General features: G+C 41.5%; 2 protein-coding genes across 2 annotated transcripts; one reads left to right on the plus strand and one right to left on the minus strand.

Moving 5' to 3' along the window:
- Positions 1-1,823: 1,823 nt before the first annotated feature.
- sae1 (SUMO1 activating enzyme subunit 1) lies at positions 1,824-23,534 on the minus strand. Its single transcript, XM_039791709.1, has 9 exons — positions 23,326-23,534; positions 18,078-18,189; positions 17,171-17,344; positions 11,249-11,357; positions 9,874-9,998; positions 9,259-9,364; positions 5,343-5,487; positions 4,299-4,368; positions 1,824-2,110 (listed from the first exon to the last, which is right to left on the minus strand). The coding sequence occupies exons 1-9, from the start codon at positions 23,424-23,426 to the stop codon at positions 2,018-2,020; spliced, it is 1,035 nt and encodes a 344-aa protein (XP_039647643.1). The 5' UTR covers positions 23,427-23,534; the 3' UTR covers positions 1,824-2,017.
- A 5,346-nt stretch (positions 23,535-28,880) lies between these two features.
- zc3h4 (zinc finger CCCH-type containing 4) lies at positions 28,881-48,370 on the plus strand. Its single transcript, XM_039780767.1, has 14 exons — positions 28,881-29,178; positions 33,781-34,117; positions 34,259-34,366; positions 34,522-34,778; positions 35,158-35,296; positions 36,207-36,327; positions 36,920-37,056; positions 37,231-37,353; positions 37,929-38,040; positions 39,581-39,690; positions 40,393-40,859; positions 41,400-41,722; positions 41,810-42,061; positions 44,230-48,370. The coding sequence occupies exons 1-14, from the start codon at positions 29,099-29,101 to the stop codon at positions 45,924-45,926; spliced, it is 4,263 nt and encodes a 1,420-aa protein (XP_039636701.1). The 5' UTR covers positions 28,881-29,098; the 3' UTR covers positions 45,927-48,370.
- The last annotated feature ends 8,013 nt before the right edge of the window (positions 48,371-56,383 follow it).

Below are 56,383 nucleotides of genomic sequence, written 5' to 3' on the forward strand. Positions count from 1 at the left end.
CGGGGCTCGTCTAACCCCTCCCCTGGCCACTCACAGACGTGCACGAGCACCGCTGCGACGTTGCTTCCGAGCAGAGCGGAGAAAGGACCGCAATTTTACTGTCTCATTCAACGGTAAACAAACACATACATAGGCTAATATTATCATACTGAATGTTTAAAACAAACATGACTACTGCTAGTAATTCAGCGACCACACCGCAGTGAGCTCAGGCTTGTACACGGGGGGGAGGTAGGTACAGCAGCGGGGCAAGGAGGCATTTCATTGGTTCTTTCCAAGCGGACTGCGAGGCAGCGATTGGTGAGAGTTTTCACAGGATTACAACAGCTACAGATGACGGGTCTTTTTCACTCTTTTTTTCAGATCCCATAAATTCTTTATAGCTGTCGGGGTGTAATTTCGGGATAATTTCAAACAATATAAAAAAATAGTGGAAATAGTTACCAACCCTGCCAAATACAGTACTTAAGGAAATGTACTTAGTTACATTCACACACACTGCAAAATGCATGTCACACTGCTTTTGTGGGTGCAGAGGTTAAACTGCATCCAGATAAGTGTCATTTGTTTCATCTACAGTAAGACACATCTCTCCCATTCAGGTTTCACAGGTCTGGCAGGTAAAACAGGTTCCTGCAACGCCACTCCTAGGGGACGAAGTTAGACACCGGACCACACTGCTGGTTTTCCCCCTGTAATGCTCTGACTGTTGTTGTTTTTGCTTCTGCTATATTCTGAACGAAGAGGACAGGAAATGGCTTGAGGCTCATTTGAATGCTGTATCGTCACCCAGACAGCCATGTATGGTTTTGTGAGTCAGGCGGTGGGAGGTTATGACCAAATACAGTCATACACTCTGCGAAGCATCATATGACTTACTGTCTTCCCCTTCAAACTCTGAATACTGACTGACTGTACATAAATCCACCTCACTGATTCATTGCATTACAACAGAGATTCTTAACACGTTTGATTTAATTGCTTAAATTCATTTTCAACATTGTATAATTTAAAGGCCACTGTGTTTCATGGCTGCACCTCTACATCAAATGGAAAATGACACGTGTTTTTACACAGATTTCCTTGTATCCACCATGACATTTCAAAACAGTAATTTTACCTCACAGAACACAGGAGTTTGCTGGTCTAGCGCTGGCTCGATCGGTTATTTTGCGTGTGTTATTGTGTGACTTTGGGGTTTTAATGAGTTCGGAATACATTAAGCTGCTACCCCCGTCCACGGCAGGACATTGCTTAGCTTCCGTGTTGGTACTCCTGCCCGCTTCTCCAAACTGGGGGCGTCCCAACTGCCATCTACTGTAGCTAATACACTGACTATGGATGAAGTACCTCATATAACCACACTTCAAAAGATCCAAACCATTCCCTTTATTACTAAATTAAAGTCATACCTGCAAACACAGAAGGGCTGAAAAAGGTGACACAAAAAGTGACACATCACGGTGCCGTATTAGCACCGGGTCTCGGACCCCCCCCCAAAATAAAAACTCTTCGGATCTACACGATTCACGTGGATGACATTTTCCCATTCAAAACAGTGATTTCTGCCAAAAAGCGACTAGTTTGCAGGTATGTAAAGTATAATTCAACTGTAATAATTTTGACTTATGTTTGTGTTCAGTTTTGATTTTTTTAGAGAAAATAGCATGCTGATGCAACATTATAGCGAAAGTTGTGGCTTCAAAAATTCCCCCAGCAGCACATGAATGCAGCACAATTATGGCAAAAATGTGTGACTACACATGGTAGATATTCATCGCCAAATGCTGATATACAGGCATAAAAAAAGACCTGAAGCAGAATTATTTTACTAAACAATGTTTTATTAGCAAATGTAAAAAAGAAATTCACTGGGTACTTGAGATCAAATGCCAAAAAAATTAAACAACAGAGTAATTTTATGCTTAGTGGAGCACAGACGGATATAAATAATCTGACGGGACAAACTAAGGGAAAGACAGACATTTGCCGGACTTGTATTTGTGTGTAAAACGGTTTAGTTTGGTCCAAAGTAGTCGACCACGCCGTTGCCTTTACGACCATCGAAGAAGAAGAAGTTTCGGTGTGGAGCGTCTCTTTGGGAGAGAGCCTAAAGGGAGAGACAGAGAGAGAGAGAGAGAGAGAGAGAGAGAGAGACAACATATAAGGACATATATTGTGACAATATACACTGCTGGTCAAACGTTTGTAATCTGCCACAAAAACTTGATTGGTCCAATCTGAGAAGACAACTCTATATGTTTGATGGTCTTTGATGCTTTTAGGTTGTAGAAAGTCCTCTTTACAAATAGACGTTATTTAGTTTTGTACATGGAAAACAAAACGCTGTATAATGGTTTAACCAGACTCATGACAAAGATCCCTCTGAGCAAGAGTTGAATAAGAAGAGAAGTCAGCAATCAGCAGTCATTGGTAAAAGAAACTGGAAGCTTAACATCAACATGTGGGCAGAGTTAAACAGGAACAGCTTCCTGTTGAAGTGTCAAGTGCTCAATACTATAGCCTATAACAAGCTGGAATTAACATTTAGCAGAGGCCTTCTTCAAACTTCACAATAGAAACAGAAGGTTAGTCTAAGGTTAGCACTGTTGGAACATCAGCTGAACATGCTATGGACTGATAAATTACAGTTTAGACCTCTCCAATCTAACCACTGAGTAGACAAAAGTAAAACACAACAACTCAATATTTAGAGCCACGTTGCACCACTGTGCTTCAATAATGATCGAGGGTGACTTAGGCTTTTCTGGACTGGAAAACAGATTCAAAGTTCCAACAATAGTCTCCCATGCAACACTGTGGGGACTTTGGCTAAATGGAAGTTTGAATCATTTCGCTATTCTTATTTTTGGGGCAAAAGTAATTATTATATATTTGGTGTCTGAATCATACAGTTTATATCTCTGTTAAAATAGGTCCTATTGAAAGAAAGAAGAAAAACATCAGGATAAGAGCTAACACAAGGTTGTGGACATAGTAATGAAGTAATCAGTCAGAACACCACAAAATATTTTGGCAGGTCAAATTGTAAACCAAGTTAAAGTTTCAATGTACCAACCGGTATGAACACAAAGAACCATTTTAATGCCAGTTTTCCAGTTTTGTTGGAGCATACAGACACACACAGCCCCGTCTATCTCACTTAAAGTTCAGCTCATAAGGTGCGCTCAATTTTCTGTGTGCGAGTGAAAATAATCAAGATTCACCCAGCGAGACATCGGTCGGCCAGTTGCAGTGGGTTTCATCATCGTCGTCGAGACGGCAGTCGGCCTTGTGCCAATACAAAGCACTCAGTCCACACACACACACCTGACCTCCTGTTCACCTCAGCCTCAGGTCAGCATGCACACAGCTCAGTTTCTAATCAACTCAGTGAACTCTTATTCAGGTCACTAAAGAAAGCTCTCTCTCTCTCTCTCTCTCTCTCTCTCTCTCTCTCTCTCTCTCTCTCTCTCTCTCTCTCTCTCTCTCTCTCTCTCTCTCTCTCTCTCTCTCTCTCTCTCTCTCTCTCTCTCTCTCTCTCTCTCTCTCTTCTCCCTCTCCCTCTCTCTCTCTCTCTGCATTAAATAATGATACTGTTTTCATCTGCGAGATGAATTTTAAAGACCACAGTCACCATACTGACTCTCTGAATCCCATCTGAGGAAACTTTCACATCAAAATCTAATTTAAAGACTTATCAATAATTATATTTCAAGACATTTTGGCTGAAATTTAACAAAAACAATGGCACTAAGCATTCATGGTGAAACTACGTAAGTAACTAAGGAAGGGATGATTGATCAGTGACTGGCTCTCAAATATCACCAAAACCCATATTGGTGAGGCTCTAATCTATATTCTGAGGGAATACTATGTACAAATGATGTGAATGTAACTGTTCAGTCATAAATTTTCCACTGGATTTCCCTCTGGGATGACCCCTATTATGTTCTTATATGCTGAAACGTCAATGTGTTTATTATGTCTTTCAGCTTTGTAAATCATTTCCCCTTTTGAGACGCTGCTGCCGGAGCGTCGCACTGAGTTTCATTGTGGTCACAGTGAAAATCACTTCTACACACAGTCGCTGCAGTCATTCTGAGGCTGAGCCAGAAGCCAGCGGAGTGGCCACCTGTCGGTGGACTGACTCCCTCACACGCCAGAATGGCCGTCTCCATCACTTGCTACAGCACAGTGAATATCATAAGATGCGTCAGAGATCGTTTCCTGGAGCTACGAAGCTCCAGGAAGCTTTTCTTGTACATTTACAGAAAAGCTTACTTTTACATGCTTACCTTGACAACTTCCTGTCCCAGAACTCCTCCCACGACGGCGCACACTGGAGACATCTCAGAGAAGCAGTAGCTGAGGACAAACATGTACCACTGTGATTAAATAGAAAGAGTGATGTTGATGAGAACCTGAGAAAGGTAAATGTAAACAAGAAGTACCGACTTCACCAACCAGTCTGTCCACTGACTTGATTCCCATTGTGCCAAGTTTGAAAAACGTTTTGCATAAAATACACCGAGCATCGAATGTATTGCCTTCAGCCATGCCGCAAAATCTTGGTTAGATAGCCAAATGAGTTCAATTTGCACTTCACATTCATGTTGTACCAGTCCAATAGGACAGTGAAATAAACCTTGTGGTGTAAGAAAACTTGTTTTATTTGTTATGAATCTATTTTGATGCGTTTTCCCATAACTTTTGTAATTTTACATGTTTAAAAATATCGAAATTAATATCGCAATATTCATAATCGATATCGCAATATCACATTTTGTCAACATCGTGCAACCCTAATCTTGATCTGCGTGACGTTAATGCAAGAGGCATTCAAACCGATCATGAAATTGCATTTTTAAAACTTTTTAAAGATTAATTTAAGACATTTTAATACCTTTTTGAATTCAATGGTTTTTCAGACATTTTAAGGATCTGCAGGAACCCTGTGTGTTTAGGGATCAATTTGCCTTTAGGTCACAGCAGAAAGTTATACATGAATATGAGTATTTATTTGCTTACTTATTCTTTTTATAAATAAACCAACCCACATCTGTTCACACCACTGATATTGGGTTACAGCAACAATTAAAGAACCACGATAAAACGTCTTTAAATTTAAACTCAAGGACACTTCCAACAGGACATTTTGGGGTTATGGGTCTTGTAGGGTGGGTAAGTGTTACCGAATCCTGCTTAGGCGTTTTGCTTTCAATCACTTTCAGCACTGTGTTGCACACAAGCCTGTACTTCCTATGCAGAGCAAATAATCCATCCAGTGTCTCGCTTGTGTGAAATTAAAAAGACACAAGACAGGTGAAGACGCTTTATACCTGATGAAGTCCTCATTCAGGAGGTCACTGCTCACTGCCAAGGCCTCCAGGACGTCATCACGGATCTGTCTCAGGAGCTCACTGTCCTCTGGAAAGGATTGTGGGTCGGGGTCACGGCCTTTGTCGGTGCGAAACTTCAACAGAACTGTGGAGACGGAGGGAAGGGGGAGCGGGTGGCAGGAGGAACACAAACAGAAATAAACGACAGTTTTGAGAGGCTGGAAACAAGTTTAAACCATTTTTCTAAAGCAATATTTTCCATATAATCTATTGCAGTATTGCCGTTTATAATTTCATCACGCTTTCAAGAGACTTCCACAGTGAATTATCATCTTATGGAAAGACAACATCTTGTCTATGAAACAGGATAAGATCTGTATGTGGTTGCACCATGAAGCATTTCATCCGATTAGACCTACGTTTCCCCACATCAAATTAAGAGCGTGCACACACACACACAGACTGCAAAGACGCACACATACACCTACACATGTTCAGTGAGGAAATATTAGGTTGAGAGAAAAAAAAAAAAAAACTCTTTCCTGTGTTTAAGAGTTGGCTGCAGGACTGATTGAGAAATGAAAAATCAGAAGCACGCACTGCACTTTATTTGGTCATGAGCAATATTTCAAATAACCGACGTCTCCCTGCCAACTGTGCCACACAGACGCACGCATCAACACTTCGCCTACATGTTTCCTGTTCGTCCATTAACTCAAACCACATGAGAAAGTCAAGTCCTCCCACGGCCATTTCCACCAGCGTGGCGCACACGCACGCACGCACACATACACAGGCAATGAATCACGTTCGCACCTCAGCTCTGCCCTTTAATCAGTGAAACTTTTGTAAGTAAAACAAAGTTACACACTCGGGTCTGTGCCAGGCAGGAAATCAAACAGAATTTCATAACAGAATATAACAATGTGCATATGGATGGAACAATGATAGTATCTTTAAAACTACACATGCAGTAGTGATACGTAATAAAGACTCCAGATTGAAGTCGAGGGACGGACACACAACCAACACACACACACACAACACACACCACACACCACACACACACACACACACACACACACACACACACACACACACAACACACACACACACACACACACACTTCCTAGTCAGACAGGAAGCAGTTGTAACAGAGGAAGAGCCACTTCCTCATCGGCCGCCCAAAACAACAAACCGCTGGCTCCAATTATAGAAACAGCGAAGGAATAATAACACTGCCTCTCGTCTCGCATTTACTAAATAAAAAAACACTAGGCGTGTTTCCACTCAGAAATCAGACTGAAGGCAGGGTGAGGCTACAGTGGGTTTCAGAGTGGGGAGTTATTAGACTGACGGCTGGCACACACCTAAAATTAACATGTGGTGGAAGAAGTCAGGGTGGTTCATGGAAAGATTGTAGATTAGCTCAACTTATTTGAAAGTGTAGAAATTATGATCTGATAAAAACACTTCATGTTGCCGTTATGTAAGAGAAAACTAGTTAGCAAGTGAGCACATACGTTTAACCAGGTAGCCTAGACTAATGTAAAAGTAAAACATGTAGTGGTTTTGTACTTTTTTGCAAAGAAATTCCTGATAAGAGATCAATATTTTAAACTGGTGTGCTCTAAATTTATTATCAGAGTTTGTACAGCTTTTTTTAGAATAAAATTCAAGCACTTTTCAAGGAGTATATTGAAATATATTTCTAACCTTGAAAACATAACACTTAAAATGAAACATTTTCCAAACCTTTGAGACTCCGTAAGACTTCTGTATGATATTAGTCTATGTCCACAACGTTAGTTCCCGTTACCTTGGGCTTTCTTTGTGTTGGCATTTTAAACTCTTGGATTTCTGAGGACTCTGGTTAACTGCTCCTCAGATCTCTGCAGGGTAAATCCAGACAGCTAGCTAGACTATCTGTCCAATCTGAGTTTTCTGTTGCACGACTAACCTTTGAACGTACACGTTCCACCAAAACAAGTTCCTTCCCGAAGCCATTTTGCAGCGGCACCGTGGCTCCGCTCGACACTTTAGCACCACCCAAGACGAGTGTGACTGGTTTAAAGAAATGCCGATAAACCAGAGCACGTTTTTCGACCATCCTGGAATGTTATGTGGACTAGCCAGACCCTCCTCCGCAACGCTGTGGAGGAAAGTCTGGCTATGCCCGACTAGTGGAGTTTTTCCATTACATAGTACCTGCTCGACTCGCCTCTACTCGCCTTTTTTGGTTTTCCATTATGAAAAAAAGTCCCTTGTACCTGCTAACAGGTACCTTTTTTTAGTACCACCTCCGTCTGATCCGATACCAAAAGGTGACGTGAGAACCTGCAGAGTGCTGATTGGTCGGAGAGAATCGTCACTAATCACTGCGTCATCATTGCCAGCGACAGACGGGGGTGTCCTGAACAAACCCGCCATTTTTAAATAGTTTAGCCAGCGGTGTTTTTTTTTTGCTGCCTCCAGCTTCTTTTGTAACAAAATGTGTCTTCTGGCCACATGCCGAGAGTCAAAAACAACACATCTTCAACGTTCTGTGTGTGTGTCGCGTTAGGTCACGGCAGTTTCCTGCGGCGTCGCTATGACAACCAGCCACGCTCGCCTCACGCATGAGGCGGTACTAAATCTGCAATGGAAAAAGGAGGACGGGGCACCGCGGCCGAGCCGAGCCGAGTAGAGCTGGTACAAGCAGTGGGTAAGCGCCAGAATATGATATAAACCTGCAACATATCTTGCATTTAGTATTTGGGGCCTATAAATCCTTAAAAAAAGTTTAATTTAATTTACATTATTTACTACATTTATGTAGTAACAGTTTTATATTAATTATTATTAATCATGTGCACCCAATAGCCATTTATTTGATATTCCCTGCTCTGATACGCTTGTCATGCAGTGTAGGTGTCAGGCTGTTCTCTATTCTACGCTCAGTGCACATGACTGGCCATGGACAGCCTGTGATGGAAACTAGCATGTAGTGTGTGGGGATGGTGCAGGGCCAGGTGACAGGAGGGACAATAACAACTCCTAAGAGAAGGTCATCAGACACTGTAAATAACCTAAAAAACAGGAAGATACTTTTGAGATTTACTTAAAAGAGTCAAAAAAGTTCCTTTGGGTTGATGGTTCCTAAATATTTCACAGATTGTACGCGAGTGGTCATGTGCAACTCAGCGCATCGATATTCTTTTTTTTTCTCCATTATCATATTTTGCCCCGGGCTCGACATTTAACAGTTTGACCTTCTCTCTAGAATGACATTTTATTAAACAAACTTTATGGAAAGGATTTTCCATACACGTGCAACGATAGCTTATCAGCTAAATTAGAACCAGTGAATTTGCATGTGCACGCTATGCGTTTCAGTCTCGCTGCAAGGTTCCTACGCATTTTCAGTTTCAAATTTCTATTCTTGTTTAGACCTTTCAGGATTCTTCGTTACATTTGATCAATTCTCTGTATGGAAATTCTGTTTGTGTCCTGCCTCCTACACAGAATTGTCAGAAGACGTTTTGTGTAGTCTACCGCTCATTTAACTGATAGTTGTGTCAACTAGACGATCACTTTTACTGAAAGAATTAATCTCATAATAATAACTTGAATGCACAGAATAACAGATAATAACAGACGATAAAGCTAATTTTCACATTTAGAGTCGGTTACCACTTTTGTACTTTTACTTTATAAAGTACTGTGAAGCAGGGCGCCCGGGTAGCTCAGTTGGTAGAGCGTGCACCCGTGTATAGAGGTTTATTCCTCTGCACAGAGGCCCAGGGTTCAAATCTGACCTGGCAATTTCCTGCATGTCTTCCCCCCCATCTCTCCCCTTTCATATCTAAGCTGTCCTATCAATTAAAGGCAGAAATGCCCCAAAAAATATCTTAAAAAAATAAATAAAATAAAGTACCGTGAAGCATGAAGTAGTCCACTGGTGTTCGCTTCATCCCGGCTTTGGCCTTCTCAGTTGACCAGTCGACCTCCAGAGCCTCCTTCAGAGTGCAGAAACTGGCCATCTGATTGGTTGGAGATTAATAACGTTAATGAGGTTAATTTAAAGTTATTCCATACTTATCTTTAGAACGAATAAAATTAATGTCTGGCGGTCCTTTAATTAAGGAAAGAAATGTATGTGGATTCTCTGTATATTTACATGTGTGCGGGCTGATTACTGACAGAAAGCAATACAAAAGAAAGACTGCATTCCATTTTGGAAATAAGATAAATGATTAGAAGTATTTTTGTGTAATTTTCTCAATATGTACCACTCCTAATATCTTTATTTATTTACTATATTATTTTTTTGTAGTCCAGCCAACATTTAAAAAGGAAGTCATTTTATCCACCACCCATACGGTTTATTTTTTTTAAGCCAAATAGATGGAAAACATTTTTATTTATGCATCTTCATAACTTATATACGTAAATAATATATTCTTTCTATCAGGTTGGCTAATGGAATAAAATAAAACAATATTTATCTGTGAAATATGGACTTCCATGATTTAAAGATGCACTCGTTTACCTTTTTCACCATGGTGGTCTCGTTGGGGTCGACTTTGGCTTTCTTTGCCTCTGGACCATCGTTAGAATTTCCAGTCGGTTTCACCACTTTAAGTTTCTCCCTAAAAAGAGAGAGTGAAGAGAAAGATGTCCTACATTACCGAGAAACACAACAATTACATTAGATATCGAAGCTCACAGAAAGAGAAAAAAACGTGCTTTGGTTTATTGGCATTTCTTTAAACCAATCACAGTCGTCTTGGGCGGAGCTAAGCACCGGTAGGAGCAACGGTGCCGCTGCAAAATAGCCTCGGGAAGGAACTTGTTTTGGTGGAACGTGCATGTAGGGAGGCGAGCTCTGGAGTTAAAATGACTGTTGAGTGTGCGATGAGAATTTTACTCCAAAAAAGATTATGGTCGGTTGTAGTCTGGAGGATGTTTCCCAAATCGACCGGAGTTTAGAACAGCAACACAAAGAAAGCAGAAGGTGAGGGACATCTGGCCGAAAACGAGGGACATCTGGCGGAACATCCGACAGCACCGGAACAATCCATTAAATGAAACGTCATCGATATATAGACTACGTATGCTGTAACCATTGGGCTACCAAGGTGTAATGAGCAGTGATTATTTTATTCTCCACCTCCCCCTGTAATGTTAACCGTCAAAAATAACATGGTATTTTTTTTTTTCTATACCAATATCTACTAGCCTAGAAATCTAGACGCACCCTAGCGGCAGCAAATGTAATTTGCAGCCAGGATCAGTCTAGCAACTCTCCGTTGGCTTGTGAGCTGGAAAAACCAAATTCTGGTCAGGCCAATCACATCGTGTATAGAGTCGGTGGGCGGGGCTTAACATAATGACGGCAGAGTTGCGACGGTTCCGCGTGAATTCCCCGCTACTTGAAACCAAAGAAGATGGCTGCTGCTGCTGCTGCTGCTGCTGCTGCTGGCGAATAGCGGAATCGGCTTTGGCCGAGACTCTGGTAGACTTGGAGTTCAGCTTTTCTTTGAGAAAAGAACAAAGAACGGCACTGAAGTCATTCTTAAAAAAGGAAGATGTGTTCGGAGTTTTGCCGACCGGATACGGCAAAAGTTTAATCTATCAACTAGCGTTGCTCTGCCTGGTTGTAGCGCTATCCTATTGCGAGCAGAGGGAATTTGAAAGACAACCATTTATCCCGCCCCTCGGATTGAGCTCTGCCAACGGTGAGTTCCCAGACCCAACATCTGGATGTTGGGTCTGGCTTGTCAGGCTAAATATCTACTGCAGTGCTCTCAAGCAAGGCACTTAACCCGCAGCAACTCCCATACACGTGTGAAACAAGCACAAAGCACGCACCTCCCCTCTCCTCTTTTTCTTCCCCCCCCCCCGGGCCGCCCAAACAAAAATTTTGTAACCATAGTAACCATAGACATCCCCACAGAAGACCTTGATGTTGTGCTTAGAACAGAGCTGGTCGACCCGCACCATCAGGTCTCTGGAGCAGCCTGTCAGACACACCTGAGGGAGACAAAAACACACACAGTGGAAGTTTTGATCAGAGAGGCTGCCTGCTAGACAAAGGTTTGCCTGATCAATAGTCTCGCTTTGCCTGAAGGAGGGTCTGGCTACTCCACATAGCATTCGGTGATGGGAGGAAAACGTGATCTGGTTTATTGGCATTTCTTTAAACCAATCAGAATCGTCATGTGCGGTGCTAATCTCCGCACAGAACCGCTGCAAAATAGTCGTGCGAGAGAAAACTCAGATTGGACAGATAGTCTAGCTAGCTGTGTCAATTTACCCTGCAGAGATCTGAGGAGCAGTTAACCATAGTCCTCAGAAATCCACCAAATTTAAAATTCCAACACAAAGAAAGTGGAAGGAAACAGAAAATACATGCATCCGGCAAAATTTCCTGCAGCACCCCAGCAATCCCGGAAGTGGAACGCGAAGGATATAGACTACCTGATCAATTACCAGTATTGCACCAGTAATGCCAAAGTGCTTCTAAACAACAGCAGCTGACCCCTTAAACTGCAGGTACACCAACAAATATCCATCATTTTACAAATATGCTCACTTATAAAGTAAAAAAAAACGGCAAACGTGTAAGATGAGGTGAAAAACGTTGCCGATAGACAGATATAAGGGATCAGCTACTGTTTTTTTCCCCCCTCATTTCTATTAAATGCTTGTTTGACTTTCTTCGTCAGCACCTCTTACTGTCAACAAGTACTGTTTACATATTGTCTGTAAGATTTGTATTTTCACCTTTCAGCACCTTTAATTTCTAAAAATGAAAATGTATGAAACTGAACTCCCACTGTGTTGGTCTTTCAGGCACTTTCTCCTCCTCCACCAGCCTTTGTTTATCTGCTCATTTCCATTCCTATTAACATAATGGCTTGCAGTAACAGAAAATATCAAACAACAATGTTGTCTTGCTTTTAATACCTAAGGGACAGACAGACACATTTTACGGTAAAAATGTATTTAAAGTGGTGTGCATAAGACTGACATGAAGGAGTCTTCGTGAATGTTTGAGATGTTTGTGCTATGACAACTTGACACTGATCTACATCATAACCTGTCATAAATATGTCATGGCAGGTCTAACTATCAAACTTAAAGAAACTATTTTATGAATGAAGTGTTAGCCATTTTAAAACAAATCCATCAGTAGCTCAACAGTGGCTGATCAGCTACCAAACTGACCACGAATAAACCACCAAACAAGGCTAAAGCTAACACAGCGACACTGTGCCACAGTAAGACCAGGGTGGGCTGGTGTCTGGCTGACTGTAAACAACTGACCGGTGGGCTGGGTCCACCTTATCCTGCACACCCAGTCCAGCACACCCAAAACACCCTCAGCTCTCTGATAAGACTGATGCTGAATCACACAGTGTTCCCAAATACAGACAAGTATTTAGAGTAGGACCTTATACTCCGTTAAATAAAACTAAATGTGGGCGCCCGGATAGCTCAGTTGGTAGAGCGGATGGATGGATGGATGGATGGATGGATGACAGACAGACGACAGACAGACAGACAGACAGACAGACAGACAGACAGACAGAGAGACAGACAGATAGATGTTTCCAACTTGACGCAGCGGGCCAGGGTTTGATTCCGACCCGCGGCCCTTTGCTGTATGTCTTTCCCCCTCTCTCTCCCCTTTCATGTCTTCAGCGGTCCTGTCAAAATAAAGGCCGAAAATGTAACTAAATGTCCCAATTTTATAAAAAGTGCAACAACTTTAGAAGAAAACTTCTCTTACATCCTGGTGGATGCACAACATCAGCCATTAACCTCCAACCTTTTCCTTCCTATGAATGATTTGTGAGCATTATTTGACCCAGAGCCAGCGTGTGATTAGAGCATCAGAAAAACAAGGAAGTGGAAAGGAAAGCTGGAATCTTCCTTTTTTTTATGAATGGTATTAAAAGGCAAAGAAACCCTATTTTCTTAACTAGAATCTTACTTTGAGCCATGCAGTCCAACATAAACACTGGCGTATTAGCCAAATTAGAACAACACTTTGTTCAACGTTTGTTTCATACAAGACATTTTGGGATTTTTTTGTTTTTGCTCTTCCTGTTCGGGTATTTCCATGCAACAATCACAATTTAACTACAAAAAAAAATTCTGAACCTGTTAGCAGTTATTAGTATGTCTTATTATATTAGTTAGTCTGTTTGTGTTGCAGGGAGTCAACACTGTCGATAAAATCTGAGCTTTTGACCGTTGAACTCTTTTTACGATTAATAATTATCTTTTTAACTTTACATTTGATTGTTGCTTATTTAGTCACAAACATCTACTTTGCAGAGGATTACTAAGAATAAAAAAGTTTTCAAGGGTTTTGAATGTGTAAGAAAGTTGTTAGACTTTTAGGACTTCATGTATTTTTCTGTTCCTACCAAGAAATTTAAATTAACTAACGGAGACAAATAAAAAATAAAATAATAAATAAAAATAGTACTGTGAACATGCTAAGAGAGCGACTGTGATTATCCGTAGTGAGTCATCTGTACTCTGCAAGTTCCCGGATGGACAGAGTGTGTTTTTCTATTGTATGTCATCCCTCAGTAATAAGTACGGTGGCCGAGATGGTTCAACACAAACACAAAAGCTTAAACACAAATACACAGTACATACATATGGAAATACAAAGATATTGAACAACATTGCTTATTTGTGACAATCACATAGCGACAGTAATCATAATTAGCAAGGAACCATGTTTAACTTACTTCTCAAAACATACAAGAAACAACGTTTGTCAACAGCACACTTCCGCTGTTACTTATGTATTTATTTGTGTTGTGGCTTTCGCGTTAGTGTTGTAGCTTTTGTGTTTGTGTTGAACCACCTTAGCCACCATAAATAAGGCCTCTCATATGAAAACTGTGACCACACTTCAACCACTCCACTTTAATCACCCTCAATCTTCCCGCTGAGCCACACAAAGATACACTGGAAGCAGATACAAGTGATGACAGTCTACAGCAGATGTCTAAGCTATCCTATGTGAATAAAGGCCTAAAATAGCCCAAAAATAATCTCTTTAAAAAATATAATCACAGATTATAACAATTATGTCATCATGTTTTATAACGGGTATACCCAGTGGAAATCGAAACCATAATCCTCGATTCACACACTCTCATCAGAAAACCCAAAATGTTCTTGCAACCAGAGTTTGAGTTATGATACAATAAAACCTTTTATCTTCTCAACATGGTGACTCTGTCCTTGAGCACACAAATTACACACCTTAAAGCTGAAATGGTGTTTAAGGATTTTCAATCATAGCCTTTTTGCACAATCCACCAATTTTTTAACAGTGCAGCAAGACAATGACAGTTCAAATTTTCCACACTGTTCACCCAGTGTGGATGTAAAACATGAAAGGCCTCATCTTTGTCGTTTCATCTTCATCTCATTTCCGTTTCAAAGCCAATGTTCTAAAATACAGAGCAGCAAAAAAAAAAATGTCTCTTTGCAGTTCCAGTTGTTTAAATTCACCATTATACAAATCCCAACTCCAATGAAGTTGGGACATTGTGTAAAACGTAAATAAAAACAGAATACAATGATTTGCAAATCCTTTTCAACCTATATTCAATTGAATACACTACAAAGACAAGATATGTAATGTTCAAACTGATAAACTTTATTGGGTTTTTTTTTGTGCAAATATTCACTCATTTTGAATTTGATGTCTGCAACACACTCCAAAAAAGCTGGGACAGGGGCATGTTTACCACTGTGTTACATCACCTTTCCTTTCAACAACACTCAGTAAGTGTTTGGGAACTGAGGACACTTGATGTTAAAGCTTGGTAGGTGGAATTCTTTCCCATTCTTGCTCAACAGTCCGGTTGTCGTATTTTGCGCCACACATTTTCAATGGGAGAGAGGTCTGCACTGCAGGCAGGCCAGTCTAGTACCTGCACTCTTTTACTACAGTAGGGCAGTAGTGTATTGGCAAGAATCTGGCGATACGATACGTATCACGATACATTGGTCAGGATTCAATATATTGCAATATATTGCGATACTGTGCATAAGGCGATATATTAGATTTTTTTAAAGTATAATTTTAGAAAAACTAATATTTAAAAAAAAGACATGATGTTCATAAAAGTCAAAGAAGGTTACTTTAGGTAAACAATTCAGTACACAGAACATCAAACTGCCAGTTTGGGATTGTGGCTCACAGGCTCTTAGTGAGCTAATATTTATATGCAAAAGTAGGCCAAAGTTCAGCCATAGCTACGTTGTTAGCTTCTAGCAAAAAGTCAGGCACTGCTAGGCACTGTTAGGCACTGTTAGGCACTGCTAGGGGAGGACACTAGTGGTGCGTCTCAGCATAGCCATCTAGCGGTAGGGGGTTTAAACACAACATAAACGTGAACCACTGTCTTACATGAATATTTAACGTGGAAAAAATAAATCAATAAATAAAAAAATCGATATTGCCTTTTTGAAAATCAATACAGTATTGCAAAATAAATTTCGCGATATTCAAGTGTATTGATTTTTTCTTACACCCCTATACTACAGGCCACGCTGTTGTAACACGGGCAGAATGTGGCTTAGCATTGTCTTGCTGAAATTAGCAGGGACGTCCCTGAAAAAGGTGTTGCTTGGATGGCAGCATATGTTGCACCAAAACCTGTATGTACCTTTCAGCATTAATGGTGCCTTCACAGATGTGCAAGTTACCCATGCCATGGGCACTAACACACCCCAATACCATCACAGAGGTTAGCTTTTGAACTTTGCGCTGATAACAACCTGGATGGTCCTTTTCCTCTTTGGCCCGGAAGATGTGACGTCCATGATTTCCAAAAACAATTTGAAATGTGGACTCGTCAGACCACAGCACACTTTTCCACTTTGCGTCAGTCCATCTCAGATGAGCTCGGGCCCAGAAAAGTCGGCGGCGTTTCTGGGTGTTGTTGATAAATGGCTTTCGCTTTGCATGGTAGTTTTAACTTGCACTTGTAGATGTAGCGACGGACTGTGTTAACTGACGATGGTTTTCACTCTTCTGAAGAGTCCATCATGTTTTTTTAATCCTCCGTGTCCTCCTTGGTTACAAGCAACTGTGTGACCCATTGGGGCGGTGCTCTGTCATGTAAGGTTTGTATCATGTGGGTACGCCGACAGTTTTGTTGTCTTAGAAGTACTATCGCTTTAAGTAAAAGTATGTAAGTATCATCAGGAAAGTGTACTTAAAGTATAAAAGTAAAAGTACTCAATGCAGAAAAATCCTCACATTTTAGAAACTGGAAACGATCCAAACTGTTATGTCAATCAACTAAGTGTGTAATGGTCTAATCATTTTAGCTGTACTTGTGGCCGTTATATTGTTTGGTAGTTTCATTTATAATAAAACATATTTATAAATTAAATGTGTTTTGTGTGGAGAAAATAAATCGTAATTTGTAAAGTAACTAAAGCTGTCAGATTAATGTAGTGGAGTAAAAAGTACATTTCTCTCTGAAATATAGCGGAGTAGAAGTAGAAAGTGGCATGAAAAGAAAAGACTGACGTAAAGTACCTCAAATTTGTACTTAAGTACTTGAGTAAATGTACTTAGTTACAATCCACCACCGTCACTAGCAAATACTCCTCCTTCTAACCCTAACATCTGCTTTTAACAAAAGCCCAAAAGGTTGTACTTTAAAGTCAAATCATTCAGCTTAGCTCTTAAATATCCCATTTCTTTGTTGACACTACACATTTTCGAATAGAGATGTCTTTCAGTTACCCGGTCTCAGTATGAATGACTTGTATAAACCTTCGTTTCCACTCACCGCATCGAATTGCAGAAAGAAGTCATCTGGTTTGTCTTCGATTCGGTCTGGATCTGCGTGGACCTCCACCATTGGATTAAGGTTCTGCCCTCGCTCCAGAGAGGCCTGGGCTCGGTTCTGACCCTGAGCCGTCACTGGAACCAGGAACTGAGCACGACATGACTCCTCCGTCACCTGGTGAACAACCAGGGAACGCATAGCAGAGTGAGGATTTTACTGGATGTGAATTAGCTTAAGATTAATATACACTCTGCATTCAAAGGACATTTGTCTCCTCTAGAAATTCTGTTTCTGTTGTTTAAAAATGTATATATATATATATATATACATACATACATATACACATACATATATATAAATATGTATCAATTGTTTAGTCACACAGCACCAAATAATAATAAGGCGTCCATAATTTTATTTATGGACGCCTTTCTTGACACTCAAGGACACCTTAAATGTACAAATAATAAAAGATAAAAACAGATGACAGCAAAGAGAGCAAATACATGCATGCTGTAGATTAAATATTCAATTCAAAACGTGATATGAAGACAGAATTAAGCTGTTCTGGCAATGTTACCAGAATAATTATTAATGCAAAATAGCTGGTTTGTTTCCTTACTGAAAGTGAAAATCATTACTTTGCCACAGGCACCATCTAGTGGACATACAGTACACATACAGTACTGCAAAGACTGAAACTGCCAGAAAAGGCCATTTACTATTCCATTATTTCTATGGGCTATAAATATATCATACAGATTTTTAGTTGATAGCTCCAAACAAACAATTTCTAGATTAAAACTGATGCCCAAGCCCACTCTGCAGGCGACTGTAACCTTTGATGAGGACAGCGAGAAAAGCACCTGAGTATTTTTTTTGGTGTGCAGTGCGTGAGCATGTTTACCTGTTCATGATCCAGCAAAGTGAGTGCTTTAACTCCAGCCAGGATTAAGTTCTTGGCCACTTCAGCCCCCAGACCACCTAAACCTGCCAGGAGCACACGGGACCCTCGTAACCTGTATAACAAGCATGCATGGGGTTGAAAATCGGTTTTGGAATGCGATCTTGTATTAAATGGGTTTTGTTTTTAAGGAATTAGTTAATAAACTAACTGCAGGTCTCATTAAAAAAAAAATCAACTTTGCAGTGATGTTGCTTAATAAATGTGGAGACACAGATGCAGCAAAAACATAAAAGGCAAAAACTAAATTGACTTCTATTACAAGCAAACCTACGATCAGAGTTTATATGTACAATATGTAATATACTTACTGCAATAAATCCAAAAATGACCACAATGCATCATCAGATATTAAGGAAACATGCTAAGTTGGAAGACTATCTTTTCTGACAACAATGCTAATGCCAGTATTAGAGCTGCAAAGATTAGGCTAATCGATTAGTTGTCAAATCAGTAAATTAATCGCCAACTATTTTGATAATCGATATTCGGTTTGAGTAATTTTTTTAAAACAAAAAGTAAAAATTCTTTGATTCCAGCTTCATAAATGGGAATATTTTCTAGTTTTTTTGCTCCTCTGTGACAGTAATCAAAACACTGATCCACATTTTTCACAATTTTCTGACATTTAGAGACCAAACAACTAATCGATTAATGGAGAAAAAAAAATCAACAGATTAATCGACTATGAAAATCGAATTTTCTGTTTTGGCCTGTGTATTGTTACCAACTGCCCAGTCTGACAGCCAGGCCGGGTTGCCAGATATAACGTTACCTGTAAAAACGTAAACCCAGCGCGCTACAGCTGTAACGTCAGTACAGCCATGAAAGCAGCAAACAAACGATCAACGGAGACAGATTCTACCCAACCTTAAAAAAAAAAACGGCATGTTTCTAAAAAGTATATTGTTTTCTCTACAGAAATATTGGAGATGTATTTGAAAGATGGAGACAGCTTAGATCCCAAAAGGACGCTGAGTTGGCTAATTTTCTCCTGAACAGGTAAGCATAGCTTCAGGCTAATTTATCACAGCCACTAGGGACGGGCATTTTATGTAATTTTAACATTTGTGTACTCACATTGAATTATATAGCTAGAGTACCCGAGTTGGTTAGTCGGAAAAACAATTGAGACACAGCCAGTAAAGTGATCCCGACTGGTCCTGGCTAACGCCGCCATGCTAACTGCTAGCTAACGTTACCAGAGGACCAGGTAAGCGGGCCACGGTTGTTTACGTGTAGCCTGTTCAGCGGTCGTATTTTAAGCCAAGAGAGGACCGAGACTTTGCAGTGTGTTAAGCGATTGTTGCCGTAATTCTAAACCAATAAAGTGTTATTTTTAGCGGTTCCTACCGTAATTCTGAGCCTAGGAAGTGTGTCTGTCAGTTGGGTACAGAGCTCCGCGTGCGTGACCACGGGCTTTTATGACCGTCAATATAGCCAGCATCTAACGTTAGCTACTCCGCTGTGCTGTGGAGTAGTAATGGCCAAATGAAGCTTTGTGAACCATTTTCTTTATTTTCTGAGCCAACTAGGCGCTCTTGGTTTTAAGAGAAAGGCCTAATGCACAGAGAGCCGAAGTCCCGCCCCTTCCTGTGGACCTCATGGGACCTTAACTCAGAAACAATATGAACGGTAGTGAACGGGGAGAGGCAAATTATTTCTTGATCCCGTTTGAATTGAGCCACGGATTACACATATGATGTTCGTCAATTTAAAAGATAATTTTTCAACCGAAGAAAGTCTCAGTTAGCCGTAGGTTTGTCATATGACCACTTAGTTTTGTGTGAAACCGCTCAGTGAACTACCCGTGCGTTCATGGACATCGGAAAAACGTTTTTCAGAGTGAAAACGGCACCATTCACGTAACTTCCTGTGGGAATCAGAGGTGGGAAACTCGGGCTGGATTTTGATAACCGATGTCAGTCCCCCATCCGTTCCACCGGCACAATCCGTTCTGCGCATGCGCAAGATGTTCACACATGCGCTGTAGGGATGGTACGGTTCATGAAAAAACACCCGAACCGCTCGGTTCGGAGCGTGTGTGTACCGCACGGTTCGTCAGTACACTGTTAAGCTGCACTAACCTCTTACTGCCGTAGTGTCCACTTTATACACCTATGTTAAAACACTAACTGGAAATGACGAGCGGGATGGGCGTGACAAACGCAACCCATGGCAGCTGATTGGACGATCGCGTCACATGGGTCTGGCTGGTCCCTAATTTCAAAACAAACTTGTCATGGCGGCTCGTTCAGAATACGATCTCATATCGTACTAAAATAGTTCACAGAAACGTGTTTCTGAAAACATTTTAAGCGAGAAATAGGCCATGCAGTTGCTGAATCTGTCTTCATTTCAGATCGACAAAGGTCAGTTTAAAAGATTTTCGTCAGATTTTGAGAGACACCGAGCCGACCGCTCCTCAAGTGGAGTAGGGCGCCGCTGCACGTCACGTCACGTCACGTCACGTCACGTCACGTCACCTGCAGAAATGTCAGGTGGGAGAGAGGCTGCCCGGAGCTGTAGGATGCGCCAGCGTCGTTTATAGTCTGGTGTGTGGGAACATTTTGGATTTCACGTTACCTATGATGAAATAAAACAATATAGAACTGCCACTGTGTGCATGTTTTGTGCAACATGCATTCAATATGCTAATTTTGGCTATATATCATATGCTGAAGTATATTCTGGAGTGTTAAAGATTAAAAGAAAAAATAACAAGAACCGTACAGAACCGAGAACCGTGACCCTAAAACCGTGATACGAACCGAACCGTGGGTTTTGTGAACCGTACCACCCCTAATGCGCTGTGGTATGAGGATTACGACACTACACAATCTGTTCCCACGCTAGCCTCCAGCTAACGTTAGTTTAGCGAATAATAATTCGGCGGACCGCTAGGTGATTATAGCGGTCTGCCGTTAGCCTCCACCAGGAAGCTAACGTTAGTTTAGCTAACGGTTAATTTGGCTAACCGCTAGCTGATTGCAGCGGTCTGCCGTTAGCCTCCACAATTAGGCTAACGTTAGTTTAGCTAACAGCTAATTCGTCTAACCGCTAGCTGAGACAGCATGTAATAACTTTAAAAGACCCTCAAAATAAAACTTGAAAATAAACGTTAACATATATAACAGCTGTTACGTCAGTTCTACTTTACTTGTGCTCATTTAAAATACAATCACTCAATACTTGTCTTTATTGTTATTACTGTAATGTTTTAATTTAGCTGTAGCCTGCTTTTCCCATTATGTTTGACTTAACGTTATTTTAGACTGAATCTAGCTGTCCGTTCTGCCTGCACGATCCGTTCTGCACATGCGTTATTTTAGACTGAAGGCTGTCGGCTAGCGGTTAGCCGAAATAGCTGTTAGCTATCCCGGTGGAGGCTAGCGTGGAACAGATTGGGCAGGTCGTAAAACGGTGTTATCATCTGCGCATACGTCATGACATACGTGTCATCTTGCACATGCGCAGAACGGATCGGGTACTGACAGCCGAGTTCCCCAGTTGGTGACGCGTTGTTGACAACTGACGTTTGATGGAGGCGACTTTGGTTCGCTGAACATATTTCAATGACAATAAACTGTTTATTGTGGACAAATGCCTCTGCCAAGAAACATACACAGACATAATATGTTTACAATTATTCATAAATAGGCCCATGTATAAAAAACAACACATTATCCGTGTCTTTTCCCGTTGGTTGTCCTGCAGATAACACAAACAAACACCTGGCGATGTGTTGTTTGGATGCTCGCATAACAAAACAGCAGAGAATCTTCTGTTATTGTGGCCTCCGTGTTTTCACCCACCTGATGCTCTCGGCTACGGCCAACCGTTGGTGGCAGTCATGCAAAAAGTTGTTATGCCAAACGGCAATATAACAGAAGAAGAAGAAGAACGCGCATCCCGACCATGTTAACGCTACCAGTCGTAAAAACAACGTAACCACGGGGGCGGTCCCTGTTATTCCCAGGTGGCATGAACACGCCATTCATCTCTCGTCTCACACAATTTACGTCACCTAGCTTGATGCTCGACTTGCTCGCTAGCTAACTAGCTTAGCTCTGCTCCACAACACATGTAACGTTATCTTAACTGCTGTGTTTTATCCAGCGAAGTGTTTTCAGCAGATAAGCAAAAGAACAAGCGAGATCCTCGGCTCATTAGAGTAACGTTACATCCCCGGTACGATACACGCAGACATCGTAGCTTCAGAGAGACGTCATCCATGAAGTGTGTAGTCTTTCTAATTATGTATTGTATAATCCAAAGCAAAATTCCTTGTATGTGTCCTCATATCTGGCAAATAAAGCGGATTCTGATTCTTCTGATGGTATTTTCAACAGTTTAACAATAAACGGAAACTTTCTTCGGTTGACAAATAATGTTTTAAATTGAAGAACATCATATGTGTAATCCATGGCTCAATTCAAACGGGATCAATAAATAATTATTATCTCTCCATTGACTCGTTCATATTTTTTCCGAATTAAGGTCCTATGGACCGGAAGTAGAAGGGCGTGACTTCGGTTCTCTCTTCAGTGTGCTTTCAACCCTTTGTTGAAAAGAGAGCGCCATCTAGTGGGCTCAGAAAATAAAGACAATGCTTCACAAAGCTTCACTTGGCCATCACTATTGTGGAGTAATGTCTGGCTGTGTGAGACTAGCGTCCAGCAACATTGTCGTGGATGCTGTGGTCTCAGCCTGGCAACCTCCATGAACTTCGAGTCTGGGGAGGAGGGGGCGGGGGAGAGTATTTTGAATTTGTACTGCAGTAATTATTTTAAACACCAGCTGTCAGTATTACATATTACACCTTTTTCTGTTTTGACTCAAATTTAAGTCCGATTTTAGGATTCGTGTATTTCATTTGCATGGCGTATTACAAGTGCTGTTTACTCAATATAAACTAACGATTAAGAGTCCTGTGACCACTTATAAATATGTAACGTGTATGATTGGAAAATCTGAATTGAAATAAATATTCGGGCTGTTACTAACGTTACCCCCCACAGCACAACCATGCAATCAATGAATACTCCCCACACTGACACTGCCTACTGAAATAATGATTAAGTTCCCAAACTTGTTAAATCAAACAGTTTGGTCAAACCCGAGCAAGAGTGCAACAAATCAAACCTTCCGATGCACCGATTAGCCTGGCGAGCGAACTCAGCTAACTGACCTTTTCTGGGCATCTAGCCCCCACAAACGGATCTGGCGGTCGTACTGTGCCGCCTCCTCCTCGCTGATGACCGGGTCCTCCTTCTCGATCATATCGATCATTTCTGATATCTCGAAAGACGATAATCAATGTGTAAAGTAGCCTTTTTTTTAGGCAGCTACGCTAGTAGATGTTTCAAATGCCGCGACAGTCCCGCTGAATGAATAGGCGCTGAATGATGACGTCATCAATGGGTTTTCTATGGGTTTTTTTTTTTTTATCTGACAGTTTTTTTTATTGCAGAATATTTTTGTTACAATTTGTCAAAACAAAGAGGTTGAACTTGTAGTACACAACTAATTTCGTTACAGAACATGTTTTCATAAAGAATAAAAAACAGATAAGAAAAAGAATATATATAAAAGAATAATAAAAAAAATTATAAATATAAGTAAATATCAGTTACATTAATTATAAAGTTAAATCAGATAAGCATTGCATACATTTTGATGCTGATTTACCCTCTAATCCAGAAATACAATTTATATAATTTTTTAAGTCAAGTTTAAAAACACTGAAAAGAGGTTTATTTTTCATAAATTTCGATTTATGAATAAAGAATTTTCCAAGCAAAATTATTAAGTTGACTATATATTGTACAGAGGAGTTTGAGTCAGAAAAGTAAAAGAAGATATCAAAATTAGATAAATGTCTGTTTGAGCCAAATTGTCCATTAATGAAACATTGTATATCATTCCACAGAGAAGAGCTATGTGAACAGCTATAGAATAAATGGTCTATCGTTTCTGTTTCCATAAAGCAAAAGCTGCATTTTTCGTCTACAGTAGGGATACATTTAGAGATAATCTTGTTACAGGGGTAAAAATGGTGAAGAATTTTAAATGATATTTCTTTTACTTTGTTTGTAATTAAAAATGTATGTGGGTTGCTCCATGCTCTATTCCAGTTAATATTTTCATATAAGGGGGACCATTTGTATCTGGAGGCAGGGATAGATTTTGCACATAAAAGTTTTTTTATTACTTTGTTGTTGACTTTTCTGTCTAGAAAAGATAGACCATTTATTGAAGCACTGCTGGAGAGAGATATATTAAATTGATCCAATTCTGTCTCATCTCTAAGTAGGGTGATGATCCCATGGGGTAAAGCTCTGGTTACAATATCAAATTCTTTTCTTGGAGGATGGAAATTAAATTTATGGGTGAAGTCGTCATAAGCTAGAATTTGATTTGATTTATTTAATAATTGGGATACCAGTAGAATATCATGTTTAAACCAGTTTTCTATAAAGAGCGTCTTGTTCCTATATGTTGTTTATGTTGTTCCAGATAAAACATTTATGAGGGGAGAAATTGTGTTTGTATAGAAGAGACCAACAAGTTAGAGCCTGTTTATGGAAGTTTGACAATGTGACTGGCAGTCTGTTAATGGAGTATGGGCACTGAAGCAAGAATGTGATTTTTACCAAGTTTTTCAAAGATAAAGTTTGGCACAATGTTCCACAAACTGTTTGGATTTTTCAAAAATCTTGTAATCCAGTTAATTTTTAATATCTCATTGAAAAGTGAGAAGTCAATTACTGATAAACCCCCCTCCTCTATTTTATTAGTCAAGATGTTTTTCCTAATTTTATGTGGCTTCTTTCTCCATATAAAGTTATATAATAGTTTGTCTAGATTGGCACATTGTAACTTAGGTATTTCAATTTAAGTAAATAGATATGCTGCTCGTGAGAGACCTTCTGCTTTAGAAAGAAGAACCCTGCCATACATAGATAAATCTCTTGCAAGCCAAGAATCTAACTTTTTGTTAAGTAGCCCAATCGATTTTTTGACATTTTCTTCTTTTATTTTTCAATTTGTTGAATGAAATTACTTTCCATTTGCCTTTATCGTTGTGTTAGTTTTTTTAAAGTCTATATTTGTTTGTTAATTTCAATCTGTAAAGGCCACTGTTATGTTTTAGTGTGTGTGATGTTACGTTGCAGGGCGTAACATCAGACTCCGGAGTGGTGTAAACCATGGATGTAGCCTATAGGCCTAAATAGGAACCAATAGCTTTTGTTCTACATTTCAAACAGTCCAACAAGCTGGCAGGCCTGACACTTGGGTAGGCCTATATTTTCCCTGGATGTAGTCTTTTAACATCCTCACAGGATTTCACAAAGGACTTTGCTTGTTATGTGCCTTCAGATAGCTTAATTAATCTAACACAGACAGCTGAATAAGCAGTCGAGGCAGCTATATATACAATGTATATATGTTATATATTATGTCTTATCTAGGCAGCAGTATTATACAGGATGCCTGTCCAGAGGCCTGAATGATATGTGTGTATGTTTTCTATTGCAACAACTAAAATCCAATATTACACACCTGCTCAGCCTGTTAATGTTTTTAAATGGGATCATTAAACCTTAACCCAAAGTTCTCCTTCCCTGTCATGTCACAAAACCATTATAGGCATAACATTGTATAAGACAGACACCTATTTATTTACTGAAGTCCCCAAAGTACAATATTTTAGACATTTAGTGATACTGCTACCAATTTTATATTTGTAAGACTGAGAGCAACAGCAAAATGAACAACAGTAGAATTGGTTGAACAATGCACCTCTAAAGCATTACTTGAAATAATAACAGCATAACCTGCAGGCCAATCCTGCATTAGCAGATCCTGAAAACATCTAGAGGGGCGGCTTTGTTAAAATCGTGTATTAATATTTTAATTTTTCAGTAGACTTTTGTACCAATATATTGCCAAAGTAATTTGTGTTTAATCAACTTTTAAAGAATCTACACAGCAAACCTCTAGATTGTATTTCAGCACAGCCCCCTACTGCAGGTTAATTCTCCAGGATATCCAGCCTGAAATAGAAGATGAAGAATTGACGTATGACAGCATATTCATTGTACATATTTATTCCCAACAATTACATAAAGCCAATACAACTCAGCAATGTATATATATATATATATATATATTTGACTGTTTTTTCACCTATATTTTTTAATTTTTCTCTGCAACTGTTTGCACTGTCAGGATCATAACCTAGGTTTGGTATGTGTGCATGCAGATGTTTGAATGTATCTTATCAATTCTATGTACTCTGTAACTAATATATTCTTGTATAATCATCATTTGAAATGTATTTAATGTGTATTCCATATGCTAAGATTGTTTCCTATCACAGTATATTGCATGTTATACTGAATCTCAACCATGATAAAAAAGGGAGGATTGATAGGTTTGGTATGTGTGCATGCAGATGTTTGAATGTATCTTATCTATTCTAAGGACCAGTCAGTTTAAGATGATATGGTCTCACAGTAAGAGCTAGCTTAGTATGTGTGAATCTATTATGAGTTTGGGCACAACTGTCACACAGAGGAATTGGAGCCAGGAATGTGAGAATCTATCAGGAGCATCGGCCATAAAAGGTGTAGTTTAAGAGTAAAACTGTTCCAACTGAAATAGATGTCTCATGCTGTGTTAACACAAAAAAGAGTTTAAAAGGTATCCATTCTGATGTACATGTTGTTCATCCTTGGGCAGACGTGTCTGTATGCTCATGGTTGTCCCAGTGTCATGAAAGTTTGTTCACTGTTTAAATAAAGCTGCATTTGATTTATAATCATCGGACTGGTCGTCATCTTTGAGGTCTCCCAACATCATTTCTGAGTCATCACCCGATATCACTAATTCCATTGTATTTTGTTGTGCCATGACAATAAAGGAATTATATTCTATTCCAGAAGTAATAAATATATGATAGGCCTATGTAAACAAGTAGGGCCTAGTAAAACAGTAAGTAAATGTATATCAAGTGATTGAAGTGCACTTGACAATTAAACTTGGGGCTCATTTTACTCATTGTACTCCCCATTCGGCAATTTCCTTTTTATATCAATTGGCAAAATGCAAAGATAGATGCAAACAACATTACCACAGATAAAAAATAATTCATACAAAAAATTAAAATAAGGTGGGAATATTAAGGACAAATTACAACAACAACAAAAAAAAACAGGAGTAGATGTATGCAAAAATAAAAATTCCAGGCGGATGATTCAGGGGGAAAAAAGCTAATTTCCAAAAGTTTAACAATGTTTTTGTTGTTTAACAAACTGAGGGACTTGAGTAAAGAATTTAGTTCTATGAAAAATGTTTTTAAAAAAAAATAGGTAATGAATCAGAAAAGTTCTGTTTGTGAAGATAAAATGTGGCATCTAGAATAATGAAATTAATCAGATACTCAAGAGCGCCATTATCTGGATTATCATGAAAACAGGGTAGATGCTAGATCGGATCCGCTAGATGTGTCGACGTCAAAGGACGTGCCTCGTGGGTCGTGGCCCGCCTTATTATGCCTCTGATTGGCTTACTCTGATATTGTAACCTAACCCTAACCAATCCCCACTCCCCACGCCTAAACCTAACCACCTCTAGCAGATCCGATTTAGGATCTACCTGAAAACAGGCCATTCGGTAATTTCCGTGAGAAGCGTACAAGAACGTCATGATGTCATTCTCGGAGAACCCCAACCCCTTTCTCTTCGGAAAAGACAATCGGCCATTTTAAGTTTATCAGTCGTCATTTCACATCTCAGGACGGAGAGTTAGGAATTAATTTCACCATATTTCTTTTCTAACTGTGGTGGAGAATTGTCTACTATAAACTGAAACTCTTCCTAATATCAAAAACAAGTAAATCCCAGTGTTGAGTTGTTGCACCTCAATGTAGCTAGAGGAAATGGCTGTGGAAAGCATGACTGTCCATCCAAACTCCCCAACTACCAACCACGAACACAACAGTCTCCTGACTGACGAAAGGTCGAGTAAATCTACAATCATATTTAAATGAAATTCTTTATCTGTCCTGTGCAAAGTAATAAGTATATGTATACAGAAGGCTATGTAAACAGATAGCCTAGTAAAACAGTAAGTAAAGGTATATGAAGGTATATTGATAATATAAAGGTAAATGCTTAAGAAAAGTGTCATTATTTAAATATTTTATAATCACTATTTGCTCTGGAAGTGCACTTGCGAGTCAAACTCTTTTTTAAATAAAAAACATTAATATTACAAAACAAGAATTAGACAATGTAATCACATAACAAATAAAACGTAACAGTAGCCTAATTCAACTTCATAAATTTGATGAAGCATATGAAAAATGCATACGCATGAAACTAGCAAGGCACATCCGGGGCAATGACTCATTAAAAATTATAACAAAAGGTGATCTTCAAAGTTTTGCAGTATTTTTATGGCTTCCATGTTTGTTTGTTTTACAAATTTAAATTATTGGACAAAGTATTTTATTTCATTATCATTATTATTAATTACAGAAGATATGTAGTATATTTTTCAGGTGAAATAAGACCCCAATAAGATATATTTTTTAATGATTACGATAGGAATACTGGGTCTTGCGAGTCAAACTCGGGGGCTCATTTTACCCTCTGTATTCCCCATTCGGCAACTTCCGTGACAAGCGTACAAGAACGTTATTCGTCATGATGTCATCATCGGAAAACCCCGCCCACTTTCTCTTAGGAGAAGACAGTCGGCCATTTTAAGTTTATCAGTCGTCATTTCACATCGCTACTGTAGGACGGAGAACGTCAGGACTCAATTTCATCATATTTCTCTTACAACTGTGGTGGAGAATTGCCTACTATGAACTGAAACTCTTCCTAAAATCAAAAACAAGTAGATCCCAGTGTCGAGTTGTAATTTTTTGCACCTCAATGTAGCTAGAGGAAATGGCTGTGGAAAGCATGACTGTCCATCCAAACTCCCCAACTACCAACCACGAACACAACAGTCTCCTGACTGACGAAAGGTCGAGTAATTCTACAATCATATTTAAATGAAATTATTTATTTGTCCTGTGCTTTTACACAAAAAGCCCGGGGTTTCTTTTTTTTCTGTCAGAGGGATTAAACTCGCCTTTTTCTGGAAAACGAGTGCAGAGGTAAAGAACGCCATGTTGACACGACTCCGCCAACTGGGACGCCAAATAGCACTTGGGATAATAACGTTGTTATTCCCTGTATTTTATTACGTTATCACAATCAACGATCAATCGACTCAAGCCAACTTGTCTGAAGAAAAAAAGACGAGATTGAAACAGCTGATTAATCAAACTTTCACCGCCTTTTAACGGTTATAAAGCATCGGTTAATTTCTTGCCCATTGTTAAGAACACTTAACTAATTTACTTTAATTAAATTAAGTGTGTGTATGATAACAATTACTTCTAATGCCGCAGATGCCAAAAAACATCGTCTTTTGCTAACGACGGGCCTAACTTCAGGCTAACTTAGCAACATGGCTAATGTTGCCAACGAATACAATTGGCACGAGAGAGAGGCTAAGCTAACGGCTAATGTTTTTTTGCTAATGGTAATTTTGACGTTTCAAATCGCTGCATCGTTGAATTAAACATGGCGTTTACTAATATTGTGAGACCAGCTTGGTGAATGTTGATCAATCAGTATGGGCTACTAACTGTTAAAGTATCTTATAATCAAAGCAACGTGTCGCTCAATTAACGGTAGCTAGCTTTAACGTTAACTTACGCACTTAGAAATAGTAGTCGAGTCGTCGTCTTTCTGCCTAAATAACACTCGTTAGAAAGCTTATTTTAGCTCCCGATCCCCCTGACATGATTGGGATTTCTTCCCCTCAAGTCTCAAATTCTAGCTATCTTCAAATAATGAGTTTTTTTGTAACGTTGCCGACTAATCAGTTTTGTAGCGTGTTACTGTAATTTAGCCATCTATTTTAAACGCGTTTATGCAGCCTGATGTCATGGATATTTGTCTAACCTATCACTTTTATTCACAGTCGTGCCCACACTGACTCGTCCCAAACATCCACCAAAGTCCCCAGAAAATGTGTAAAACGTCTGCAAAGCATCCCAGAAGTGTTTCAAGTCAAACACAAAGTTCCCTTTTTTCCACAGTCCCCAGTTGGCAAGTGTGCTGTATTTAACTCAGTTGGCCCCATTTCCAAGTCCCACAGACCCCAGTAGTGTCCCTAAAAGATTAGGGGAAAAAACTTTTTTTCAATGGTTTTGAGTGCAAAATGTGAAGGAAACCTGTCACAGTAAGTATTCCCCATTTTAATCATGGCCCTTTGCTTCTAGAACTATTGAGTTATGGACTCACCCAATAAGCTAATAATGTACCATAATGCATAGTAAATCCTTTGATTCAATCATCCTTAATAGACCAGATTAATCATGTGCTCTGTTGAACTTTCAGGATTTCTCACAGTTGTCTGCTTGTTGTTCAGAGACGTTAACCATTAGTTTGATATATAGTTAATGGATATAATTGGAAACTTTTTTGGCATATTTTACATGGGTGACGCGTCACAGACCTGAATTCTACTGCACTTAGCAGTACATTGGTACTTGTGTGGGGTCTAATAACAGTTTTTCCTCTCACAGGTCTATTGAGCCAAAATGTGTGTTGGTAAACTATTAACATGTAAGTTTACACTGACCTCTCAATTTTTGACTGAGCATAGAGAAGTCTGGATGGTATTTGTTTGCATTGTAAGTTTTTCCTTAAATTGGGACATTGTTGGCAGCAGGTGATGTGTGTATAGTATCTCGACAGGCCAGAGAGGCCATCAGCTTCTGCCTGTAGTGAATCCCAGCCACTCCCTATTCATAAAAACCTGCTTCCATAATACAGTGAAATCCCTGTGCTATGATTGAGAGGCCTCCATTGTGACAGGAGAGTTATCCTTGTGACAGGTCTGTGGGCCTGACTCTCACAGGTTTTAATTAACAGGCCAGCTTCATCGCCCATACCAATTGTGAGGTAGAGGAGTGACTTGGCTGTTGAATTTTTTGGGTTTGGATTTAAAGCTGATAACTGGTGCAGGACAAAGAACCTTTTTGAGTTTAGCAAAGTATTTGAGGCAGGGAGATAAAAAGTTGACAAGCTCTTTACATTTTAAGCTATTTTGAGGGAAAATACTGAATTTGATACTGAGCTTTGGAGCGAAGTTGCATATAGAATGACAGAGGAAAGTTGGTAAAAGTAACTGAGATTCTTTTTCAGGGAGAGCATAATTTATTTTGGATTTCATTCCGTCTTTTGTTCCAGAGCAAAACCAAATGAGCCCAAACATGAAGACAGATTTAGTTGCTTGTTCCAGATTGTGTTCTATATCAAACCGCAGATAACGAGAGTTTGTTCATGGAGCAAATCTGGGTTTTATACCCATTCTCTATTCTAAAAAACAACAACCGGTTTACTAAATTATCTGGATAACTTTGCTGCATAAGACCTGTAACTCCCTTAAATCTGGATCTTCTCCAGGCAAAGTTACCCAGAGTAAATTCACCTCTTGAAGCAGAGCCCTGATGGTTTTTCAGTCTCTGCAGTGGCTTCAGACTCATTAAAAATATTTTCTTAAGTTAACAACCTCTAATAGGACTTCCCTACAATGTAAAAATGATGATTTTACAAAAGTAGTTTACTTTGAATTGGTTTTCGTTTAGTTCCAAGGATGAAATGAAGTGATGAATGCACTGGTAGTTGGAAACACGGCTCTGTATGGTCATTAATGTATTGCTTTGCAGACGAACACTTTGTTCAGAGATACAGCGATGAAGCACAGATTACTAAGGCTGATTATTGTGCTCACCCCGGAGGGAGGTGCTTAGATAAAACTGGCACCTCTTCTCAGAAAATGATGGCCGGAAGGAAAGGAAAACATGGTACGTGCTAATTTTAATGCTAACATTTTTCATTGCTGTTGAGCTTGTTAAACTAACGTCCCCCCAACTTGGCCACAGCCCCCAGTCGCTGCAGGAACAGGCCTGCATGTGATCCATGTCAATTAGGATCTCATGGTCCTGCCTGGGCAGTTGACCACAGTCACAACACAGCAGTCATTTCTTGTCAGTCCCTCAAATACTGCAGTAAAGTTTGGGATCCACCCAGCCTTGGACATTTTGTGGGTTTGACCATTAGCGTGTGTAGGTGTGCTTCAAAACCCTATGCCAGAAGGATGATTTGTAACTAACTATTTGAAATAAAAATGACATATGACACTTGTGTAGGTAGACCTGATGTGACAAGAAAATGAAAATTCCATGGTTTCATATGATGTGGTAAAATCCAATCAGAAAGGCGTTGAAGTGTTTTTGACTCAGCTTGCCACCTGTAGAAAGACTTTTTTTAAAGTTTGCCTTGAGTTGTTTTCAGTGCAGGTAATGCATGTGAAGCAGTGACATTTGTGCATAATATTAACTCAGAAATTAATTGTATTGACTTATTTTCATGTGGCAGCTTGTTTAGCTGATGACATTGACAGTCAGGTGTGTAAGCCAAACTGAAGGCATTCTTTATAGCCCCACTGCGGTGGATTTTCTGTTATTGTTCTTTTGCTTATTTAGATGTTTTTTTGTACTAGTAAGATTATCAGGGTTCGTACTTAGTCTTAATAGTTTGAAAAATGCTTAATTTACTAACAAATAGACAATCTTGCATTTTATGCCCCCCTGACATGAATCACCAATCGTAGTACACAGTGTTTGTCTCGCCAACAGTGTATCGAGAGTTTTTTCTAAGATTCAAAATACATAGCCTTGTAATCCTGTGGAAATGATGCAACTCTAAAGTGGCTGTATTTGAAAAACTGAATAAAATAAATAAAAACAGCGGGCTAGGATTGCCTCTACACGGCTCTCACAGACCGTTCCCCAGTTCGTGAAATACCTAAATTGTTGTGCATGCATGCATGCGGCCGGACCGACCTTCAAAACAAAGAACAGAGAATCTCAGAGGGTGGATGGAGGAAGGGTGACTTCGTTCTCTGCTCAGGATGCCTTACTCCACTATTTCTTTACACAGCAAATATTGCTTGCTGCTATATTTATGTTTTGAATGTTGAGTATAGCCCTTTAACAGTGGCGCTGCCTAAATTAGAAATCCTTAAACTATAGACTTAATGTCAACCTTATCAAGCCTCTGTACTCGTTTTCGTATCTGTGACCGCTAAAAACAAACAATCTGTCGGTTTTTTTAATCATCACAATGTCAACGTGCGAGAAACAATCGCGAAAGACTGCAATATTGCACTCAGGCAATTTTTTTTGTTAGTTTAAAGAGTATCTGTAGAAACTTGCACTTTTAAAATGTAACTATTATTTCTTGAAATTTTTTTTAATGCAACAAGTTAATTAGTATTTTAGCAGTATACGAACCGCAGCCAAAAGGTAGAGCTGAGTATATTTTTTATATGTTTATTAATGGGAAATATCATTATCGCGAAAATTAACAACGTCCTTGCATATTTTCCTCATGATGTGCAATTTAAAAATTTTTAAATGTCCCAAAACTTAGGATGTGGCTGAGCCACATCCCATGAGAAGATGACATATGTAACTTCCCGCCTTGTGTGTTCTTTACATATACAGGCCAGAGGATGGAGAGCTGGAGGAGGGTGAGCTGGAAGATGATGGGGGAGATGTGGAGGAGGTGGAGATTGGTGGAGGTACGTCTGCAGCAGCAGCAGCAGGAACAGGAGGAGGAGGAGGAGGAGGTGGTGGCGTAGACGGCGGTGATGAAGCAGGCGGAGGAGGTGAGGCGGGAGGAGAAGAGGCTGGGGAGAGGCCTCGGCGAAGTAAGGAGCGCCACGCCAGCAGCAATTCGGACGATGAGCGATCCCACCGTCGCAAGAGGAAGAGGAAGAAGGAGAGAGAGCGAGAAAGGGAGAAGAGGAGGGCCAAGAAAAAACGCAAATCCAAACACAAAGTAAGATTAACTATCGAACTGAAATAGACCCACGTAGTTATTTACACCCTTCTGTCTTGATTTAAAAAGTATAAACCTGTGTCTGTCTACCACCTTTTCTCTGAATATATTTCCCTCTCTCTCTCTCTCTCTCTCTCTCAGCGTCATGCATCCTCTGATGACGACCACTCAGACTTCAGTGACGACTCTGACTACAGTCCCAGTGAGAAGAGGAAGTACAGAGAGTACAGTCCACAGTACCCCCCTCCTGTAAGTCTAAAGAACGAACATCCCTCACTCTCACAATCTCTATAAATGTATCTCAATCCAATGTTTCTTATGTAACGTTCAGTAATGCCGATATGTCAATATGCAATAAAGTTTTGTGTAAAGTCAAATCACCTGATGCGTATCTTCGTCTATAGCCTCATGGGGGCTACGGCGGCTCAAAGAAGGGCCCCTACATGAAGATGGAAAAGCAGAGCTACGGGGGCTACGATGACTTTGAAGAGGACAACTTTGAGGGAGAGGAAGAGGAGGACATTGGGGATGAGGACTATGACGACTTCACCAAGGAGCTCAACCAGTACCGCAAGGCCAAGGAGGGAGGAGGCGGCCGCGGGCGAGGTGGGTCCACGGCAGCCGGGTTAAAGCTGTCGAAGTTGAAAAATAGACTCGGTATGTTGCACATTCTACTTCATGTTCAATATTTGCCCAGCTGAGATTTAATCCAGTTCTCAGTGAGATAAAGTGACTAAACTGGGATACACCAGATGGCAGAGTTACATTTATGCCAGATGTTGTGGAAAGGTCCTCTGTCTGTACTTATTTGTTTATTTAGGCATAATATTATACTTCACTGACCTTAAGGAAAGTAAACCAGCTTTAAAAAAAAAAAAATGTGCCACTGTGTGACAAAACTTTGTAAGAGCATGTTTTTAACTATTTGATCACATTTATGGACAGACAAATAGTTTATCTATTTACTGAACTGTTGGAGATAGCTTACAGCTTTTCAAAACAGACTCTGCAGGGGTGCAGTGTGTGAAAAAGCCGAGGAGGAGGAGGAGGGGAAGAGGAGGAAGCAGAGGAAGAGGAGGTCGAGGAGGAGTTGGAGTTGGTGGTGGAGGAGGAGGAGGAGGAGGAGGAAAGATGGGAGGAGACAACGACGATGGAGAGGGCTATGGAGAAGACATGGAGGTGAGGGTTAGAATTCATGAAACCTTTTGTCTATTTGCTTTGGTCAAAGTCCAGGAAGTAATTTGTTCTTCTCTTGTTGTATTTTGTGTATTTGCACAGTTGTTTAAATATATTTCACATGGAAAAATTCCAGGGAATAAAAGAAAATTGGAGCCGTCAATTTCCTTTTTATTTTTATGTGAACAAATAGTTTATTCTGTGTTAAACAAACGAGGAACATCTGTAGAGACTGTGGATTATCCCCTTTTGCTGTCAAGCACTGACAAATCAAGCCTGTTGGTGGTCTTAAGAAGAGTGATTATTTCATAAATGGAATGATACTCTGAATAACTAATTATCCTTGTTAACAAATTTTAAGTCCTTTGCTGTGTTCTCACCCCCCCCACCCCCCTCCAATAAAATAAAACCTAGAGCAATAATTATAACTGACCCTCTAACCACACCACAACAGACTTTAACTATTCACATGTCAGATGTAATTCAGGAAAACAAGCTGCATTACTTTTAAGATGATGCTGAAGTAGAGCTGGGCAATATATCGATACTATATCGATATCGTGATATGAGACTAGATATCGTCTTAGATTTTGGATGGGCTGCATTACAGTAAAGTTTTGTCATTTTCTGACCTTACCAGACTGTTGTAACTGTTCTATTATTTGCCTTTACCCACTTAGTCATTATAGCCTCATTACTGATGATTATTTATGAAAAATCTCATTGTGTAAATATTTTGTGAAAGCACCAATAGTCAACACTACAATATCGTATCGATATCGAGGTATTTGGTCAAAAATATCGTGATATTTGATTTTCTCCATATCGCCCAGCCCTATGCTGAAGTTGTATTCTCTGAAGCCTTGTGCAAGTGACGCTCATTAAGTGACACATGTTAAATCTGTCCCTACAGTATGGAGATGATGACTACGACAACATGGGGGGTGGTGGTGGTGGTGGTGGTGGTGGTGGTGATGATGACTACGATGACTACTCGAAAGAACTTAATCAGTACAAAAAGTCCAGAGGCAGAGGTGAGTTTGCACCTCAGTTATTTTTCCAATTTTGTGTGTGTGTGTTCTTGAAGAAAAGTCTACACCAGAGGTCTTCAACAGGGGGTCCGGGACCCATAGGGGGTCCTCAGAGTTAAAAAAACAAACAAACAAACAAACAAAAATGTCTTAACATGAATCCAACCTATTATTAAATAAATAAATCAGCCTATTTGTGGAAATCTATAGGTAAGGTAGTCACTAAGGTAGCTATCCACATACACAGATTGAAACATGATTTATAAAATCATGCAAACAACCATTATTTTAATAGTTTATTCCATGTACTCAAGTATGTATAAAGGCTTTAGGCCGTCCACACGTTATTGTAGGCCCAGTTTGATATGCAACTTGATTTTATACAATAGGCTTTATGTAGTAGGGGGTCCCTGATCCTACTCTCTTTTCAGTTATGGGGTCCTTGGCTTAAAAAACATTGAAGACCCCTGGTCTACACAGTACCTTCAGTTTACGTCCTTTTAGAGCAAGAACAGACTTACTGTCTGTGCCTGACAGTGTTGACCATCTATGTCGCCCAAAAATTCACTTGCTCTTTCTTCAATTTCTGCTCCAGGAGGTAAAGGTGGCCGCGGACGAGGGAGGGGTAAAGGAGGGCGGGGTATGCTCAGAGGAGGAAGGGGTCGAAACCGCGGGAGAGGAAGAGGTGACATGGGGAATGAGGACGACAACAACGGGGACATGGACAACGGGGTAAGGCTTCTGTAATGCTGTCATCTGTCAGCCCAATCAGCTGCTTCACTCTGGTTCCCTCAGGACAAATTCCTTAATATTTATTGGACTTGAGGAATAAAATGTCACTTCTCCTTCTTAATTACTGCTTGACGCTCTTTCCTTCTGTGTATGTGCCGGTTTCTGCGTATTTAGGACGGAGGTGTGGGAGGTGATGGACCTGGACCAGGACCAGGGAGGAGAAATCACAATGAGAAGCACCAGGATAAGAAAGGAAAGGCCATCTGCAAGTACTACATCGAGGGACGATGCACCTGGGTAAGATCGCACAGATGTTGCAGAGTCACAGTTTGGACTGTATGACGAGGTTTTGTGATTTTAGACCCTTTTTTTGAATGCTACACGTTCACTGGCTGCTTTCCAAAAGCATTTCTTCATTGAAATATATATTTTTTTGCGTTTTTCAGTGGCTTTTCTAAATCGCCAATGCTCAATAGAGATTCACAGTAAATTCAGAAAACTTTTTCTTAATTTTAAAGGTTTTTAGGACCTTGGATGTGTTACAGATTCCCCCCAAAAGGCAGAATTTTGAAGTTGTTTGCAACCCAGTTTTAGTCAACACATTAAAACAGCTTCAAATGGCCTCAGGAACCACCATGGTCTAATAAATGGTTAAATTCAAATGGAAATTGGGCAGCAGTGAACTGAAGCAAGATATCATGAATGAGTTAAGGCTGGTAAAACCCTGGAGGCAAATTTCTACATTTAATAAGACGACACAGAAATGAAGTAAAATGTTGTTTATTTTATCCTCTCTGGTCTATAAGTAATCTATAGGCAGCTCTCTCTCATGTCGGACATTCAGATTTCATTATGGCATTTTCAATCACCAGGGGGACCACTGCAACTTCAGCCATGACATCGAGCTGCCCAAGAAGAAGGAGCTGTGCAAGTTCTACATCACTGGATTCTGTGCCCGAGCCGACCACTGTCCTTACATGCATGATATCCTTCACTAGTGACCACACAGAGAGAGTCTTTATTAGTACAAGGGAATTATGGGTATATTAAAGCTGACCCTTTTTAAAGGTGCAATATGTAATATTGTGTGTAATACTGGCAGCTAGCGGTTAAAATAGTTACTGCAGAACAAATTCAAAATACTGGAGAGTCGTTTCCCCCGCCCCCTCCTGCCCAGACTCGAAGTTCACAGAGGTTGCCAGGCTGAGACCGCAGCATTCACAACAATGTTGCTAGACGCTTTTCTCACATAGCCAGACATTACTTCACAGCACAGCAGAGTAGCTAACGTTAGATGCTAGTCTCACATAGCCAGACATTACTCCACAGCACAGCGTAGCTAACGTTAGATTCTGGCTATATTGACAAGTCATAAAAGCCCGTGCTCATTCGGGGGCTCTGTAAAATTACAGTATGAACCGCTAAAAACACAACAACCTCACCGTCCTCTCCACACGCCAGTCAGGCACACTTCCTCGGCTTAGAATTACAATACGAAACGCTAAAAATACCACTAGCTACCTTGCCGACGGAACACACTTCATTGGCTTAGAATTACGGCAACAATCGCTAAACACACTGCAAACTCACAGTCCTCTCTTCCCGATTTACAGCCCCCCTCTCGTGGCTTAAAATAACTTACCGTTGTCGGCTCCAGCCGCTGAAGAGGCTACATGCTGTAAACAGCCATGGGCTTGCCTGGTCCCCCGGTAACGTTAGCAGTAAGCAGGGTTAGCAAGGCAGCGTTAGCCAGGAACAGTCGGGATCACTTTACTGTCTCAATTGTTTTTGCAAGTAACCAACTCCGGTACTCTAGCTATATAATTCAATGTGAGTACACAAATGTTGAAATGACAAAAAATGCCCCTAGTAGCTGTGATAAATTAGCCTGAAGCTAATGCTTACCGGTTCAGGAGGAAATAAGCCAATTCTGCGTCCTTTTGGGCTCTAAGCTGTCTCCATCTTTCAAATACATCTCCAATATTTACCAGGGGGTTGTTACGTCTCTGGTCACGCAACTGTTTTTTTTAGGTCGGGTAGAATCTATCTCCATTGATCCTGTTTGTTTGTTTGCTGCTTTCATGGCTGTACTACCGTTACAGCTGTAGCGTGCTGTGTTTACGTTTTTACAGGTATATCTGGCAACCCGGCCTGGCTGTCAAACTGGGCCGTTGATAACAACACACAGATCAAAACATAAACAGAAATTCCGTCACGGAATGTAAATTTCAAAAAGAAAAAATACTGAAATTAGCATTGTTGTCAGAAAAGATAGTATTTCAGTTTAACATGTTTCCTTAATATCTGATGAGGCATTGGTGTCATTTTTGGATTTATTACAGTACAAATATTACATATTGGACCTTTAACAGTATGAAGTTACATCATGCAAATTCCACCTAACTGAAAAGATGATAGGTTTGCATTCATTTCAGAATTCAGTTGAGGTCATCCAGAAAATGGGGTCCGTTTCAGTTTTGTGTCCAGTTTTTTTGTGAGTGTCTCTCCTTGACCCCCATTCTACGTGAATTCCCCTGTAAGCTGTTCCACACCACAGGGAACTGTGTCAACGGCGACGAATGCATGTTCTCCCATGATGCCCTCAACGATGACACCCAGGACCTGCTCAACAAGGTAATTCTCTCGCCTATTTTCTGTTAACTCTGTAGATCTTTAAAAGGTCTGAAAAATATTTATTAGTAGTATTATATGTATGTCCAGTTTCTTTAAAGGTAAAAAATACAGTGAAGCCTTACCTTACCTTTTGATTAATACAATTTGCTGGGTGAAATTGTTTAAGTTCACCAACAGAAACCATGTTTGATAGAGCTGGGACGATATGCTTTTGTCCCGATTTGATTCTTTCACGATACATGGGTGCCGATTTGATTTGTATTGTGATTTTCATTTATTGCGATTCCATAGTATTGAAAATTGCGATTTTCTTTTCCTTCTTTAACAAAAACAAAAGTTGAATAATACACTTCCAGAGACAATATATCATGAGACATTTCTGAAAACTGATTGTTTTCTAAGAAGAATGAACATCACACGTCAGTTTATTTCATTTGTAAAGAAGAACATAATATGTATCTTCTGCTTTTGGTCTGTTTTGCTGGAATCGGATATGATGTAGTCACCTTTGGCGGTACAGTGTAAACAGAAAATATTTAGGTGAATCATTGGTAAAAAAAATTAAATAATTATTCTTATGTTTGTTTTATGTTGGTATTATTCTAGGAAAAAGAATCGATTTGAAAAGATTTTCAATTTGCATTTATAATGATTTTATAAATGCTTAAGAAAACATTTCAGATAAACTTGTTTGTTTTTTAGATGCTGGAAGAGGATGCGGAGGCCGGAGCGGAGGATGAGAAGGAGGTGGAGGAGCTGAAGAAGCAGGGGATCAACCCTCTCCCCAAACCCCCTCCTGGAGTTGGCCTCCTCCCCACGCCTCCTCGGCCTGTTCCTCTAGAAACCAACACAGGTTCTGGGGATTTTGGCGGGCCTGCGCCGGGTGACTTTGGGGGGCTTTCTGCGCCTAACCAGGGGCCCATTTCTAACAAAGGTCCCCCAGGACCAGGACCTATTCCTGGGCCTAACCCCTGTGCTGGTCCCCCTCTCCATGGCCCTGATGGAAGTCCCTTCCAAGGCGGGCCCCCAAATCCCAGTGGCCCTCCTCCCCACATGGGCCCCCCACCTCCTTGTGGTGGAGGGGGAGGTGGCATGGGGAAGAAGATCCCCTCACTGTTTGAGATTAAAGTTCAGCCAACGGGACAGCTGGCTCATAAACTGGCTGTCAGGTAAGAAGTCCGAAAACAAACCAACATTAAGAATAAAAGATAATCTTTTATTATTCACATCTGTAGAAAATGCAGCTGGGGATCTTATCAAAGATGTTTAGGCTTGCTCCTGTACCAAGTATGGCAGCAGTTTAAGCCAGTTGTAAAGCCTACAGGAGTGTTAAAGGGTGGCTCTAAAGCCTACAGGTGATGAGTGTTTATTACTCAAAAGATAGATTTTCAGTGGAGTACTCCTTTTTTAATGTAACCAAAAACTAAATTACAAAAATTATAGTGCATATCGATAGCACTACTAAAATACCTTTTACTATAGTGTAATTATAGTACAAGGTAAAAGGAAAATAACTTTTGTTGCATTGAGCACTACAAAATGGTACCAGGATCAGTAGATGGTTTAATGAAGTGACTGTACATGTAATGTACCAACTCAAAAAAGTGGATTTAGTGATTAGTTGATCTTTAACTTCTCCTGATTTGTCCCTGGAAAGTCTCTTTGCAATCCACTTGGTGAATCCTAACTCCTGCTCTCCCTCCTGTCAGAGGCCAGACTCCCAGTGGCAACCAGGGTCAGACTGCAGCACCTGGACCCCAAGGGGCCCCTGGTGCCCCTCCCCCTTGCTTCCCTGCTCCCCCAGGCATGATGCCCCCTGACATGCAGAACATGGGACCCAACCTTGGGATGAACCAGGGGCCCCCCAACATGGGCCCCGGCGGACCGCCCATGATGGGAGGATTTGCGTCTGGTGACGGTCCTCCACATGGAGGTGCTATGCCTCCAGGTCCTCCTCCGGGCGGAGGAAACTTCTTCAATAACTTCTTCAATCAGCAGGACAGTATGCAGATGGAGGGAGTGGTGCAAGAAGGTGAGAGTCAATTTACCTTTTTAAATTTTTCAAGTTCCAAAAATCAAAGTTATTGTTTCTGTACTGACACTCGCTGTTCCCTGTCAGGTGACAACTACCAGGGTTTCGCCGGTATGGACGAGAGAGGAGGAGCGGGGAACGTTGGTCATCAGTCGGGTGGCAGTCAAGACAGCTCTGCTAATGGATCGTCAGCCAATCAAGGAGGGATTTCTGTGCCGGACTTCCTGCCTCCAGCGCAGCGCGTCCTGTTCATGAGGATCCAACAGAAGCAGCAGGAAGAAGAGGAAAGAGCTCGCAGGATGGCCGAGGGAGGAGCAGAGAAGAGTAGAGACACGGAAGGTAGAGGAAAAGCATCTGCACCTGTTTGTGTATTAGTCATACCTTTGTTAGGCTGTGTTCAGACTGCCTGCGTCGGCCGTCCGACAGGTCTTTCCATTCATTTTGAATGGGGTTAGTGCGTTTAGGCTGCGGCGGGGGTTGCCGCAGAGGGACACTAAAAAAACAAAAAAAAAAAACACAAGCGCTGAACTACATGGGAGTTTGTGTAATAGCTGAATGTTTCCTGCAACAACAAAGCACTCGCTATGTGTCTCTCTCTCTCTCTCTCTCTCTCTCTCTCTCTCTCTCCCTTCCTTGTGAAATAAAGCTGCCTTCAAGTGCGGTCGGAAACGTCGAAATCTATAAACGATCGGGAAAAAACGGTAGGGGTGTGACAAGACACCGAGCTCATGAGACAAGACGAGACACGAGATCGAGACGAGATTTTAACACTATTTTAAAGAAAACTTCAATGAAGAAATAAGACTGGAAAAATAGTCCTTTATTCAATCAAACGTCACTAAATGAAAAACGAGCACCGAAAGGTTTTGCCACAAACTCCGATAACTGGCTTCTCTCCTGTATAACTAACTGTTACTTATTCGATCTGTACGGTGGAGAGAGTCTCTTCACTCAGAGAACAAGGTTACAGCGTAACGAAGCGTTTTCTGGCAGTACTTGAGACCAAATGTTTTGTACTTGAATTTGTCATTGTACAGTAGATATAGAGAAATAAAGCTTATTTTACTATTGTTTCACATTGATTAGGTTCTAAAGCAGAAATAAATCACCATCAAACACTCAACAGATGATTTTTGTGAAGAAAGATGCTCTTTTCTCCTCCTCTGCATTTTATTTATTGCAGCAGTAAACAAGGAAGTAGGCTACTCTAGTATCGATTTATGTCCATTATAGGACGAAGGGAGAACATTTCTCCGCTTCCCGACTCATTTTAAAAAAGGACAGAGGAAGAGAGTGATCTGCGCGCAACAGTAAACTGGAGAGAGAGAGAGAGAGAGAGACTAGAGTCTCTCAAAATCTGATGAAAATCTTTTAAACTGACCTTTGTTGATCTGAAATGAAGACAGATTCAGCAACTGCACGGCCTATTTCTCTCTTAAAGTGTTTTCAGAAACATGTTTCGGTGAACTATTTTAGTCCAATATGAGATCGTATTCTGAACGGTCGCCATGACAGTCTGGCTTTGAATTTCCAGAGAAAACAAACCCATGTGACGCGTTCGTCCAATCAGCTGCCGGTTTTCATTTCTTGGGCAACAATACAGAGTAGCGCCGCCTGCTGCTATGGAGACGTATTACGTTTCTCAAGTCGGTGTCGCCTCAGTGTGTCCCGAGGCAGTTTTTTGGACCTCGGGGACGCGACTGATCGTTTCCACTGGCTTTTCTGCCGAGGGTCGGCCGTCTGGTTGGTGTGTAAGCACCTTTACAGGCAGCTTTTTTTCTTCTGCTCCCCTTCTGCAAAAGTTAACTCTAAGTCAACTTTGGAGAACGGGCGGGGAGGATCTTCTATGCTAGTTTCGAGGTCAAAGTCGGAATCATCCGTCATGCTGGCTGCTGCAGTAATTGTGAAATATAAAGTCTACTTGTGCTTTGTTGGGGGGCTTAAGAACAAAACGGGACGTCACAAAAATTGACCGTTTCATTGACACACACCCCCGCCGCACCACCCTGCGGCAAATTGCCGCTTTTCTTGGTGTTAATTTGCCCCTTTATATATTAATGCAGTGTCCTTCGCATAATTTATTTTTAAATTTCTTTTAAAAAAATCCCCTTTCCATATATTTCTCCTCCTACAACACTGAATATTCAGAGGGATTCGTCAGCAAGGTTGTACAAACACTAGATTCATGTCAACAAGAGTTGAGAGAATGTTTGTTAATTCAATGGCCTAGTTCACAGTAATGTGAATAATGTCAATAAAATAAGCCGCAAAATAAATATTTCACTGCTATATCTACTAGATGTGTGCACAATGTGAAAATGATCCCATTCAAATGTTTGACTCTCTCATGCTGATGGCTTCTCAACAGTCAACAGAAACCTCAAATATGACGCCTTTTTAAAGATTCATTCGAGGTTAATCAGATGTGTGTCTGATGTAGTGAAGTGTATATTTGGGTTTTTGACCTTTCCAGAGATTAACACTCAAACATGTGCGTCCTTTCCTAGGTGACTCAGGGAACTGGTACTCCAGTGAGGATGAGGATGGCGGAGGTAGCGTGACCTCCATCTTGAAGACGCTCCGTCAGCAGACCAAGGCTCCTCAAAAATCTGACACCCCCCCGAGCGACCCTCGCCTCCAGAAGGCCCCCCCTGCCGGCGCTCCGGCTCGGCCAGCAGACCCCCGCTTGGCTCGGGACCCACGCCTGGCACGTGCTGCGGATCCGGCCGACTCCGCCCACTCAATGCCCGCTCTGTCTTCCTCTGGGCCGCCTGCGGACCCCAGGTTAGCCCGCCTAACTACTGCTGGTTCCGCGGGATCCACCTCCCACTCGCATCCTGCTCCTAAACCAGAGCCTCCCCTCGTCTACAAGCCCCCGCCGCTTACAACCCCGGCAGTGGAGGAGGAGGAGACGGAGCGGGTGCTACGGGACAAGCCGGTGCCGATTCCTCTGGACCCGCTCATGGGTATGGCTCTGAGAGACCCACGCTCACAGCTGCAGCAGTTCAGCCACATCAAGAAGGATATCGTTCTCCACATGCCGGCCTTCGCCAAAGCCATCGCCTGGTCTCCTGAGGACCTTCTTCCTCTCCCCATACCCAAGCAGGACCTTCTTCCTCTCCCACCAGGCATCCCTCCTGTCTCCTCCGTAGACCCACGTCTGTCCCGCACTCAGCCGCCGCTCCAAACGTCGCTCCCTCACTCACAGCCGCCTCCTGTCCAGCCTCCTCCCTCCTCCTTGGAACCCCCTGCTCCTTCTTCCTCCACCTCCTCCCTCCCAGACTTTGAACTCCTTTCTCGTATCCTGAAGACTGTCAACTCCAGCCCGTCCCAGACTCCCTCCCCTCCTCTCTTAACCGCCCCTATTGCCCCCATGTCGCTGCTGGGTCCACCTCCCCCCATGCCTATGCCCCCCCCACCGGCAGAAAAGCCCGTTGACCCCCGTATGTCCCGTAAAGTCCTCTCAGACCCACGTCTCCAGCCCCAGAAGTCAGCACTTAAGCAGCCATCCGACGCTGTGCCTCCTCCTGTCTCCTCTACCTCTCCAGCAACAACATCTAGCTCCTCTCCCCCTACCATTGCCCCCTATGACCCCAGGCTGCTCTCCTCAGGTGGGGCAGGCCGCGGTGTGGGCGCCGGGGCACCAGGGGGAGCCAGCGTGCTGAGCAACATCAGTCTGTATGACCCGCGGACTAACAAACCAGGCAGCCCTGGTACCAGCAGCGGCTCTAACAACTCCCCCAGCTCAGCCAGCACAGAGTCCAAACCCAGTGACCCCCCAGCAAGTAAACCGAAGTCCAAGGAGCCCCTGTTTGTTCGGAAGTCTGCGTTGGACCAACCAGAGCCGGAAAAAAGTGCAGAGCAAGGAACCGATCGATACAACAGCTATAACAGGCCCCGGCCTAAGCCTGCACCGTCGCCCAACTCCGCGGCCCAGGGAGGGCCCGCTGCAGCAGCCGCCGCCGGCGCAGGCCAGGGGGCTCCTGGAGCTGCTGGCGATCAGGGGCCCGCAGGTGTCCACAACCTACCAGTGTCCTCTTTATTTGGTGTGGTGAAGCAGGCGGCCAAGCCAGGCGGGACGGGCAGCCCCTTTGGAGGCAACAGTCCGGTGCAGTCTGACCAGGCGACCACGGAGCAGGACAACGCCTCGCTGAAGGACGTTTTCAAAGGCTTTGACCCCACAGCCTCGCCCTTCTGCCAGTGACCCCCACCCCCCACCACCCCCGACCATTGAACCCTAAAGCCCATCATGTGGTCGGCCGATGGCTCGTTTTAACATTTTTGGACACTGAACAGATCAGTGAAAAGGAGAAAGAAAAGCGCACTGAGGCAACTGCCTGTAAGACTGGTTGACAGACTTTTGTGAACAAACTGATGTCACACGATATGTTACACACACACACACACACACACACACACACACACACACACACACACACTCTTTACCACAGTGTTGCAGATTCAGATTATATAAAAGACTCTTGGGTTATGGGAAGGGTTTAAAGTTAAATCTCTAAAGCTCTATTTTAAACAAACATATTGATGAATAAATAAATGTATTCTCTTCTTCTCAATGCTTAAAGAAAACAGTTATTCAGACAGCAGCAAAAACACATTTATATGAAATGAACGTTTTAGCTTTTTTTCAAATTCATTTCAGTTCCTTAATTTTCTCCTCACCTTTAAACTGGTTGATGTGCTTGTCTGTATTTTTGGGCTGTCAGAGTTGACAATGCTCTTGGGAACAGATGAAAGGCCAGGAATTTTTCCCAACAAAATATTGCTTATTTGTGGTGTTTTGTGATTAAAAGAACGGCACTGACTGAACGGCAACTCCTTTAACACTGTTGCCCATCTGAAACAAATGACCCTCTGCCTTTATATCTCTTTAACCCCTGTCCAAAAGTTTTGTCAAACTATAGCATACATATTTTCATTACAACTCACCATGTCACATTTGCTGCTTTAACAGTTGCAAATACCTAAACTTAAATTTATATTCTGCGTTCTTTTTGTATTTATTTTTCTACTTTGCACTGTCAGTTTGTGTCCTCCGAGGGCTGTATTCATGTTTTTAACGACTGTAGCTCCTACAGCTGTTCATATACGGTTTTATTTCAGGTATTTAGCTCTTACCCAAAACGGGTAACTGCCGGTACAGGAAGTGACTTGTTGTCTTTCAGTACGGCCTCTCTAACCACTACGCCACTGTTGTTAAATTTTTTTTTTCTTCGGCAGTCCTTTTGCTACAGGGAGAAAAGGCTTTCATGTGAAAATTTTGTTTAATCTTTCTGTAAAAAAATGGAGAGTTCATAACTGACAGCTTCTGTAGCTTTAAGGTAGAAAAGATGGAAAATAACCCCACGTCCCTTTACAGTGACAGATTTTTAGCTTTATACCATAGCATCCGTAGAGGACATTAAACAGGTTAGTGTTTTTTTTCCCTGCTGAAAGGGTTGCCTTAAAGGTGCAACCTGTAATTAGTCAGCCCCGGTTGGTTAATAAGAATAGGACACTTTGATTCACTGATTCAGAATTCACCATCTAGCCTTTAGTTTTTTTTTATTAGTTTTTATTTTGATTTTATTAACTAATTTGTTAAGAATGGTTAAAAAAAAAAAAAAAAAAAAAAACAGCACAGGACTGCAGATTTCTGAGAGTGGCTGGTGGAACAGAATCATTTGCAGCCTCACAGCATCAATTTATAAGCGTTTGGCTTTAGTGGCTGCTGACAGTGTGACAATCCTAAACTAGACTTGGACCTACAAATCAATTAATGCATGAATCTCGCGTTGACCTGCGCAGGTGCTCCCTCTACGGTCAGTCTGAGCGCTGCATAAAGAAAACCTTTTCATTCAAATGTCAGATCTTAACATTACCTGTGTTTCAAAACCAATATTCAACACAGGCTTTTTCTTGCAGCTAAAGAAGGGCACACGATGAGTCTTTACATCTTTTCTCCAGAACTTCTCTTCATAGTTTCTACCCCTTTACCATGAATAGTTGAATTCAGAAATCAAGTGCAGCGTCTGAATCAGTCTGAGGATAAGCGGTTATTCCCGTTTTGCCCGATTTAATTGCCAGGCTTGTTTTGAAAATCTTTAAACGTGGGGTCACTGTCACTGAGGAGCTTCCTAGAAGTTCCAGACTTCCAGAAGGTGTCAGGATTGCCGTCGACCGTCTTGTGTATAAATGTTGATCATTTTAATTTATTTTTTTATACTTGGGTAAATATACTATCTCATTTCACATTTTTGAACAGAATCATTTTATATTTCAGAAATATGCGATTGCCACTCACATCAGTGGGACGTAGGCAGCCTGTGACAGTGTGAAGAGAGGAGAAAGACATATTTTTTTTATTTGGTTTTGTGTGTAGAGATTCAAAGTAACAAAAGATTCACTATTGCCCCCTCCTGTCAGGCCATGAAAAAGCCTGTTAGTAGGCGGAGTGTCAGCAATGGCAAGCGTGAAATTGTTGATTTGTTCTTTCCTCATGGCTTTGTTGTTTGTTTTCACTTTTTTTTTTCTTCCTATGTAAATTTGACCATTATCCTGTCTTTGGAGGAATGGAGTTTTCTAACTGTACACTGTAGGTTGTTAAAGTATTTAAATAAAGTTGATAAATGATCAACCAGTTAAATCTAATTTACCTGAGTTCATTTATTTAGTTTATATTTATGAAGCAATTTTGTTACCTAAATAAATAAATATGCTCCGTCCTCTGGCGTCATCCTCAGACTAAACATTACTTGACCCCCCCCCCCCATACTTTCAGTCAGAATCTAAGAAGTTATTTCCATCTTCTATCCATACAGTTTTCTGCAATAAATGGAACAGCCTCACATTGACGCTAGTGTGTCTATATACTATAATCCAGTTATGTTTACAGTCTGTTGACAGCAGAAACTGCTAAAGTAAAAGCTGTCATGTCTGTCATCATACCAGGTGAAAAATAAACTCATTTTGTTTGATTTTGTTCCCTTGTCATGTAAAACAATGCAGTTTAAATGGGACTGCGTAGGGTTAGTATTTCCTGTGTTTTTTAATACACCACTAATGCTTATTTTAAACTACTAAGAGAACCAGAGGGGTGGGGTTTAGTAAATCAGGACTATTCTGGCGTCTTGACTCCGTGGTCACTGAATTGACCTTTCTTTAATGTGACTATTGAACTTTAACCTTCTGTTATTTGTCACCCTGGCTGTCCGGTTCTCCAGTTAAATCTGAATCCTAGATCCCTTCATCTTTCACAAGCAGGCGTGCGTTGCTGTCAGCTTTTCTGTTTTACTGTTTATATCTTTTGGTCTTCAGGACAGATTGAAGCTGCGTGGCTCTCTGCTCGGCCTCTGTGGATTTGGATCAGCAGCCTGTTTCCTGGTGGGCTACGATCCTCTAGTGACTCACTTCCCGCTCCCCTCCCATCCTGCAACACTGGCTCCAGGAAGACAAACTATTCGTCCAGTACCTCGAAGGTTTCCTATCACACAAACAAACACGCACACATGCTCTGAGCTGCCAGTTTATTGCCAAAATGCAGCGCAGTAAAAAGTACGATTTTTGCTTCTGAGATGTAGTGGAGCAAACTATAAGTACCTCCAATTTGTACGTAAGAACAGGACTTGAGTAAATGTACTTGGTTAAATTCCACCACTGATTATGACTGAGGGTGTACCTAACAAACTGGAAACTCAGGATAAATGTCAATTCAGAGCAGCTAATGAGTGATTCAAGCTGAGGTCTTACCACATTCTGTACCTGCTGAATCATTGTCTGTCTTACATACAATTCCTGGATACATCTATAATTCAGCTGGGTGGATTCCTGTATTGTGCAACCATCAGCTCTTCTGTGTGTGTGTGTGTGTGTGTGTGTGTGTGTGTGTGTGTGTGTGTGTGTGTGTGTGTGTGTGTATTCTGTGAGAGTGTGTGTGACTTAAAGCAGGGCTTCCCAGGGTTTTGACTACACGGACCAGACAGCAGCTGTCATATTTCTGACGAATCGTTGTGTTCTTACCCAGGTGTGCTGAACGATGAATCCCACTTGATCATAATTGTTTGTCAGCGTAGGTAACGCCCCCTTACGGAGCACCATAAGGGACATGGGGATTTATTTTCTTTCTGGTGCGCACAAGATATTTTTCTCGTGAGCACACAAAAGAATCTCATGCTTATGAGAAACCAATCTAAGGCCAGCAAAATGATGCTAATGAAGTACAGCTAACGTGGCTAAAGGTAATATTTCACATTCACCGCATGAAATTGATTAACAGTAACCTTATCATCCTTAAGTTTGTTGATGACACTATCAGGTACATTTCTTTACGTTTTCAGGAAGATGAATACCTCCTTGGCAGCCATTCTGACTGTTATTCAGATTGGTTTCACATGAGTACGAAATATTTTCTGGTGCGGACTCCATACCCCCTAAACACTTAAAAACGGCAGGTGTTTTGTGCAACAACTCTGGTACATGCCCAAGAATTGGAGAGATGCCAGTAAAAAAGGCTGTCAAAAGGAGGACTTCAGCCATAGTGAAATTACATGTTAAATAAGCTTAAACTAAGTAAATATGATGTTGCAGAGCGTGCCAAAAACCCAGCTAAAACAGATAATAATCTATTGATATAATAATCCAATATATGAACAAATCCCTTATTTTAGTTTTGCCATTGCTGGGTTTTGGATTTTGCTTTAAAGGAACACGATGACTTATTGGGAATTTAGCTTATTCACCGTAACCCCCAGAGTTAGACAAGTCGATACATACCCTTCTCATCTCTGTGCGTGCTGTAACGCTGTCTGACGGCTCCAGCAGCAGCAGCCCATAACAGAACATGCAGGTGAATGGTTCCAGTAATCCTACTGCTCCGAATAAGTGACAAAATAACGCCAACATGTTCCTATTTACTGTTATGTGATTTGTCTAGATCGCGGTACAAAAACAATGTAACATGAGACACGCCGTCTTCTATCCGTAAACAAACTGGGAACTATATTCTCAGGCGGAAAAATATAGTACTTGGCGGGAGTGATGGCCGCAGCAAGCCTGTCTGAGAATATAGTTCCGGTTTTGTTTACTGTTAGAAGAGGTGTGTTCATGTTACGCGTTTTTTCTACCCGCTTATTAAATATCTAACATGATATACAAAGGAACATGTTGGTATTATTAATCAGGCGGTATTCCAGAGGAACCAGTTACCTGCAGGATCTGTGCTGGGCTAAGCTAATGCTGGAGTGTTCCTTTAATGCCAGTACTGATGCTCTGGAAAATCACTTTCACTTTAAAGTGCTCATATTATGCTTTTGGGCTTTTTCTCTTTCCTTTATTTCCTTTATCTTTCTTTTTTTGTGCACGTTATAGGTTTACAAAGTAAAACAGCCCAAAGTCCCCCCAAAGGGACTTACCATCTCCAACAGAAAACACTGTTCACCAACTGCTCCAAACAGCTCTATTGTAGCCAGCGTTACTTCAGAGACAGACATGGTCACTTTGTAACACCGTTATGCGTAATGCCGCCCTCGCTGCTAGTGTGGCACCCTCATACTCTGCTTCTGACTGGCTAGTAGTCCTTACCTAGCTACTGTCAGGGCGCCCTCATACTCTGCTTCTGACTGGCTAGTAGTCCTTACCTAGCTACTGTCAGGCACGCGCCCCCATACTCCGCTTCTGACTGGCTAGTAGTCCTTACCTAGGTACTGTCAGGGACACCCTCATACTCTGCTTCTGACTGGCTAGTAGTCCTTACCTACGGTACTGTCAGGGCACGCCTCATACTCTGCTTCTGACTGGCTAGTAGTCCTTACCTAGGTACTGTCAGGGCCGCGCGCCTCATACTCTGCTTCTGACTGGCTAGTAGTCCTTACCTAGCTACTGTCAGGCCGCGCCCTCAGACTCTGCTTCTGACTGGCTGGTAATTCGTACCTTACCTAGCTGTCGGCGCAGCCCTCATACTCTGCTTCTGACTGGCTAGTAGTCCTTACCTAGCTACTGTCAGGCCGCGCCTCATACTCTGCTTCTGACTGGCTAGTAGTCCTTACCTAGCTACTGTCAGGACGCGCCCTCATACTCTGCTTCTGACTGGCTAGTAGTCCTTACCCAGGTACTGTCAGGACACACCCTCATACTCTGCTTCTGACTGGCTAGTAGTTCTTACCTAGGTACTGTCAGGGCAACGCCCTCATACTCTGCTTCTGACTGGCTAGTAGTCCTTACCTAGGTACTGTCAGGCGCGCGCCCTCATACTCTGCTTCTGACTGGCTAGTAGTCCTTACCTAGCTACTGTCAAGGCACGCCCCCGACTCTGCTTCTGACTGGCTAGTAGTCCTTACCTAGCTACCGTCAGGCGCGCCTCATACTCTGCTTCTGACTGGCTAGTAGTCCTTACCTAGCTACTGTCAGGGCGCCGCCCTCATACTCTGCTTCTGACTGGCTAGTAGTCCTTACCTAGCTACTGTCAGGGCAACCCTCATACTCTGCTTCTGACTGGCTAGTAGTCCTTACCTAGGTACTGTCAGGACGCCCTCATACTCTGCTTCTGACTGGCTAGTAGTCCTTACCTAGGTACTGTCAGGCCGCCCTCATACTCTGCTTCTGACTGGCTAGTAGTCCTTACTTAGTACTCGGGCACGCCCTCATACTCCTGCTTCTGACTGGCTAGTAGTCCTTACCTAGCTACTGTCAGGGCCACCGCATACTCTGCTTCTGACTGGCTAGTAGTCCTTACCTAGGTACTGTCAGGACACACCCTCATACTCTGCTTCTGACTGGCTAGTAGTCCTTACCTAGGTACTGTCAGGCGCGCCCTCATACTCTGCTTCTGACTGGCTAGTAGTCCTTACCTAGGTACTGTCAGGGCACGCCCTCATACTCTGCTTCTGACTGGCTAGTAGTCCTTACCTACTACCGTCAGGCACGCTATATGCTTCTACTCAACTCCTAGTACGTCGGCGCGCCCTCATACTCTGCTTCTGACTGGCTAGTAGTCCTTACCTAGGTACTGTCAGGGCAGCCCTCATACTCTGCTTCTGACTGGCTAGTAGTCCTTACCTAGCTACTGTCAGGGCGCGCCCTCATACTCTGCTTCTGACTGGCTAGTAGTCCTTACCTAGGTACTGTCAGGACGCCCCTCATACTCTGCTTCTGACTGGCTAGTAGTCCTTACCTAGGTACTGTCAGGGACAGCCCTCATACTCTGCTTCTGACTGGCTAGTAGTCCTTACCTAGCTACTGTCAGGGGACCGCCCTCATACTCTGCTCTGACTGGCTAGTAGTCCTTACCTAGCTACTGTCAGGGCACCCTCATACTCTGCTTTGTCTGCTAGTAGTCTTACCTAGCTACTGTCGGGCGCCCTCATACTCTGCTTCTGACTGGCTAGTAGTGCTTACCTAGCTACTGTCAGGGCACACCCTCATACTCTGCTTCTGACTGGCTAGTAGTCCTTACCTAGCTACTGTCGGCGCCCTCATACTCTGCTGACTAACTAAGGGGCCCTCATACTCTGCTTCTGACTGGCTAGTAGTCCTTACCTAGGTACTGTCAGGACACACCCTCATACTCTGCTTCTGACTGGCTAGTAGTCCTTACCTAGGTACTGTCAGGGCACGCCCTCATACTCTGCTTCTGACTGGCTAGTAGTCCTTACCTAGGTACTGTCAGGGCACGCCCTCATACTCTGCTTCTGACTGGCTAGTAGTCCTTACCTAGCTACCGTCAGGGCACGCCCTCATACTCTGCTTCTGACTGGCTAGTAGTCCTTACCTAGCTACCGTCAGGCCACGCCCTCATACTCTGCTTCTGACTGGCTAGTAGTCCTTACCTAGCTACTGTCAGGGCACGCCCTCATACTCTGCTTCTGACTGGCTAGTAGTCCTTACCTAGCTACTGTCAGGCCACGCCCTCATACTCTGCTTCTGACTGGCTAGTAGTCCTAACCTAGCTACTGCACATGTGTGACTCCCAACAAAGATGGAACAGAAGTGAGATGCCTCACTCTGTAGCTAAAACAGAGAGCTCAACACACAGGGTGAAAAGAGGAGCTGCAGTAATGTGCAGTACGACAAAAATATGACATTTTTTGAAAATTAAACCATATTCTAGTACAACCTCTAAATACAATTATGAACTTGAAAATTAGCATAATATGAGCACTTTAAGTTTATTTAACAGTAAATCCATTTCATTACTAAAGTTCTTCTGCTTGGATTTTTTTGTGGTAGCATCTCTCCAGTTATTGGGCATGTGTTTGCACATGGGGGCGTTACTTATGCAAATAATCAACAATCGGCCACATGCCTCCAATTTATGGTCAAGTGGGATCCATCGTTCAGCACACCTGGGTAGGAGCAGGTTTGGATGGTTAGGAACGTCTGGTGCATGTGTAGTTGACCTTTCTTATTTTTTCTCTTAGTCAATCAAGAGAAAATATAAGAGAAATTTAAGAAACCGTTGCTGCATGAGGCCAATTTATTGCTATAAACAGGACAGCTGGCCACCACGCTGTATTTATTTCCGATTTCTTTATATCATAAAACAAACCAGACCTTTTCTTGCATGCCCTTCCCCTGATTTACTGTCATCTCTCTGCTGTTGCCCATCCAATTAAGACTTACAATGGCCAAACAGTTTCTACATGAGAAACAGTTTCTCATGTAAAAAGAGGACAGAAAACAAATTGCAACATCCTCAAAGAATTAGATAAAAGTGTCTCAGTTCTTGTTGATTATTATAGTATGACAATAAATTCAACATTACAATATTTGTGCTTGCAACTTGCAATTTGTTACGTGGAGCAATGATTTAGAAATATTACTGGGCCCATGTTCTCTATTATCCCAGAGTCACCTGAAACACTGACAAGTTGTGTTTTCACTGCATCTTTTATCAGTAATCTGCTTAGCTCCCTCTTCAGGGAGGCTACCTGTGGTGAGTGTATATATAGAAGATCTGATCCTCTTAGAGGATGACTTCAGCTGGGATTTGGAGATTGACGGCCTGTAAGCTGTAGTGCTGTTTCCACGCTTGTGGGGGCGTTGTGTGTCAATACTGATGCTGAACCTCCAGCCTTCATTCAAAAGATGAGTTATGCTTCTCTCTCTCTCTCTGCTTGTCTGAGTCTGTCTGACTCATTATCCTGGGAATCTCTGCTTCATAAATGACACCGCGATTAAGGAAATAATGGAGATTTATTCCACACCCAGTGCTGCGATTACTATTAAAGCCCTTCTTTGCTTAAAATCAATTAAACAGCTCAGCTTATGCCACCACATGCGTCAAACAGACAAAAAAGTGAAGCACACATTGTTTTCCCATGACATTGTTTTCTCTCCCCCAGTCTGGAGTGTGTCTGTGTATCTCTGTGAGCTGCTTGTTGTAAGCTTCTCCAGATAAGAGCGCCTGTTAAATGCCAAGATATGCACAATTGTAAATTCCTGCCTCTGACTCCCGTTCTGTCTTTGTCCTATTATGTTGGGGGACAGTCGAGCTGAAAAGCTGACTTCACTTGAACATAACTGACTTTCCAAATCCTGTGAAAATAAATCACAACCTGTGACAAAATCCACTTAAATACATCTGACGTTGCTTCAATGCTGTACAATATCAACACAATATTTGAGCTGTTTTATCATCCTGTTTACCGGACTGGTACGAACGGTTTGTGCCGGAGCTGACATCCACATAAAGGTCATCATCGCTATGTTATGACTTGAAAGTTCTTATATCAGTACAACGTGCATGTGGCTGAAGATGACCTCAAATGTCATCTAACCTGATTAGTGGTTTAAATGACCAGTGAGGTATTTATGATGTACTTCAAACCTAGATTACAATTGTTTGAAGGGACCAGATTTGTTGCGTTCAGGAGGTAAAAATCCAAACATTTTGTTTAAAATCCCCAATTGGTTCAAATTCTATCCCGCAGGACGTGCTTTTGTGGTTTCGGCCGACAGAAACAAGTTAATAAACTTTTTTATAAAAAGAAAATTACAAGATGCCGGTGGGATAGGGTAAACTCATTTCCAACCCAGTGTAATATTTAGCCTTTTTTTAAGCTATTACATTTTCAGCTAGTGCTTTCTGCTGGTATATACTCTAATCTTATTGGATTCACAAACATCAGCTTGTTTTCATATCATTTCGTCTGCAATAATGAAAAAGTGTCGGTGACATTGTGATGGTCAAATTATAACCTCAGAGTCAGAACAGTCCGTCTGCACAAACACCTCAGGGTCAGCTTACTTACTTAGCTGGTATCTTCAGGGAAAGGTAAGATTTTTAATGTCGCCATGAAGGCATCAACACATTTTCATCTTGAATTAAACAGGAACGATTCTTAGCGTTGCATTTGCTCACCTCAGAGCACCAGGTTGGTGGGGTTTACAGCATCAGGACAATTTAGTTAATATCAGAGTTGTCAATCACTTAACAATACAATGACATCTTATATATTGCAAGGCAACTCCACCGTTTTGGATACTGATCAAATGATACAATTTCCATATTTTATAAGTCTGAAGAACTTTATTAACGAAAGATCTTGTTAACATGATTTTCTGCAAACTGTGAAACAATTACAACTGGTTCAGTTGTTGTTGAGTATAGTTTTTTCTTAATAGAGCTGGTTTGCTGCCATTTGAATTAAAGTTTTTAAATATCCCTCA

Source organism: Perca fluviatilis, chromosome 2, assembly GCF_010015445.1.
Source record: "Perca fluviatilis chromosome 2, GENO_Pfluv_1.0, whole genome shotgun sequence".
Lineage (NCBI taxonomy): Eukaryota > Metazoa > Chordata > Actinopteri > Perciformes > Percidae > Perca > Perca fluviatilis.

Bases quoted from the DNA above. Each gene is read 5' to 3' on its own strand.
- sae1 (XM_039791709.1), bottom strand. From the start codon at position 23,426: ATGATCGATATGATCGAGAAGGAGGACCCGGTCATCAGCGAGGAGGAG. The intron at 17,345-18,077 runs GTAAACATGCTC...GTTGTTCACCAG, and splicing joins CTTTGCTGGATCATGAACAG to GTGACGGAGGAGTCATGTCG. The intron at 11,358-17,170 runs GTGAGTGGAAAC...TGTCTCCCTCAG, and splicing joins TCTTTCTGCAATTCGATGCG to GTGTGTCTGACAGGCTGCTC.
- zc3h4 (XM_039780767.1), top strand. From the start codon at position 29,099: ATGGCTGTGGAAAGCATGACTGTCCATCCAAACTCCCCAACTACCAAC. The intron at 39,691-40,392 runs GTAATTCTCTCG...TTTGTTTTTTAG, and splicing joins CCCAGGACCTGCTCAACAAG to ATGCTGGAAGAGGATGCGGA. The intron at 41,723-41,809 runs GTGAGAGTCAAT...GTTCCCTGTCAG, and splicing joins GGAGGGAGTGGTGCAAGAAG to GTGACAACTACCAGGGTTTC.